Source organism: Pristiophorus japonicus, chromosome 7, assembly GCF_044704955.1.
Source record: "Pristiophorus japonicus isolate sPriJap1 chromosome 7, sPriJap1.hap1, whole genome shotgun sequence".
NCBI lineage: Eukaryota > Metazoa > Chordata > Chondrichthyes > Pristiophoridae > Pristiophorus > Pristiophorus japonicus.
This window is the reverse complement of record NC_091983.1, coordinates 108,147,431-108,219,519: the sequence shown is the minus strand read 5'-3', so window position 1 is coordinate 108,219,519 and position 72,089 is coordinate 108,147,431. Positions and strand designations below refer to the sequence as shown.

Here is a 72,089-nt window from a genome sequence, read left to right as displayed (position 1 = left end):
TAGATGCAGACCTGGAACTTTTGTGTTCGCAGTGCAACACGTGTACTCAGCTGGGCAACATACCCAGGGAAGCCTCCCTTAGCCCCTGGTCCTGGCCCGCCAAGCCATGGTTACGCATCCATGTGGACTACACAGGTCCTTTCATGGGAAAAATGTTTTTGATTGTAGTAGACGCCTACTCGAAATGGATTGAGTGTGCCATTTTAAATTCAAGCACATCCTCTGCCACGGTAGAAAGTCTACGGGCAATGTTTGCCGCCCATGGTCTACTGGATGTCTTGGTCAGCGACAATGGCCCGTGTTTCACAAGCACTGAATTCCAGGACTTCATGGCAGGCAATGGAATCAACCATTTCAGAACGGCACCGTTCAAGCCGGCCTCAAACTGCCAGGCGGAACGAGCAGTGCAGATAATCAAACAGGGGATGCTCAGAATCCAAGGGGGTTCCCTACAAAGACGCTTATCATGCCTCCTGTTGGCCAATAGATCCCGACCACACTTGCTCAGAGGGGTTCCACCCGCAGAGCTGCTAATGAAAAGGACGCTCAAAACCAGGTTATCCCTTATACACCCTACTATGAAAGAAATCGTTGAGAGCAGGCATCAGTCACAATGTGACTACCATGACAGGAATGCGAGGGCGCGATGTATTGATGTCAATTACCCTGTTTTTGCCCTTAATTACGCTGCAGGGACCAAATGGCTTGCAGGCACTGTGATTGCCAAAGAGGGGAATAGGGTTTTGGTAGTTAAACTTACCAATGGACAAATCTGCCACAAACACATGGATCAAACTAAAAGGAGGTTCAGCAACCCCATAGAAGAAGCAGAGGAAGAACACGACGTAGAGTTTACTCCACCACAGGTGATCGAACACCGAAACCAAGTGGAGGAGAGCCCAGTTACTGTGCGAAGTCCGGACAGGCCTGAGGCACCGCAAATAGCAGACACTCAGGCCAGCGCCCAACAACCGGAGCCCCAACTCAGGCGCTCTACAAGGGAGCATAAACCACCAGAGAGACTTAACCTGTGATCCCAATAAGACTTTGGAGGGGGAGGTGATGTCATGTATTCAACTATCATTGTAACCCATGTATAAGGTGACCTAAGTTGTACACCTTCAGAACATTAACCACAAGGGGCGAACTTGTGGGAGATACTCCTAACCTGGACTTTCAGGTATAAAAGGGGAAGCTCCACCCACCTTCATCACTTGAGGTCTTGGTAATAAAGGTAACTGGTCACAGAGCGACCTTCTCTCAAGTATGGGCCTCGTGTGCATTTATACTGTATAGCAAAGACATATCAGGGGCAGTCATCGAGCCCATCAATGTCTATTGAAGCACTAGGTGTGCAAGGGCTGTGGAACAATGGGGCACCTCCAGCGAATGTGCAAACGACCTCTGACTCACCACATGGCAGAGTCAGCAGAGGACGACTGATCCAGCGCGGATCACGCTGAACGAGCATGAGAGGCTATTCAACCGAAGGATGAAGAGGAAGTGTGTGGGGTACACACCTTCATCACCAAAAGCCCTCCGCTAATGTTAAAAGTTAAACTTAACGGCAGTCCAGTCTCCATGGAATTGAACACGGGGGCGAGTCAATCAATCATGATCCAGAAAGCTTTTGAGAAACTGTGGGGCAACAAGGCACATAGGCCAAAACTGAGCCCGATTCACACAACGCTGCGCACTTACACCAAAGAACACATACCTGTTATTGGCAGTGCGGCAGTGAGAGTATCGTACGATGGAATGGTGCATGATTTACCACTATGGATTGTACCAGGCAATGGCCCAATGCTGTTCAGCAGAAGCTGGCTAGGAAAGATCCGATGGAACTGAGACGACATCAAAGCACTGTCTTCGGTGGATGACGCCTCGTGCGCCCAGGTGCTATACAAATTCCCGGCGTTATTTGAGCCAGGCATCGGCAACTTCACAAGCGTCAAGGTGCAGATCCATCTTGTTCCTGGGGCACGGTCCGTTCATCACAAGACCCGAGCAGTCCCATATATGATGCGAGAGAAAGTCGAGATCGAGCTGGGCAGACTTGAATGAGAGAGAATCATATCGCCAGTCGAGTTCAATGAGTGGGCCAATCCAATCGTGCCAGTGCTAAAAAGCGATGGGACGGTCAGAATCTGCAGGGACTACAAGGTAACGATCAATCGAGTCTCGTTACAGGACCAGTACCCACTACCTTAAGCGGAGGACCTATTCGCATCGCTAGCAGGGGGAAAGTCATTCACCAAGCTAGATCTAACCTCTGTTTACATGACACAGGAGCTGGCTGAACCGTCAAAGAAATTGACGTGCATCAACACACACAAAGGACTGTTCGTATACCACAGATGCCCCTTTAGGATTCGCTCGGCTGCGGCCATCTTCCAGAGGAACATGGAGAGTCTGCTGAAATCGGTTACATACAATGTGGTGTTCCAAGACAAAATCTTGATCACTGGTCGCAACACCACCGAAAACTTGCACAACCTGGAAGAGGTTCTAAAGCGACTGGACAGAGTGGGACTCGGGCAGAAACGCTGCAAGTGTGTTTTCCTGGCGCCAGAGGTCGAATTTCTGGGGAGAAAGATTGCAGCAGATGGCATCAGACCCATGGACTCCAAGATAGAGGCCATCAAGAATGCACCCAAGACCACAGAATGTGATGGAGCTGTGTTTGTTCCTGGGAGTCCTCAACTATTTTGGTAACTTTTTACCGCGGTTGAGCACTTTGCTCGAACCCTTGCATTTATTGCTACGCAAAGGTGATGACTGGATTTGGAGTAAATCTCAAGAGACAGCCTTTAATAAGACCAGAAACCTGCTATGCTCTAACAAGTGACTTGTATTGTATGACCCATGTAAACGTTTACTATTAGCTTGTGATGCTTCGTTGTAAGGGGTCAGTTGTGTGTTATAGCAAGCAAATGTGTCAGGCAAACTGCAACCGGTTGCATATGAGTCCAGAAGTTTATCCAAGGCTGAAAGAGCCTACAGTATGATGGAAAAAGAGGTGTTAGCATGTGTATACAGGGTTAAGAAAATGCACCAATACCTATTTGATCTCGAAACCAACCACAAATCGCTTACTTCACTGCTCTCAGAAAGCAAAGGTATCAACACCAATGCTTTGTCCCACATCCAAAGATGGGCACTAACATTGTCTGCGTATGACTATGTAATCCGCCACAGGCCAGGCACTGAGAACTGCACTGATGCCCAGCTATAATTGTCCACCACCGGGGTGGAAATGGCGCAACGCGCAGAATTGCTTCTGGTAATGGATGCTTTTGAGAGCAAGGGGTCACCTGTCATAGCTCGCCAAATCAGGACCTGGACTAGCCAAGACTCTGTGCTGTCACTAGTAAAAAGCTGCATCCTTAATGGGAGCTGGTCAGCAGTTCCCGGGGAAATGCAAGATGAAATTAAGCCGTACCACCGACGTAAGGATGAATTGTCCATCCAATCGGTTTGTTTCCTATGGAGTAATCGTGTGGTGTTGCCAAAAAAAGGCAAGGAAACGTTTATACGCGACCTATACAGTACCCACCCAGGCATAATCATGATGAAGGCTATCGCCAGGTCACACGTTTGCTGGCCCGGCATTGACTCAGAATTGGAGTCATGCATACACCAATGCAACACTTGCTCACAGTTGAGCAACGCACCCAGGGAGGCCCCACTAAGCCTGTGGTCATGGCCCCCCAAACCGTGGTCCAGGGTCCACGTTGATTTTGCTGGCCCTTTTCTAGGAATGATGTTTCTACCAGCAGTGGATGCTTACTCTAAATGGATTGAATGTATAATAATGTCATCATGTGCATACACTGCCACCATTGAAAGCCTCCAGGCCATGTTCGGCAACCATGGTTTGCCCGACGTCCTTGTTAGTGACAATGGACCGTGTTTCACCAGCTCGGAATTCAACGAGTTCATGACCCGCAATGGCATTAAGCATGTCAGGTCTGCCCCATTTAAGCCTGCATCCAACGGTCAAGCGGAACGGGCAGTCCAAACCATCAAACAGAGCTTGAAATGTGTAACGGACAGCTCCTTGCAGACCCGGTTATCTTGGGTCCTGCTCAGCTACCGGACGCGCCCCCACTCACTCACCAGGGTTCCCCCTGCAGAATTGTTAATGAAGAGAGCACTCAAAACCAGGCTCTCCTTAGTCCACCCGGATCTCAATGATCACGTAGAAACCCAGCGGCACCGGCATAATGTGTACCATGATCACGCGGCGGTATCGCGTGACATTGAGGTTAATGACCGTGTGTTTGTTCTCAATTACGGTCACAGTCCCAAATGGATTGCTGGCACTGTTTTAGCCAAGGAGGGAAATAGAGTGTTTGTTGTTAAACTGTTGAATGGGCAAACATGCAGAAAGCACTTGGATCAGACCAAACTGCGATTCACTGACAACCAAGAACAGTTTGAAGAAGACTTTACCATCTATGATCCACCAACACACACCCAACCAGCAATCGACCTCACCATCAACCACAAGGATGAACCCACCATACCCGACAGTCCGATCAGACCAGCCGCGCTGCCGTGCAGCAATGATCCGACCAACTCACCCATGCCAGGACTTCAACTCAGGCAATCGACCAGGGAACGCAGAGCGCCAGATCGCCTCAACCTGTAAATAACTCGTACATAAGACTTTGGGGGGGAGTGATGTTATGTATGCAAACCTCACCAATGAGTAAGACTCGCCACCAGGAGGCACACCTGTGAGAGACCGAAGGGTCACCTGTTCACCCTGGGCAAGCAGGTATAAAAGGTAATCCACCACTCTGCTTCCTCACTTTGGAGTTACATTAAAGAGACCAAGATCTCAATGGTTTGAGCTTACAACACAGTCTTGTGGAGTTATTCTGAATCTAACATAAGTTTTCCAAATGATGCAGGGCCACCGCTGGTTCTCTCCCTCACCCTCTTATTTTGAGCTCTCTGTTCCTGCAAGGAGAGAAAGAAGAGAAGGTTGAGTGAGAGTGATAGAACGAGTAATGGGAATGTGATGAATGGCACAGCAGGAAGAGATTGACTGTGACTTGGTACTCACCTATATATTGAATTGGTAGGCAGTTTTCCTTATTTCATGCAATATTTGTCATGCACGTAGATGGTGCTGTGATACGGGTTTTCAAAGTTGACCTTCGCTAGTATTAGTCACATTATAATGGCTTACATGTGACACATTAGATGAGGAACAAACTTAAGGGAATCAGTGTCCATTCAGGAATATAGCCAGTACAGGTAAAATGTTTCTGTTTTAAAGACAGAACAAAACAGAGCCTCCTCCAAAGTGGAGAAGTCAGGGGCCTCCTACAAAAAAAACGGCTGTCTTAAGTCTCCAAAATAGGTTAAGCAAAAAGTCTGAAAACTGTGAACCTGTGGGAAACTCAAGGCCCTTAATCCCCTCCATCCCACTGAGTCACTTTCTTATCTCTGCTGGGAGTGTTTCTCAACCCTGAGCAAATTTCCTTGCTGTCTTCTCAGTGCTGGGCTGAATTTCTTGCTCTCCCTCTCTTGCAAATGTTTCATTTTCTGGTATTTATCCAATTCCCTTGTGAAAGTTACAAAGTTACTGTTGACGGTGTCAGCTGTGGCTCAGTGTGTAGCACATTTGGCTCTGAGTCAGAAGGTTGTGGATTTGAGTCCCACTCCAGGAACTTGAGCATATAAATCTAGGCTGACACTCCACTGCAGTGCTGAGGGAGTGCTGCACTGTTGGAGGTGCTGTTTTTCAGATGAGAAGTTAAACCGATGCCCTGTCTGCTCTCTCAGGTGAACATAAAAGATCTCATGGCACTATTTTGAAGACAAGCAGGGGGGTTATCCACGGTGTTCTGGCCAATATTTATCCCTCAACCAACATCCCTAAAGCAAATTATCTGGTCATTATCACATTGCTTTTTGTGGGAACTTGCTGTGTGCAAATTGGCTGCCGCGTTTCCCACATTACAACAGTGACTTCACTCCAAAATTATTTCATTGGATGTAAAGTGCTTTGAGAAGTCCACTGGTCATGAAAGGTGCTATATAAATGCAAATCTTTCTTTTCTTTTATCTGCTTCAACAACCACCCTTTCAGGCAGTGCATGCCAGATCATAACAACACTGAACCACTGCAGCTTCTCCAGTCTCTTCACGTAGCTCATCCCTGGTACCGTTCTAGTAAATCTCCTCTACCCCCTCTCCAAGGCCTTGACATTTTTCCTAAAGTGTGGTGCCCAGAATTGGCCACAGTTCTCCAGCTGTGGTTTAACACCTGAACCCTGCCAGATCCAATAGCTGGCTATCGGGCAAGAGCGGGAGTGGGAATTCTGGTGGCAGGGGGCCGCAGCTGATGTCTTTCACCTCAGGTTAACATTGGGACCCAGAAGGAAAACACAACGATCAGAGAGTTTAAGTCGCTGTCCTCATTTTAACTGCTCCCAACGCCCAATTTCCATCTGAGAATTAAAAAGCGTGCCAGTATTTCACTCTTTCAGCCAAGATGCTGTGTGCTTTTAAGTTTTGTACCAGTGTAGTAGGATAGCCAGGACTGATTGAAGCTACAGCCAGTAAACATAAGAGAGAAATTATTATTTTAGGTATCGAGGAGGGTAGTGGAGTGTTGAGTTCACTATTTTATACCACTTAATGTTTGATCACCTGTTTTATATAAATGAAACCCTTGTTGTTTCAGAGCCTGAATCTCAGTCTGATAAAAGTGCATATTCAGTCCAAAGTTGATCTGCTAAAATTCTTCTTTCTTTGGCTACAGGCCTTTGATGATCTCACTCTCACCACTTGGCTTGGTCTCACTTGTTGTACTGGCTTGTTCACTAGGTCAGGGACGGGGGATAATCCCAGCGAAAATGTGCCCATCTGTGACCGTATCCTTACCTATGTCCTTGGCCTTATTTGGGGCAGGCAAAGGATCCGTGCCTTATAAGCCCTCCCGAGAAAGAGTGTCTGAGTCCTAACTTAATTCATGAACCTTTTATTGCACTCATCCTGGAGTTATAATGGGAATGCACTGGAAGGGCTGTGGATTTTCAACCCAAGTTCTTTCAAGAACTAGCTTGTCTGCCCATCTCTCTTTCGCAAGCCACATTTTTGCTTCGCTCACAGTGTTTTTCCATTGGCCAAGCTGTACAGCAACCATGTCTTCAGAGGACTATGAAGGAGAATTTGAACACATTTTAAACTGTGCTTTCATTTTGCCAATATTCTCCTCTCCTTTCCTTTGCCTAAGTTTTCACCTGGTATCCACAGACACACACATTCCAACAGGAATCAATCGATTGAGATTGGAAACAGGAACCCTGACTGATTTGGTTTTTCCAAAGCCCAGGGATGCTGAGTCTTGTTGTCGCACCTTAATTGGTGTCCTGGCTGAGATCAGCTCCATCAGCATTATTTAAACTTGTGCCTTCAGACTTGTCCCAGTGTAATTGTGTGTTCTAGTCTAATAAAGACTCCAAAAACATGAATATAGAAGAATTAGATCTTCTGGAGATGTGAATGGATGATTTATATTGATTAACTTTGGATTGTCTGCAAACTGGAGATGTTCTTACAATAAGGTCTTTCCAGAGGCAGAAAACCAATAATTTATTTATTTATTTCGTGCACTGCAAATGATTATGGACATTGTGCTTTATTCATCAATCTTTTAAGGCCTGACTAAATATTATTCACAAACACAATATATTATCTAAGAAAATTGCTATGATTATTATTTATGAGAATACTAAAAAACACATCGTTTACATGAAGCTGAAGAGTTTCCAGTCTCACAATAGTCAAAAAATATGCACCTGTTCTTTCGGCCCATGTCATTTATTTTCTAAGGCTCATGTCAATATGTTTATCACATTTTTTTTAATCCCAATTTTCTCTTCTGTCTTAAATTGTGGTTTTTTTGGGCATTGGTAACACTCAGGAACTTTGGCAATTCTTGAAGTGTGAGCCGAAACATCAAGCTATGCAATCATACGCAGCAGTAAAACCAGTCCAATCCTGACCTAACCGATTGTCCACACACAACTAATTCAAGTGGGTCTCTTTTGACTTTTGGGCGACCAACCGGGGGAGCATGCTGGTCGGGCACCCATTCCGGTGGCGAAGTGGCCTCCCGCGATTTTGAAGTCTCAGCCTCATTTAAATCTGTCAGACAAGCTGCAGGCTACCAAACAGGCATCCCAATGCAACTCACATGATTGAGCCGTTAAAATAGGGCTCGGGCAGCCTCCAGCAAGGTAATTCATGGAGGAAAGGCAGGGACAACTGCAAAGGGTAGTGGTCCCAGATTATTTTTGTGGGCCCCAGAGAAGCATGCTTCTCTGGAGCCAACAAAAATAATACACGCTTATCTTTAGTGGGCCTCTTCAGTTCCATCACCCGTGCTCAATGCAGGCTCTGACCAGATCCAATCGAAAATGACAATCGGAATCCAATTCACAAGAACACAAGTAATAGGAGCAGGAGTAGGCCATACGGCCCCTTGAGCCTGCTCCACCATTTAATAAGATCATGGCTGATCTGATCATGGACTCAGTTCCACTTCCCCACCCATTCCCCTTTATTCCCTTCATAGGACCTGATTTCCATATTAATAGAGGCTTATCACCTGAAACAGGTGGGTACTTTGGACACCTGGTCGTAGTCCTTTCAAAATGGAGCCGGCTGCATCGCCAGTGTAAGTGGGACAGTAAGGCTCCCAATCCCATCTTGAAGCCGTTAAGGCCCCATTAACACCTGGTGAAGACAATCAAAACCAACCTCACAGTTTTCTATTTCTGTGCTTGCCATCTGTTAAGGTGAATAGGCAAAAAAAATTACAGGCTGCTGAGCAGAGAAGAGGAAAACTCCAATCATACTTTACAAAAAGATATGCTGGATAGAGATCAGGAGCCTGACCCGTGGCTGATTTTACTCCGCTGTAACCCAGGGGCACTGAGGACAGTTTTGTGGCACTCAACTGCTGCCCTGGATGAGATCAGCTAACTCAAACCTGGGACCTTACTCACCAAATGGCTTTTTACTTATTCGATCCCGGATGTGGGCGTCACACGCCAGCATTTATTGCCCATCCCTAATTGCCCTTGAGAAGTTGATGGTGAACTGCCTTCTTGAACTGCTGCAGTCCTTGTGGTGAAGGTACTCCCACAGTGCTGTTAGGGAGGGAGTTGCAGGATTTTGACCCAGCGACAATGAAGGAACTGTGATATATATTCCAAGTCAGGATGGTGTGTAACTTGGGGGGAACTTGCAGGTAACGGTGTTCCCATGCGCCGGCTGCCTTTGTCCTTCCAGGTGGTAGAGGTTGCGGGTTTGGGAGATGCTGCCGAAGAAGTCTTGGCGAGTTGCAGTGCATCTTGTAGATGGTACACACTGCTGTCATGGTGCGTCAGTGGCGGAGAGAGTGAATGTTGAAGGTGGTAGATTGGGTGACAATCAAGCGGCCTGATTTGTCCTGGATAGTGTCAAGCTTTTTGAGTGCTGTTGGAGCTGCACTCATCTAGTCAAGTGGAGAGTAGTCCATCACATTCCTGATTTGTGCCTTGTAGATGGTGGAAAGGCTTTTGGGTGTCAGGAGGTGAGACACTCATCGCAGAATACCCAGCCTCTGAACCACACTTGTAGCCACATTGTTTATGTGGCTGGTCCAGTTAAGTTTCTGGTCAATGGGGACCCCCGGGATGTTGATGGTGGGGGATTCAGTGACGGTAATGCCATTGAATATCAAGGTGTGATGGTTAGACTCTCGCTTGTTGGAGATGGTCATTGCCTGGCACTTGTGTGACATGAACGTTCCTTGTCACTTATCAGCCCAAGCCTGAATGTCGTCCAGGTCTTGCTGCTTGTGGGCATGGACTGCTCCATTGTCTGAGGAGTTGCGAATGGAACTGAACACTGCAATCATCCGTGAACATACCCACTTCTGACATTATGATGGAGGGAAGGTCATTGATGAAGCAGCTGAAGCAGCTAGGACACTGCTCAGAGGAACTCCTGCAGCAATGTCCTGGGGCTGAGATGATTGACCTTCAACAACCATGACCATCTTCCTTTGTGCTAGGTATGACTCCAGCCAGTAGAGAGTTTTCCCCCTGATTCCCATTGACTTCAATTTTACTAGGGCTGCTTGATGCTACACTCGGTCAAATGCTGCCTTGATGTCAAGGGCAGTCACTCTCACCTTACTGCTGGAATTCAATTCTTTTGTCCATGTTTGGACCAAGGCTATAATCAGGCTACTCCCTCCTGTATACCACTGTGCTTCTCCCTCTGGAGGGTCTATCTTTCCAGTGGGTGATGGAGGAGTCTGGGACATCGGCTGAAAGTTATGATTCTGTGAGTATGACTATGTTTAGCTGTTGCTTGATTAGTATGTGGGACAGCTCTCGCAATTTTGTCACGAGTCCCCAGATGTCAGTGAGGATGACTTTGCAAGGTAAACTCGGTGTGCCGTTATTGTATCCGAATCCAGTGTGGAGGTTGATCCCAGGTTTATTCTTATTATTGTTTCTCATAGCGGTTTGTTACAACTGAGTGGCTTGCTTGTCTCTGGAGCCACATATAGGCCAGACCAGGTAAGGACGGCAGATTTCCTTTCCAAAAGGACAATTAGTGAACCAGATAGGTTTTTACAACAATCTGGTCGATTCATGGGGCTCAATTTTGCCCAAAGCTTTTTTTTTGGCGTACTTGAAGAGTTACGCTCGTTTTTTGGGACTCAAATACGCCCCCAAAAAATGTTCTAAGTTTCCCCGTTTGATTTCTTCATTTTGGCGCAGCCTAGCCTGTCCTTTATTTTTAGGGGTGGAGCCTTGATCTGCGCCAAAAGCATCAGATTGCCACAGTAACCAAGGACACAATGCGGGCTGAGGCTGGAAAGTGACACTTACAGCCAGCTCTGCAACCTACACAAACACATTAAAATACATTGCAGCAACTTCACAAACACATGAAAATACATTGCAGCAACTTACCTCCATTAAATTATTAAAGTTCTCCCCCCCCGCCCCACCCTCTCCCTCCCTCCCGATGCCGGTCCGCTCCTCCGTTTCTATCCCAGGCTGTGTGGCTTGTCGGTCCGCTCCCCCACCTCTAGCCCAGGCCAGTGGCCTCCCAGTCCACTCCCCCACCCCTATCCCAGGCTGTGTGGCTTGTCGGTCCGCTCCCCCACCTCTAGCCCAGGTCAGTGGCCTCCCAGTCCACTCCCTCACCCCTATCCCAGGCCGAGTGGCTTGCCAGTCTGCTTCCCTGCACCTAGCACTGGCTGAGTGGCCTCCCAGTCCACTCCCCCAGCCCTATCCCAGGCCAAGTGGCTTACCGATCCGCTCCCCCGCACCTATCCCTGGCTGAGTGGCCTCCTCCCTCCCGATCCTCACACTTAACTATATCCGAAAGACTTCCGCCCCTCTCTCCCCTCTCTTACTTCTCCTGCTGCTGCTGTCCGGGCATCTGCTGCACTTACCTCCGCCGATTTCCTTAACTCTCCAGAAGGTTTTTCTACAGAAGCCACATAAACTGGCCGAAGAAGAACAAGAGTAACTCTCAGCTGGCCAAACTTGCCTAAATGGCCAGAATTGGCGCGGGTGGCAGATTACACCCCCTTTGACTGAAAAAAATACATACCTAATAAAATTGTAACTAACTGAGTTATGCTGGTGCAAATTTATCCGGGAAACTGTTTTTTTAACTTCGGCCAAAAAAAGTGGCCTGCGGCAAAAAAAATAGCGCAAATCACTGGGAAAAATTGAGCCCTTCGTGATTGAGCCCCGAAGTGACTACACTTCAAAAAGTACTTCATCGGCTGTAAAGTGCTTTGGGATGTCCAGTGGTCTGGAAAAGCATTATATAAATGTGAGTCTTTCTTTATTTGTGGGGATAGGTTGTCAACCAGTATCTACTATAAGCCCACTGACTCCCACTGCTACCTTGTTTATACTTTCCCCCTCCCAGCTTCCTGCAAGGACTCTGTTTCATTCTCCCAGTTTCTCCATCTCCATCACATCTGTTCTGACAATGCCATCTTCCACAGATGCCTTCCTTTTTCCCCAACTGAGGGTTCCCCTCCACAGTGATTGACAGCGTCTTCGACCATGTCCGTCCCATTTCCCACAGGCTGCCCTCATACCCTTCCCCTTCCTCTCAGAACTGTAGAGTAGGGTTCCCCTTGTCCTCAACTTCCAACCCACCAGCTTCTACATGCAACGGATCATTCACCAGCATTTCTGCCACCTTCAGCATGATGCCACCACCAACCACATCTTTCCCTCCCCTCGCTTTCCATAATTCCGAAGGGACTGTTCCCTGCCCGACATCCAGGTTCACTCTTCAATCATCCGCAACACCCCTCCCCTTCCCACTGTGCCTTCCCATGCAAGCATCTGCCTTTTCACCTCTTCCCTTCCCACCATCCAGGGCTCCAAACACTCTTTCCAGGTGAAACAGCGATTTACTTGTACTTCTTTCAATTTAGTATACTGTATATTCTGCTCACAGTGCGGTCTCCTCTGCAATGGGGAGACCAAATGTAGATTGACTAATTGTTTTGCTGAACAGCTCCATTCAGTTCGCAAACGTGACCTTGAGCTTCTGGTCGCTTGCCATTTTAATTCTCTGATTTAATTTCCAGCATCCACAGTATTTTGCTTTTATATTTATGTTCTCAAGTCTCTGGAGTGCAGTTTGAACCTAAAACCTTTTGAACCTTTAGAAGCAAGAGTGCTTCCACTTAGCCAAGGCTGAATCCATCTACATCCAATTAGCTTCTAACTATATTTACAATTTGATTTTCGTTATATCTAAAATACACTTGAACGAGTAAAAGAAGATACCCTGCCTATAAGGTGAAGCAGAATATTTGAGTCTCAGCTCCACTGACAATGTCCCAGGCCTCCAATCACAGGGCTGCTATCTGGAGTGTTCAGCTGGAGGTTTCAATCACAATTAGCTAATTGCCTGAAGCTATATTATCTCTTCCAATTTACAATGCAAATTCCATTAATAAAAATGGTACATCAGTAATTTGTTCTCAGTATTTTCAACAGTAGAAATGCAAAGACATGCACAATTTCCGGTGCTTTTCAGTAAGAACTATTTAGATTGCTAGTCCATGCATTAAATTGTAATATTAGGGCACTTATTGCAAATTAAATCGTAGAATTAAACCTATAATGATGGGTTTAAATTCAGAGAATTGATATCAGCTAGTTCCATCTCATCTATATATGCACTGGACATATATTATGATTACTGCAGGCTGAACTATCTCAATTTTAGTTATGCCTATTAAAAGTTAATTTGTAAATTTCTTGGTGCTACTAGCTCTGATTCTTGTTTATTCTGCGTATGTCTGGCATCTTTATAACATTTCTATTCTAGGTGATTTGAAAGATGTGAACTAAGTTAACGTATTTGTGAGTCCCATAATAAAATAGATACTTGGCATCTATCATATCAAAATCTGGATAGCTGTAGGATGGGAATAGCCAGGCTACATTGGGGGTGGGGGCAGCGGACTCAGTAATGGGAGAAGGAGAAGGGAGCAAAGGAAAGAGTGCGAGCACAAGTAGGAGAGGGTTGCCAGGCAGAGGCATGGTGGATCTCCAGTTGTACGATTCTTATCTGGGTTCAATGGTTTTCTTGAAGCCCAGCCATTTTTACTCCATACAACTTCTTTCGGCTCTGTTTTCATTCTCTACCCAGGTGTCTGCACTTATCTGTGTTCTGTGATCAGCTATCACTTATTCTACCTTATGAACAACATTCTTTTATTCTAAAACTCTCTTTCATTCTTTTCCAACTAATCACTTCTATTGCTGCAGTAAGTATAAAAGAAGAAAAGCTGCAAACAGCAATGAAACTACAGAGTTTTATAGTGGAAATACATGTTCAGCAGAGTCAGTAAAAGGTGAAGGAGTAGACTGTAAACCTGGATTTTTCTCTATGGGGATTAGCCTTAAAATAGCACCATGACTGCAGATCCATGGGTCAGAGTGACCCCGCTGGGCATCTACCCAATTCTCTGGGGTTCAACCCCTTGCACAATTCTGGACGTGACTCAGCACTATTTTCACTCTCTAATCGTGATCAGTGTCTGGGTAGTAGGGTTTCAGCAAGAAGTCCCAGTACATCCATCTTGGAAAAAGGGAAGTAGTAAAAGGCATTGAAGATGAAGAAGACTTTTGAGCTAGTCTTTCCACTTCTATCGCTACTGCCCATATATGGCCGATATTTCCGGCGGTAGTGAATGTCCCACTTTTAAGAACCGCCGGAATATCGCTCATTTTTAAAAATTCTCGTTTCGGCTTTTTTGGGGGGCTGTTGCGGTAGCGATAACAGGTGGGCGGTAGCAGTCTTTTTCGTCATGCAAAGCCGGTGTCCCAAACAGCAGCTGTTCTGCGCAGGCGCAACTTTTTTATTCTGCACTTCACTTTGCCCGCAATTTGGAGGGGGGGGGAGGTCAGGGGTCATATGCAAATGCACAGAAGAGGAAGCGACAGGGAGAGAGACACACACACAGGCAGAGAGCAAGTGGAGAGTGGCTGAGCTAAATATTTGAAGATTTAAACATTATACCCAATTTATAATACATTTATAATACACGATGGATATTGAAGAGGTAGCGATGAGTGCCGTGGGTGAGGTGGCTGAGGTGGGAGGGAGGAAGAGTGCTTTTCGGATGAGAACAACGCTGCCTTGGTCCACGAGGTTGAAACGAGGTGGAGCCAATTAACTCAGGCTTGGCATGGGAACCCCCTCCCGGTGTTTACCAATGAATATAGGTGAAGATTGCCGGGGTGGTGTTATCGGCCGCTCATGATTATCAGGAGCCGAGCCAGTGCCACAAGCGTTGGAACGACCTCGTTGCGTCTGTGAGAGTAAGTACTAACTTTAATAACTTTAATAACTGTAATCATGCACTGACTCATTACTTAAAATGTAAATCTGCTAGATTGTAATTAAGCTTGGTAAGCTGGATGATCTTGGTGTCATGCATTACTTCCTATTCACAATCTTATTACATTGCTTTTCTGAACTTAGATGTGTTCATCATGCATCAATTTCATCCTAATGGTATTAGCATATAACATTTAACATATAACATTAATGGGACATTGATGAAAAGCAGTGGCGTTGGCTAATTGTAGATGTCTAGCTGTGTGTTCCGTACTAGTACCTGGGCAATTAGTTTATACCATGCCCTTGTTATCTTTGCAGAAAAAATTATCTTTCAATCGCGCTGAGCGTCGGCATACGAGAGGAGGACCCGCAGAGTTGGTTGAACTGACAAATCTCAAGGAGCGGGCCGCAGCCCTTGTTGGGGTTCATAATCGCTCGGCCACCGTGGTGGTGCAGATCCGGTTGTGGCGCCAGGTAAGTCATGTATAACTCCTGGGTAATTTAATGTAATTTAATGCTATTTGAGTATAATATATGAATTATGTAATGTAATGTAATGTCATTAATGTTGGGATCATGAAATCTTATTATAATCCCATGCAGTTTCTGCACATTCTGTTCATGTTAATTAAATGTAACATCTCCCGGTGATATCTAATGCAGTAGTGTTGCTCCTCCTACTTCATCATCATAGGCGGTCCCTCGAACAAGAATGATTTGCTTCCACAAGAGTTCACAGATGTTTCAATGAAGGACCCGATGTTCCAGTCCTGAACTCCAATTGAGGGGGTGGAAGATGCCTGTGCGTGGATTTTTTTAACGTGTGATGATTGTTGCACCTTCAGCCACCACTACATATGCCTGCGCAGCGTAAGCATTCTTATGTCACCCTGGCCCTCCCCATCTCTTCTACTAACCTCACATATTATGTTTTCTAGTTGCCCAAGAGCATCGGAGACCTTTGGGGCCCCCTGGTGCGTCGCTCGTACTGCTGCAAGTGATGCTCACCACCGGAGGGGAGACCACAGAGGAGGAGGCTCGTGTGGATGAGCGTCAAGCCAGCTCCTCAACCCAACATCTGGAGGAGGGGGACTCGGGGACTCAAGGGTCCAATCTACCTGTGGCCACCTCTCCCTCAACTGAGGAAGTAGCGGGACCAAGCGGCTTGCAGCAGGGCACACCGAGTCGTCCAGCACCTACGCTGACTCCGCGGAGGTTGATTCGGCAAGGTAGGCATGCTCAGAGACAGACTGATGTCAACCTGGTCATGGTAGCACTGCCTAGGGCGAGCGTCGACATTGGTCGAAAGCTCCTCCAGGCGATAGGTGGGTTTACTGGCAACATTGCCACACTTTCAGCTCGTCATTCGGAGGACATGGTGCAGCTGATTGTGGTGATGCGGCAAACCGCCAATTCCATCGATGCCATGTGGCAGACGATATACTCAGTATGTGGCACTGCACCCCAAGGTGCTGTACCACCTATGCTGGCAGCAAATGAGAGTCAGGAGGAAGCAATTGCTTCTGACTCTAGAGACGGGTTTTCAGATACCGATTCTTCTCCGGGATATCCCACGAAGTGACTCTGCCACTGTCACCGCCCACCCCCACAGCAGCAGTGCTCGAGGTGCCCTGCTGCAAGACGGTTTGGAGTAAATGTGGGTAGGACCAGGGCAGGGGCAATGTTAGGGGCAAAGAGTGCGTAAAGGTGAGGGGGGCTAGAGGCAGAGGGAACGGTGGCCACAGGTAGAATCTTTGCTTGGTTGCGGAGGGGTGGGGGGGGGCTGGTGTTGTTGTTATCATTATTTTAATTGCTATTAAAAAATTGTTGACTCTTGGGGGTGGGCGGTTATGGATGTTTATATTCTGTTTAAATGTTTTCAATGTTTGTATCTGTTAATTGGTTGTTTAATTAAAATTATGTTGCTTTTTTCCATTTAACAATTATGTAATTATAAATTTCTCAAAAAGGTTTTATCAATAGTGTTAAATTATAAAAGAATTTTATTACACTTACAATTATTGTACAGTGTCTTTTACAAACAGAAGGTTAACCATCAATACAAGGGTTGCAAACAATGGCCAGACAAGGGCGACACATAACGTAATGTAACTGTCACTAACGTAACTTCAAGCAAAGTGTTCATTTATGAGCTGCCGACGCAACAGTCTTGCAGTTGCGTAACCACACAGGGTTTCTCCTGTGGTATGGGGGGTGGGGCAGGGTGCGGTGGCATGGGTTCATCGCCAGGGTGATTGTCCTCCTCGAGGTCTTCCTCCTCTTCCAACTCCTCTTCCGCCTTCCCTCTCTCCTGAGGTGGACCAGCAGTCCCATCTGACAATTCCAGGTTCCTCTTGATCGCTAAGTTGTGCTACATGCAGCACACCACAATGAACTCAGCAAAGTGCTCAGGGTAGTATTGTAGGCTGCCTCCAGAGTGATCCAGGCATCTGAAGCGCTGCTTCAGCTTCCAATTGTCTTTTGAATGATATTGTGTGTGGCTATATGACTTTGATTGTAGCGATGCTCAGCATCTGTCTGGGGCTTATGGAGGGGGATTACCCTTAATTGTATAGGACTCACACATTAGATGTGACCCTGAATTGACTCACTTATGGCCATCAACCAATACCGTTACATTTTCCTTCTTGACAGTGCAAAGATCCTTATCATAGTAATTAATAAAAGAGTCAATCATGTTTTCTGAAAGCTGCGGAGAGTTTTATCTCAAGTTCAGTAGGATGCTGATTCAAATAGATGTAGAATTTATCAGTCCCCACAGCTGTACTACTTCTGATTAACCTTGTAAGTACACATAGAGAAAGGTTGCTCCTTTTTACTGTGGGACCAGATGAAAAAAGGGCTGGGTAAGGTGGTAACCCATTATTTTATTTTAAATTTAATTTATATGTTCGGAACAGTGCTTCCCAGAGAGCCACAATGAAAACATCGCACGGCCCGAAGGTAGTTTCAATTGAAGAAGGCCCTTCAGCCTATCTTATTTCCTCCTTCCAGAACACCAGGATTCTATTAACTTACCATTTGTTTCTTAAATGAATCCAATGTCTTAGTCTCATTACCTTTTCCAGTTACCCGTCCCAGCTGTTGTTCAATCTCATTAAAAGGAATACTTCCTGACATTTGTCCTAAGTTTGGCTTTCCCTGCCTTCTGCCATGGCCCTATTTTGAATTGGGACTGAGCGAGTCGCACTGAACATGAGCCAGATGCCACGAGGACAAATACCACTACAGGTGCCTTCCCCTAGAGGGGGGCACCACTAGTACAAAACAAGTGATCCAGTCAAAACAAAAATACACATTTAAATGTGGATTTCATTCTCATTATTGATGAGGAAGACAATCCCCTGTGATGTTCTGTAAAAGGCTTGAAGCAAACCGATGGATACCTCATGATTTAATTCCAAGGTCATGCAGGTCGTGCACTAAAGCTCAAAGCAATGTCAAATGGTCAGGGAAATCCTCCCTGGCACTCCTATGCCTTCTGACTTCAAAAATGTGGTTTTGACCAGGCCCAGGAGCAGACTCACCAGGAAGCCCTATGATCTGCTGGGCCCTCTGTGCACCAGATGACTAATGATAAGCAGTGTAGATGTGAACTGTAACCAGAAATTGAGAGGCAGCCCATTCGGGTGGTGGAATAGAGGCTACAACATCTGGCATTGTACGTAAATTGGAAACAAAGTTTTGTCCTGGTCGCATGTTCATTTTGAGGTGAAGTGGACCAAAAATACATTTAATGCCAATGCATCTTGCAGCAATCCCCACTCTGGGTCCCCATTGATCATCAGTTCCAGTGCATAACTGAAAGCATTGTTTTGCAGAAGAAACAAAACTTGGAAATGTAGTAAACAGTGAGGAGGATACTGTCATGTATTCAACTATCATTGTAACCCATGTATAAGCTGACCTAAGTTGTACACCTTGAGAACATTGATCAAAAGGGGGTGAACTTGTGGGAGACACTCCTAACCTGGACTTTCAAGTATAAAAGGGGAAGCTCCACCCACCTTCATCACTTGAGGTCTTGGTAATAGAGGTAACTGATCACAGAGTGACCTTATCTCAAGTATGGGCCTCGTGTGCATTTATACTGTAGAGTAAGGACATATCATTGGCGATGAGAAACTGGGATTTAAACCACGCGAGCATGGCCACTTGCAGCATAGAAGAGAGGTACTGTGTTGATGATGATTGGGACGACTTTATTGAGAGACTACAGCAAAGTTTTGTCACTAAGGAATGGTTGGGACAGGATTCGGCTGACAAATTCAGGGCTCATCTCCTGATGATTTCTGGATCCAGAACGTATTCCCTGATGAAGGACCTTCTAGCGCCAGAGAAGCCGGCGGACAAGACGTTCGAAGAGCTCAGTAAGTTGATCGGGGAACACCTTAAACCGGCGAGCAGCATGCACATGGCGAGACACCGGTTTACACGCACTGGCGGCGAGAAGGGCAAAGCGTTCCAGACTTCGTGGCAGACCTCCAGCAACTGGCGAGCCTATATAAGTTCCCAGATGCATGCAGAGCGGAGATGCTGCGAGACCTTTTTATTGAGGGCATCGGGCATGCTGGGGTTTTCAGGAAACTGATTGAGACCAAAGACTTGACCTTGGAAGCGACGGCTCTGATAGCCCAGACATTTATCACAGGGGAGGAAGAGACCAGAATGATGTATGACAAAAATCTTGGCTCAAATGCGGCAAACGACCAGAGAGTCAGCATTGTTAACATGGCACACAGTTCTCTAGGCAGACAAGGGCAATCGGACATGACCCAGCATGTAATCGAACCCAAAGGGGGAAGTCAAAAGAGACAATGGCTAGCTGAATGGCGATTCATGCCATCGCAATGGACAATGCGGCCAGTAATGGGGCCACCAACACCTGTTAATGGTGCGCTTAAGGACAGTTACAGAGACAGTCAGAGATGATCGATTGGTAAGGGACCTTTTGTTTCCAACAACGGCTCATGCTGGAGGTGTGGAGGCAAACACCCAGCCAGAGCTTGCAGATATCAGCAATATACCTGCAGAAACTGCAACGCCAACGGTCACTTGGTGCGTATGTACAGAAAGCCTGCAGCCAGGTTGATGTACGAGGAGGACGGGCCCGATGTAAGCCCAAAGAGGCCAAATGAATACTGGGGGAAATCGCTGGAAGCTGAAGTTCAGCAAGTTTATGTGGAGCACATATACAGTTCACATACCAGGACACCACCGATAATGATGGAAGTGCTCCTCAATGGCATCCCAATATTAATGGAGCTAGACACGGGGACCAGCCAGTCCCTGATGAGTATCAAACTGTTCGAAAGGTTGTGGGTGTCCAAGGCCAGGAGGCCAAAATTATTGCTGATTGACGCACAGCTATGGACATATACAAAGGAGATCATTCCGGTGCTAGGCAATGCCATGGTAATCGTGACCCACAACGATTCGGAGAACAGGTTTCCACTCTGGATTGTCCCGGGGGATGGTCGCGCACTACTGGGGAGGAGTTGGCTTGCTGTCATGAACTGGAAATGGGGCAATGTCAATGCAATTTCTTCTGTGGAGCGAGTATCATGCTCACGGGTCCTGGACAAATTTGACTCATTATTTCAACGCAGAATCGGCACTTTCATAGGGGCCAAGGTAGTGATTCACATAAACCCGGACGCCAGGCCAGTACACCATAAGGCCAGAGGTGTGCCGCACATGATGCGGGAAAAGATAGAATGCGAATTGGACCGCCTGCTGAGGGAAGGCATCAGCTCGCCAGTCGAATTCAGTGACTGGGCGAGCCTGATCATGTCGGTGCTCAAGGTGGATGGGTCAATCAGGATATGTGGCGATTACAAGGCCACCATCAATCGGGTGTCACTCCAAGACCAGTACACGCTACCAAGAGCGGAGGACCTCTTTGCAACGCTATCCGGGGGCAAACGTTTTTCAAAATTGGACCTGACCTCAGCTTACATGACGCAGGAGCTGGCGAGGGAGTCGAAGAAGCTGACCACCATCACGACACACAAGGGGTTGTTTGAGTATAACAGATGTCCCTTCGGGATTCGTTCGGCCGCCGCGATCTTTCAGCGAAATATGGAAAGCCACCTCAAGTCGATTCCAAGGACGGTGGTTTTTCAAGACGACATCCTCATCACGAGTCGCAATACTGAAGAACACCTGGAGAAGGTGCTACGCAGACTGGACCAGGTAGGGCTGTAACTGAAAAAGGCGAAGTGCATCTTCTTAGCTTCAGAGGTGGAATTCCTGGGGAGGAGGTTAGCAGCTGACGGAATCAGAATTACTGCATCCAAAACGGAAGCGATCCAGAGAGCACCCAGACCCCACAACACGATGGAGCTGCATTCGTTCCTGGGGCTCCTGAACTATTTTGGCAACTTTCTTCCCAAGCATGCTGTTAGAGCCACTGCATGTGCTCCTATGCAAAGGTCGCGATTGGGTCTGCGGGGACAGCCAGGAAAGGGCATTTGATAGAGCACGCAATTTGTTATGCTCCAACAAACTGTTAACGTTATATGACCCGTGTAAGAAACTTGTTTTAACGTGCGATTCGTCGTCCTATGGGGTCGGGTGTGTGTTGTAGCATGTGAATGCCAATGGTCAGTTACAGCTGGTAGTTTATGCCTCCAGAAGTCTGTCCCAGGCAGAAAGGGGCTACGGGATGGTAGAAAAGGAAGTGCTAGCATGCGTATATGCAGTAAAAAAAATGCACCAGTACCTGTTTGGCAGGAAATTTGAGCTGGAAACAGATCACAAACCCCTAACGCCCTTTTGGCCGACAACAAGGCCATAAATGCGAATGCATCGGCCCACATACAGAGGTGGGCACTCACGTTAGCCGCCTATGACTGCACCATTCGGCACAGACCCGGCACTGAAAACTGCGCCGATGCACTCAGCAGCCTCCCACTAGCCACCACTGAGGGGGCAACTGAGCATGCTGCTGAGATGGTCATGGCTGTTGAAGCTTTCGAAAATGAAGGCTCACCTGTGACAGCCCGTCAGATCAAAGTCTGGACAAATAAAGACCCGCTACTGTCTTTAGTTAAGAAATGTGTCCTGAATGGGGACTGGGCAGCCACGTAAGGGGCATGCCTTAAGGAATTTAAACCGTTTCATAGGCGCAAGGATGAACTCTCGATTCAGGCCGATTGCCTACTGTGGAGAAACCGAATAGTCATGCCACAGATGGGCAGAGAGGTGTTTATCAGAGAACTTCACAATGAGCACCCGGGCAATGTCACGATTAAGGCAATTGCCAGGTCACACGTTTGGTGGCCAGGGATAGTTGCAGACCTGGAACTTCGTGTTCGCAGGTGCAACACATGTGCCCAGCTGGGCAATGGACCCAGGGAAGCCTCCCTGGTCCTGGCCCACCAAGCCATGGTCACGCATCCATGTGGACTACGCAGGTCCTTTCATGGGAAAAATGTTTTTGGTTGTAGTAGATGCCTACTCAAAATGGATTGAGTGTGCCATTTTAAATTCAAGCACATCCTCTGCCACGGTAGAAAGTCTACGGGCAATGTTCGCCGCCCTTGGTCTACCGGATGTCTTGGTCAGCGACAATGGCCCGTGCTTCACAAGCACTGAATTCCAGGACTTCATGGCAGGCAATGGAATCAACCATGTCAGAATGGCACCATTCAAGCCGGCCTCAAACTGCCAGGCGGAACGAGCAGTGCAGATAATCAAACAGGGGATGCTCAGAATCCAAGGGGGTTCCCTACAAAGCTGCTTATTACGCCTCCTGCTGGTCAATAGATCCCAACCAAACTCGCTCAGAGAGGTTCCACCCGCAGAGCTGCTAATGAAAAGGACGCTCAAAACCAGATTATCCCTTATACACCCCACTATGAAAGAAATTGTTGAGAGCAGGCGTCAGTCACAATGTGACTACCATGACATAAATGCGAGGCGCGATGTATTGATGTCAATGACCCTGTTTTTGTTCTTAATTACGCTACAGGGCCAAATGGCTTGCAGGCACTGTGTGATTGCCAAAGAGGGGAATAGGGTTTTGGTAGTTAAACTTACCAATGGACACATCTGCCACAAACACGTGGAACAAACTAAAAGGAGATTCAGCAACCCCATAGAAGAAGCAGAGGAAGAGCACAATATAGAGTTTACTCCACCACAGGTGATCGAACACCGAAACCAAGTGGAGGAGAGCCCAGTCACTGTGGGCTGTCCGGACCGGCCTGAGGCACCGCAAACAGCAGACACTCAGGCCAGCGCCCAACAACCGGAGCCCCAACTCAGGCGCTCTACAAGGGAGTGTAAACCACCAGAGAGACTTAACCTGTGATCCCAATAAGACTTTGGGGGGGAGGTGATGTCATGTATTCAACTATCATTGTAACCCATGTATAAGTTGTATACCTTGAGAACATTGACCACAAGGGGGTGAACTTGTGGGAGACACTCCTAACCTGGACTTTCAGGTATAAAAGGGGAAGCTCCATCCAACTTCATCATTTAAGGTCTTGTTAATAAAGGTAACTGGTCACAGAGTGACCTTCTCTCAAGTATGGGCCTTGTGTGCATTTATACTGTATAGTAAGGACATATCAGATACTAACAGACTCCAAGAGGACATAGACAGACTTGTGAAATGAGCATTCACATGCCATCTGAAAATTAATGCAGAGAAGAGTAAAATGATGCATTTTGGAGAGGTGCAGAAACAGGGAGAGCTGGGATTTACCTACACAAATCTTTGAAGGTGGTACGACGTTGATAAACTTGTTAAAAAAGCATACAGAATCCTGGGGTTATAAATAGAGGCAATGGGCTATAAATTGGTCAGCCTCCGAAAACAGACAGGGGGATCCTGATGTGCGATTAACCCTCACCCATTGAGTGGAAAGCAGGCAGCATTCGTCATGCTTCCTACTCATTGACATGATTTCTGCATGCACTCAGCGCTTCTCGCGCTGTTCATTGGCTGCACGCATTAGCAGGGGGCCCAATATTGTTACTGCGTAGTACTACTTAAAACTAGCCTGCACTACTTAAAGGGAGGTTCATTTTGACTGAAGCAGGTGCTGGAAGTCATTCTGCAACTGAATCTGACCTGGGAAAGAGAGATCGATGGCCGACCATGGGAGAGAGTGGGCTCCCAGGGTTTTGGATGCTGCACCGGAGGTTTTGGTGGAGGAGGTGGAAAGGAGGAGGGATGCCCTGTATCCTCAGGGGGGTCAAGAGATCCTCCAGACACCTGATGAGAAGCCACAGAGGTCAATGCCAGGAGCAAAGCCCCAAGGACCTGGATGCAGTGCCGGAAGAATGTTAATGATCTCACACGAGTGGTCAAGGTGAGTGAATGCATCTTCAAATACCATATCCTACCAACTGCACCACTAGCCTCAGCCAGCCACTGCTCAATTCATCACACTCCCATCACACACCGAGCAACAATCGCTATCAATCAGGACTCATACCTAACATTCATATGCTTCACCTCACACTTACACACTTAGCACTGTTGCATGGCTCAAACCCACATCTCACAGCTTGTACACACAGGCAGCTATTCAACCATGATACCCAGATCACCCAAATACATTGCACAACACTCACTGACACTCTTCTCTCTTTCCCTTGCAGGAGAAAGTGACTCACAACCGCAGACAGCAGGAGCTAACCGGAAGGGGAGAGGCGTGCTTGTATATTCTAATCCCCATGGAGGAGAAAGGTTTGTCCGTTATTGGAAGGACCATCGGTGAGGACATGGTCACCGGTGGGGCTGAAGCCATTGAAGTGTATCTGCAAACTTAATTTTCCTTCTGTAATCCCACTTCTCCCTCATCCCACAGTTTATTCTGACTGAGAAGCTGCAGATGGTGTAAGCAGCACTTCTTACTTTCTCCTCTCCCCTCATCACATCCCGACCCTTGTCCCTGTTTCCTTTCAGATACCCAAGAACTGCAACCTGCCCTGCGCTGGAGGAAGAGCACAAAGTCAGTAAAGATGAAGAAACACCATCACTCAATTGCACACTTCCAGCCATCAGCTCAGATACTGACACTACGTGTAATTTAGAGGATAGGATAGAGGCGGGATCTGCATGTGGTGAGACACCAAGCACAAGTGCACTGTAGCCAGGGCTGGGGGAAAGGATAGTGCAGGTGCCAGCTCGCCGGAGGACGAGGTCACACACGAGTTCTGCTTAGATGATGACCTTGATGGGCCAGATTACAGAAGAAAGGAGATGGATGTACACATCCAAAGACTTGTTGTACTGGAATGTTTTCCAGAAAGACTGCATTCAATGTCAAGGAGCATGGAGGAGTCCGGCATCTACTTGGCACAGAGTTTTGCACAGAACTTGGAGCCCATCTTTCCAACATAAACCGGGTGGCCACCTTCATCAATACACCAGTGGAACCAACCATGGTGCAGTATCTGATGGCCAATGTCTCAGCTTCCATTGCAACACAAGCAATGTCTGAGTGCTGCACTGGAAGCTCAGATTGCTGTCATGCAATCATAGTTTGCTACCATGGAAGCTCAGAATGCTGCCATCATAGCTCTGGATACCAGTGTGGAAAGGGGTTTCCAGGGCATCGCAGCACTTCTGAAATCTGTTCTCCAAAGATCTGCTCCCTAAAATCCCTCTGCAGATATGGCCTTCTACTGAGAGCCCTTCTCACCTAGCTCACACTTCAAGCAGCTTGTCCTGCTCTGCATGGCTTCGGCTCATTCTCCCAGTCATGCTTAATTTCAAGGGGAAGCTCTACTCGGTCACCCAAGCCTGGAAGCAACTGGTTTGTGCACAAGCATTTAAGTCACCAAAAAGTACTTCAACACCAGCCAGACCCCTCCCTGTAGATTACTGAAACTTTTAACAAGCATGGAAAAGCACCCAAAAGGTGTAAAATTACAGTAACAGCCAGAATAAATAATCCAGCAACTAACCTGTAAGTAGTTGATGATCCCTTTACGTAGCTCTGATGGGGGGTCCTTTATGCCATTGAATGCATATTCAACTGTGGGAGGTTAAGAGAGGCCATTGGCTGGAGCATAGAGCTTCAGAATTGAAGTGCTGGCAGCAATCAGCTTTGCACGCTGATTGGTGTCACGATCTGCCTGCTCTGCATACTTCCAGTGGATGTTAGGTGCACGCGCGAACCCCTTTACAAATATGGCATAAAGCGCACTTCACATTAAAAATCTGCACGCATGCCACGGACACTATTTAAAACCTTAAAGGGCCTCATAACGCTGAAAAAAGGGCGCTACCAAGACAAATTTCGCCTCGAAAGAGCACAAAAGCATCGAAGTTATGCTAAACCTGGTTTGGCCTCAGTTGGTGTATTGCGTCCAATTCTGGGCACCACACCTTAGGAAGGATGTTAAGGCCTTGGAGAGGGTGCAGAGAAGATTTACTAGAATGAAAGCAGGGATAAAGGACTTCAGCTATGTGGAGAGACTAGAGAAGCTGGGATTGTTCTCCTTAAAGCAGAGAAGATTCAAGGGAGATTTAATAAAGGTGTTAAAAATCATGGTGTTTTAATAGAGTAAGTAAGAAGAAACTGTTTCCACTGGCAGGAGGGCGATAATTCAAATTAAATAGATTTCAGATTAGTGGCAAAAGAACCAGAGGAGGGATGAGGAGAATTTTTTTTACGGAGTGAGTTGTTTTGAGCTGGAATTCACTACCTGGAAGGGTGGTGGAAGGATATTCAATCGTAACTTTCAAAAGGAAATTGGATATCTACTTTAAAGAGAAAGATTTGCAGGGCTGTGGGGTAAGAGCAAGTGAGTGGGACTAATTGGATAGCTCTTTTAAAGAGCCAGCACAGATATGATGGAGCAAATGGCCTCCTTCTGTGCTGTTTGATTCTACGATAGAGACTTCAGTGGCCCAGCCTTGAAAGGAAGATGGACCATCAATTACTGAATGTATTGGACGAGCTGTAGGAAACTACCACAACATGTCAATAATTGTGGAGGAGCCCACTCCCGACTTCTGTGGGATTCTGGAGCATAGCATCAACATTCTGTAGTCAACCATGGAGCACTTGGTCATGTTAATAGATGCTGCAGTAGGGTTTGCCCCGCAGGAGTCTGTGGCACCAGTAGTAGCATCATTCAGAGCTGTTCATACTGCAGCCACAAAGATTCTAGCTCCACCATTTCCTCTGCCATGGACAGGTTAAGAGATCAAATGGATAGTGTGATATCTTCACAGAGCACACACACACATCTCCTAACATGGAGGCTGCTTGGTCCGGAAGCTACCGGAAGCTGCCTGTCTGTTTATTATAACTCTGCAGCTGCAGTACACAATACATCCACATCCACAGTATGGAGCTACAAGCATTACAAGCTTACAGCACTTACAGACATTACAATTCTCCCTCCTTAATGAAAAAAACCATCATAACAAACATCATCAATAACTTCATTTTTATACATATTTACAAATTTAACTTTACGACTTGTTTTCTGTTTCAAAGAGGATACCTTCGCTCGCTGGAACCTTCCAAACATGGTGTTGATTTCACACTCATTTGAGGCTCATCCTGAGGAACATTTTCCTCGATGGAATTTCCTTGATTTTCATTTGCACTCACTCTAACTTCAGGCTCTTTGTTTCCCTGACTTGGACTCAGACTTTTATTCTGATTCTTTCCTGGATTTGTTTCCAGTACATTGGATTTAGGATTTGCTATTGGTATATCAAAACTATCTGATGAGTCAGAAATAATTGAATCATTCCCATCTTCAACTCCTTCCATGTCTGTAGGTAAAATCTGATCAATATGGACAAACCTAACCTGTCCATTATCAAACATCTTTACCAAATATGTGCAAGGACCACATATCTTCACCACTCTTCCGGGTAAACACTTTAACCATTTATGGTGATGGTTCTTCACTCTCACCTTCTGGTTTAATTTCACTCTTCTCTCTTTGAGTGTCCCTTTATCGTGATTCTCTTTTTTGTCCAATTTATGTCTCTTCTACAGACTGTGCCAAATTTGGCTTTAGCAATGAGAATCTGGTTTGTGGCTGTCATTTGAGAAACAACTCCGTTGGCATTCTACCAGTAGTTGTATGAGGAGTATTTCGATATATAATCAAAAAATTAGCCAATTTGTGATCCAATGACAACTGTCGTTTTCTTGGATTTGGATCTAATATTTGTTTTATGAGGGCACGTTTGACAATTTGTACAGTACGCTCCGCTGCACCATTCGAAGCAGGGTGGTATGGTGGAACCTTGGTATGTTTCACACCATTTTTGGTTGTGAATTGTGCAAGTTCTTCTGAACGAAATTGTGGTCCATTATCCGAAACAATTTCTTCAGGGAGGCCAAATGCAGAAAATAATTTTCGTAAAATGTCCAATGTTTTACTTGTTATTTTCCACATTGGAAACACCTCAACCCACTTTGAATGACTATCAATTACAATGAACAATTGTTGTCCATTTAACTCAGCAAAATCAATATGTAGCCTTTGCCACACCCTGGGAGGCCATTTCCATGGCTGTAATGGTACTGATGGTGGTTGCTTGCTTACCGATTGACATGTCGTACACTGACTCACAATGTACTCTATATCTTTATCAAGACCTGGCCACCATAAATAACTGCGTGCAAAACTCTTGGTCAAGCACATTCCCAGGTGCTGGTCATGGAGGTCTCCTAATAATTTGGACCTGAATTTCTTTGGTATAACCACTCTTGCACCCCACATGATACAATCTTTATCTACAGATAATTCATTCCTACGAATGAAGAATGGGTGTGTATCTTTGTTTGTTACCTGGTTTGACCATCCAGTTGCAATATACTCATACACCTTTGACATCACGGGGTCACGTTTGGTTGCTCTAACAATCTCTTCAGCTGTGACTGGTAGTTCATCAATGTATGAAAAATAAAACACTTCTTCCCTATCGGGTGTACCCTGTAATGCGGAAGGCAATCTAGACATTGCATCAGTATTACTGTGATCAGCTGATTGTCTGTATTCAATATCATATGTATATGCTGACAAAATCAAAGCCCATCTCTGAATTCGGGCTGCAGCTAATGTTGGAACTGGGGACTTTGGATGGAGGATTGCTGTTAGGGGCATATGGTCTGTAACGATAGAAACATAGAAACATAGAAAATAGGTGCAGGAGTAGGCCATTCTGCCCTTCGAGCCTGCACCGCTATTCAATGAGTTCATGGCTGAACATGCAACTTCAGCATCCCATTCCTGCTTTCTCGCCATACCCCTTGATCCCCCTAGTAGTAAGGACTACATCTAACTCCTTTTTGAATATAATTTAGTGAATTGGCCTCAACAACTTTCTGTGGTAGAGAATTCCACAGGTTCACCACTCTCTGGGTGAAGAAGTTTCTCCTCATCTCGGTCCTAAATGGCTTACCCCTTGTCCTTAGACTGTGACCCCTGGTTCTGGACTTCCCCAACATTGGGAACATTCTTCCTTCATCTAACCTGTCTAAACCGGTCAGAATTTTAAACGTTTCTATGAGATCCCCTCTCATTCTTCTGAACTCCAGAGGATACAAGCCCAGTTGATCCAGTCTTTCTTGATATGTCAGTTCCGCCATCCCGGGAATCAGTCTGGTGAACCTTCGCTGCACTCCCTCAATAGCAAGAATGTCCTTCCTCAAGTTAGGAGACCAAAACTGTACACAATACTCCAGGTGTGGCCTCACCAAGGCCCTGTACAACTGTAGTAACACCTCCCTGCCCCTTTACTCAAATCCCCTCGCTATGAAGGCCAACATGCCATTTGCTTTCTTAACCGCCTGCTGTACCTGCATGCCAACCTTCAATGACTGATGTACCATGACACCCAGGTCTCGTTGCACCTCCCCTTTTCCTAATCTATCACCATTCAGATAATAATCTGTCTCTCTGTTTTTACCACCAAAGTGGATAACCTCACATTTATCCACATTATACTTCATCTGCCATGCATTTGCCCACTCACCTAACCTATCCAAGTCACTCTGCAGCGTCATAGCATCCTCCTCGCAGCTCACACTGCCACCCAACTTAGTGTCATCTGCAAATTTGGAGATACTACATTTAATGCCCTCGTCTAAATCATTAATGTACAATGTAAACAGCTGGGGCCCCAGTACAGAACCTTGCGGTACTCCACTAGTCACTGCCTGTCATTCTGAAAAGTACCCATTTACTCCTACTCTTTGCTTCCTGTCTGCCAACCTGTCTGCCAACCAATGGTAAACTTACGACCATACAAGTATTTGTGAAACTTCTTGACCCCAAAAATTAATGCCAAAAATTTCCTTTCAATTTGCGCATAATTTCTCTCACTGGCACCGAGAGTGCGTGAAGCAAAAGCAATTCGTCTCTCCTCCCCACTACTTAATACATGAGAGATTACTGCCCCAACTCCATACGGAGAGGCATCACATGCTAGTTTAATCTCCTTAGATATGTCACAGTGAACTAACATGGTGCTCTCTACCAATTTGTTTTTACACTCCTTGAATGCTGTTTTGCATTCTTTTGACCACTTCCACTGGACCTGTTTTTTCAAAAGTTCATTCAGTGGATGTAATACTGTAGGCAAATTTGGTCGGAACTTCCCATAATAGTTCAAAAGACCCAAGAATGAATGAAATTCAGTGACATTCCTGGGAGTGGGTGCATTTCTAATTGCATCCAATTTTTCCTTGGTCGGATGTAAACCATCTTTGTCCACTCTGTACCCTAAGTACTCCACTGAGTTTTTAAATAACTCACACTTACGAGCAGACACTCGTACTCTGTGCTTCTCTAGCCATTTGAGGTTCAATATTCATTCAATATTTTATTATGAACTTGCCTATTTGATGCTGAAATTAGTATGTCATCCAAATAACATACTACCCCTTCAATACCTTGCAAAATCTGGTTCATCACCCCTTGGAATATGGCAGGGGCAGAAGACACTCCAAATGCTAGCCTATTAAATTGATATAGGCCTAGGTGAGTGTTTATAGTCAAACATGACTTGGACTCCTCATCTAGTTCAAGCTGTAAGTAGGCATTCGTAAGATCCAGTTTTGAGAAGATCTGACCATCTGTCAGTGTTGTGAACAAATCTTATATATTCGGCAATGTATTTGGGACATTACCCTCTAGAACCTGGTTTACGGTTACCTTATAATCACCACACAATCTTATTTTACCATCAGACTTAGGTACAACAACAATGGGTGTAGCCCAATTACATCGATCTACCTTACAAATAATGTTCTCAGTCTCTAGTCTTTTGAGTTCTTGCTCAACTTTCTCTTTGAGTGCATATGGTACGAAACGTGGCTTGTAGTAAACCGATCTAGCGTTCTTCTGCCCTGACACTCGCCTTGAAGCTTTGGATCGGACTGCCCATTTCGCAGAACACCTTCGGATACTGTTTGATAACCTCATCTGTTGATGAAAATCTCGCTTCCACAGAGAAGATCTTATTCTAATCCAGGTTCAGTGAGCTCAACCAATTTCTTCCTACTCAGGCAGACTTGTCTCCTTTCACTATTATTAGAGGCAAGTTATGAAATTGATCTTTATATTTCACCGGTACGGTGATACGGCCTACTACAGGAATTTTCTCTCCCGAGTAGCCTCGCAGCTCTATCTTGGATTTCTCCAATGGGAAATCACGCAATTTGTCGTGGTACAGTGACTCCAGTATTACACTCACGGAGGCACCCATGTCAATTTCCATTGGTATCTTGAATCCCGCAACATCTATGTGGATTTTGATGCTTTCCGAATCGATGTCCGTTAACCTCGTGCTCCTAATGACTTGTAATTCTAACATCTCCTCGTCCTGTTGTTGTTCTTCCATGCCATGCAGTCTCTTTGGATTACTACTCATAGCTTTGAATGCTGGACACATAGCTTTAAAAGCTGGTTTACTCTTCAGTCGGCATGCCTTCGCAAGATGCCCAGTCTTTCTGCAGAAGAAACACTCTGCCTTCACGTATGGACAACTTTTAGCAATGTGTTGTCCCAGGCACCTATAGCACGACTTCGACGCTCTGTTAGAATTTCCAGTTTCTGAGACTTTCGGCCCTGGCTGTCTTTTACTTTGAATCTGCAGGTGATTTACCTCGGTTGACTGATGACCGTAATCATTATTTAATTCTCGGGAATATTGTTCGGCCATGCTCATCGACCTCGCTGTCTGACAAGCAATCTCAAAAGTCAAGTCAACCGTCATCAATAACTTCCTTCTGATCGCATCATTTTTCATCCCACAAACAAAACGATCCCGTAATGCTCGGTTTTGAAAGTTCCCAAAATTACAGTGCATCGATAGCTTTTTTAATGCTATGATGTAATCAGCGATATTTTCATCCGCCTTTTGATTCCGAATCCCGAAACGATAGCTTTCAGCAATTTCTAATGGTTTGGGGTTATAGTGCTGCTCCAGCTTCATTAAAATCTCTTTAAGCATTGTGTCCTTTGGCTCGTCAGGCACAAGCAGATTTACAAGGGTTTTGTATAATGCCTGACCTGCCTCCGATAAGAAGATCTCTTTCTTCCGTTCCAATACAACCTGGTTCTGGACTGCATTGTCTGGAACTTCAATTATGTTATTTGCAGTGAAATACATTTCTAGCTGATCCACATATGCTTTAAAACATTCCTGGTTGTGTCTATATTCACCCAAATATCGGATTACACCTGCCATTTTTAAACTCTAGATGTTCACGCCGTGTGCTGTAGTTTACCTTGTATTTTGTAGCTTTTTTTTCCAAAGACAGAAACTTCCAAAGTTTTCTGTCGGCTGGCTGAATCCTTCAACAACAAAAATTAAGCTTTAAACATCCAAAAAATCTCCATCCTCAGTCGCCAACTGTGATGTCTTCACAGAGCACACACACACAGCTCCTAACATGGAGGCTGCTTGGTCCGGAAGCTACCGCAAGCTGCCTGTCTGTTTATTATAACTCTGCAGCTGCAGTACACAATACGTCCACATGCACAGTATGGAGCTACAAGCATTACAAGCTTGCAGCACTTACAGACATCACAGATAGTGTCTTCAGTCAGATCATGGGTCTCCTACAATCTGCTCTCCCACAATTCAGTGGCAGTGTTGAGCCACAGCTCGATAGCAGGGGCAGTTGTGCCTTGGGAATGGAACATATTGCCCTTTCTCAGGACAACTGCACAATCACCACCCCTTCAACCAATGCCTGTGCTGGTACCAGAAAGCCCCGCTCTAGCAGCCACTGAGTTGCTGAATTCTGCAGCTGGACCACCTCAAACCTGAGGTTTCAGAGCTCACTATCCACAAGCATCTCAAGAGCTCGCGACTGATCCACAGCTGGCTCCCCCTCCCATACTGAAGCCACTGGGGGAGCACCTCGTAGGAACACTAGAGTAGGTAAGTGATCAGTTAAGGCAGGCATTATAGCCTCATACCTGAGTCATAATGAACATATCTGTGTAAGTCAGATAATCCTTTTTCAAATTTTTGGGGTAGACTTTGTATGATAGTGTAAAATGGATGATAGCGAGTCAGTAGGCTGTTTAGCATCTCTCCTGATTTTTATTTCCATTGAAGTTAATGGAAGTCATGAGGCTCCCAACTATTTTTGGAAAGAGATGAATCTGCCTCCACAATTCTACAGGTTAACATTGCAGATTTCATTTTCATTTTGCATCCCCCTTTATTCCTAAGCATGTGCAACTCAATCAATTTAATCTCAAATCTTTTTTCCAGCACATACTACTGGTCCTTTTGTAGACGTCTCCAATGCTTCAAGGTTACAGGAAGGACCACTAATTCAAACATCAATTCTAGTGAGTAAATTGCACAGCTGGCTATTTAAAATTCTTTTAAAACTATATTGCTATGGGCAGTGAGCACCATTCAGGCGTATAATTATATTTGAAGAGATTCCCTAAAATACTGAGCAATTACTTATAATTCTACAGTTAGAACAATGGCATGCAATGATATACAGCATCATTAGAATACAAAGATGAATTTAAAGATCAGAAAAAAACAACATTGTATATAATATCCAATTACCAGTTGTGTATCTTATGTGACATGTGCAAATAATGGACTCAGTTTTGTATGGGCCCGAAATTCATCGGCATACCGTCCACTACTGCCCAAAAATGCAAGTTTGGTCAAAAAACACATACATACCGCCGACAAATCACTCGGCAGAAGATTCATCATTGACATACCGCCGAGCGGTATGCACATCGTTCGCCATGCAAAATCGCCCACATACCACCAAAAAGTGCAAGTTTCATGACATACCGCCAACGTACCACCGGAGCTGTATACCGTCCTGGAGAAGGTGGTTTTAAGTGGGCGGGAATGGGCGGTAGTGCTCTGTGCCGCCATTTTGAAATCGGAAACAGTCAGCAAAAGCAGCACCTCAGTATTTCTGAGGTGAACATTGACTTTACAATGCGATTTACAGTGGGAAAGATATTTTTATTGGTATCGAGTACATTATTAAGACAGAAGGCATTTAAGTTAATATTTTTTTCATTGAAAAATCATTTGACTTTATCTCAGGATATTTGAGGAGCTTCTGGAGATTTAAAAAGAATGGGCCCTGTACTATCTCAGCCTGTATTGCTGACTACCTGTCTAATGCAGGATCCAGATGGGAGAAGGTGTATTGAGCAGAATTATCAGCATAATGGAGGAGGTCACAGACTGATGAGGAGGAGGGGGCCTTACCCCCAAAGGATTTTTAGGGAGAAACGCTCATTCTTGGACCTGACCAATCGACAGTGCATTCGAAGACTGTGCTACTGAAAAGTGGTGATCAATGAGATTTGCCAACTCATTAAGGCTGACCTGCAGCCCAGTACCACCAACATTACTGCACTCTCTGTTGAGATGAAGGTGACTGCAGCACTTTCCTTTTATGCATGCAGCTCTTTTCAGGCATCAGCTGGGGACATAGGCTGCATTTCTCAGCACGCTACTCATCGCTGCATTCGACAGGTAACCAAAGCACTGTATGCACACCGGATGGAATTTATAAACTTCCCAATGACCAGGGAGGCACAGGGTGAGAGGGCTTTGGGATTTGCACGCATTGCCGGCTTCCCCAAGGTGCAGGATGCTGTTGACTGTACCCATGTTGCCCTGTGAGCACCATTACAGGAGGTGGAGGTGTACCAAAACCGTAAGGGATTCCACTCCCTCAATGTGCAGCTCGTCTGCGACCATACACAGTGCATAATGGCAGTGAATGCCTACTTTCCAGGAAGCATCCATGATGCGCACATCTTGCGGGAGAGCACTGTGTCTGACCTGTTCAAGTCTGAGCCACGAGGTAAATGCTGGATACTGGTGGACAAAGGGTACAGCCTCGCCACCTGGCTCTTGATACCCCCTGCAGAATCCTCAGACAGAAGCTGAGCAACTATATAAAAAGAGCCATATAGCAACACATAATATTATCGAAAAGATAATTGGAGTGCTGAAGCAGCGCTTTCGATGCTTGGACCACGCAGGAGGCAGGCTGCAATACCACCCTGAGCAGGTTGTTCAGTTCACCAGTGGTGTGCTGCGCGTTGCATAATTTAGCAATTGTGCAGCGACAGGAGTTACCACAGGGGACTGCGGGACCAACTGAGAAGAGAGTACAGGAGACGGAGGAGGAAGAAGAGGAAAATGAGGGGGAGGAGGATGAGAAGGAGCTTCCAGATGACCCCATGGCACCACCACCCCGCCACCAACACCACAGCGGAGGGCACATGGAGCGTATGCTACCACAAAATAGTTACGTCAGCAGCTCATAAATGAACGCTTTGCTTGAATATGGAGAGCTGCGTTTTGGGACCCTGATGGCTTTTACCCCAAACGTTTAACACTGTACAAGAGTGCTTCAATTCAATTGAAACATTTATGTAAAAATGTGAAAAATATACAACAATTGTAAAACTTTGTAAACATATACCTATAACTTTGAACACTGTAACAACGTTAACAACTTTAACAATTTAAATAAACTTAAAAAAATCAAACTTCAACTATTTTAAATGAACAATGGACTACAACAAAGCACCCTTTACTGCCCTCGACTTTGACCTCGACAGCATGCTCCACCACCTTTGGGACTCACCACCCCCCCCCCCGCCTTTCTTACTCCCGCCCTTCCCTTTCCCACTGCCCCTGAGTCCGAACCTCCCCGTGGTGGTACCAAGCCGGCGTGCAGCGCTGCACCCCGAGTACTGTTGCTGTCGTTGGGGGTCAGACATTGCAGGCACAATGAATGGGGCCTCAGGAGAAGCTCGTGATGTGGAAGGCACAGCTTCAGGGCTGGATGTTGCTCCCCACCCTCAGCTGCTGTCGACCCGACTACTATGGCAGGGGGGAATTCCGCACCATATCCTGATCCTGTTGATTGCTGCATGGTATCGACGGAGTAGGCGGTTCACTCCATCGCGCCAATCAGATGTGACATATCCTTCGATTGTCATTCTGATAGCGCTGCGAGGTTTCCGGCTATCATAGCCATGGCCTTGAGCAGCTCTCGACCTATATCGACGCTGGCCTGTGACAGACGCACCATGTCCTGGTCCACGCCTATCTGTCTTACAGCAACCGACCTTTTCTGCATCAACCTCTGTCGCTGCGGCAAAGGCGTTGCAACGCTGGGGGTGCGTTGCTGCGCACCGCTTGGTCCCACAGAATCAGAGGAGGCATGGGGGAATCCCCTGAATATACACTCGGTGGTGGAGGATATTCCAGCTGGCCCACATGGAACTGGTGTATCCTCCTCCGTCTCCACCCCCGCCCCTACCTCCACTGGCTCCAGGATCAGCTGCTCTTCCTCTTCCTCTTCCTTATCTCTGGCAGTGGTGAAATCGGGAGAGGGCAGAATGATGTCAAAGCTGGAGGCGGTGGGTCTGTCATCTCGTCTCTCTGTGGAGGTCTGGTCGAAATCCTCTGAATCTGGAAGTACAAAACAACATTTAAAAATGCTTGGGGATGGGTCAGGGTTACATGAGTACATAGAAACATAGAAACATTGAAAAAAGAGGAAGGAGTAGGCCATTCGGCCCTTAGAGCCTGCACCACCATTCAATAAGATCATGGCTGATCATTCACCTCAGTACCCCTTTCCTGCTTTCTCACCATACCCCTTGATCCCTTTAGCAGTAAGGGCCATATCTAACTCCCTCTTGACTATATCCAATGAACTGGCTTCAACAACTCTTTGCGGTGGGGAATTCCACAGGTTAACAACTCTCTGAGTGAAGAAGTTTCTCCTCATCTCAGCCCTAAATGGCTTACCCCTTATCCTCAGACTGTGTCCTCTGGTTCTGGACTTCCCCAACATCGGGAACATTCTTCCTGCATCTAATCTGTCCAGTCCTGGCAGAATTTTATATGTTTCAATGAGATCCCCTCTCATCCTTCTAAATGTTATACATGTATACTTCTACTTACTCTGTACAGCCACCAGAGGGGTCATCCCCTGGAGTCCCAAGGGATCCCATAATTCCTTGGAAGTACAGGTATTTAAGGAGGCTTCACGGGTTGGAGAGGCACTCTGGAGACCTGCAATAAAAGACTAAGGTCACACTTTACTTTGAGCTCACAGTGTTCAGTCTGACTCTTTCTCCATACACAACAACTGGTGACAAGATACAGATAGCGAATCCAAAGATGCAAAGAACAGTGGACATCCTGGAGAAATTCTCGGAGGGAGATGATTGAGAAACATTTGTGGAGTGATTCGACCAATACTACATGGCCACCGAGCTAGATGGGGAAGAGAGCGCTGCCAAACGAAGGGCGATCCTCCTCACCGTCTGTGGGGCACCAACGTATGGCCTCATTAAGAATATGCTCACTCCAGCGAAACCCACGGAGAAATCATGCGACGATATGTGCACACTGGTCCGAGAGCATTTGAACCCGAAAGAAAGCGTTCTGATGGCGAGGTACCGGTTCTACATCTACAAAAGGTCTGAAGGCCAGGAAGTGGTGAGTTATGTCGCCGAGTTAAGACACCTTGCAGGACATTGCAAATTTGTAGGACATTTGGAACACATGCTCAGAGATTTTTTTGTACTTGGCATTGGTAACGAAACCATACTTCATAGAAACATAGAAACATAGAAAATAGGTGCAGGAGTAGGCCATTTGGCCCTTCGAGCCTACACCACTATTCAATAAGATCATGGCTGATCATTCCCTCAGTACCCATTTCCTGCTTTCTCTCCATACCCCATGATCCCATTAGCCGTAAGGGCCATATCTAACTCCCTTTTGAATATATCCAATGAACGGACATCAACAACTCTCTGCGGCAGGGAATTCCACAGGTTAACAACTCTCTGAGTGAAGAAGTTTCTCCTCATCTCAGTCCTAAATGGCCTACCCCTTATCCTAAGACTATGTCTCCTGGTTTTGGACATTCTTCCCGCATCTAACCTGTCCAGTCCCGTCAGAATCTTATACGTTTCGATGAGATCCCCTCTCATCCTTCTAAACTCCAGTGAATAAAGGCCCAGTTGATCCAGTCTCTCCTCGTATGACAGTCCAGCCATCCCTGGAATTAGTCTGGTGAAATTTCACTGCACTCCCTCAATAGCAAAAACGTCCTTCCTCAGATTAGGAGACCAAAACTGAACACAATATTCCAGGTGAGGCCTCACCAAGGCCCTGTACAACTGCAGTAAGACCTCTGTGCTCCTATACTCAAATCCCCAAGCTATGATGGCCAACAAACCATTTGCCTTCTTCACCGCCTGCTATACCTGCATGTCAACCTTCAATGACTGATGAACCATGACACCCAGGTCTCGTTGCACCTCCCCTTTTCCTAATCTGCCACCATTCAGATAATAGTCTGCCTTCATGTTTTTGCCCCCAAAATTGATAAACTCACATTTATCCACATTATACTGCATCTGCCATGCATTTGCCCACTCACCTCACTTGTCCAATTCACCCTGCAGCCTCTTAGCATCCCCCTCACAGCTCACACCGCCACCCAGTGCAAACTTGGAGATATTACACTCAATTCCTTCATCCAAATCGTTAATGTATATTGTAAAGAGCTGGGGCCCCAGCACTTAGCCCTGCGGCACTCCACTAGTCACTGCCTGCCATTCTGTAAAGCACCCGTTTATCCCAACTCTCTGCTTCCTGTCTGCCAACCAATTCTCTATCCACGTCAGTACATTACCCCCAATACCATGCGCTTTGATTTTGCACACCAATCTCTTGTGCGGGACCTTGGCAAAGGCCTTTTGAAAGTCCAAATACACCACATGCACTGGTTCTCTCTTGTCCACTCTGCTAGTTACATCCTCAAAAAATTCCAGAAGATTCATCAAGCATGATTTCCCTTTCATAAATCCATGCTGACTTGGACCGATCCTGTCACTGCTTTCCAAATGCGCTGCTATTTCATCCTTAATGATTGATTCCAACATTTTCCCCATTACTAATGTCAGGCTAACCGGTCTATAATTACCCGTTTTCTCTCTCCCTCCTTTTTTGAAAAGTAGTGTTGCATTAGCTACCCTCCAGTCCATAGGAACTGATCCCGAGTCGATAGACTGTTGGAAAATGATCACCAATGCATCCACTATTTCTCGGGCCACTTCCTTAAGAACTCTGGGATGCAGACTATCAGGCCCCGGGTATTTATCAGCCTTCAATCCCATCAATTTCCCTAACACAATTTCCCATCTAATAAGGATATCCTTCAGTTCCTCCTTCTCACTATACCCACTGTCCCCCAGTACATTTGGAAGGTTATTTGTGTCTTCCTTCGTGAAGACAGAACCAAAGTATTTGTTCAATTGGTCTGCCATTTCTTTGTTCCCCATTATAAATTCACCTGAATTCGACTGCAAGGGACCTACATTTGTCTTCACTAATCTTTTTCTCTTCACATATTTATAGAAACTTTTGCAGTCAGTTTTTATGTTCCCGGCAAGCTTCTTCTCATACTCTATTTTCCCCCTCTTAATTAAACCCTTAGTCCTCCTCTGTTGAATTCTAAGTTTCTCCCAGTCCTCAGGTTTGTTACTTTTTCCAACGAATTTATATGCCTCTTCCTTGGTTTTAACACTATCCTTAATTTCCCTTGTTAGCCACGGTTGAGCCACCTTTCCCGTTTTATTTTTACTCCAGACAGGGATGTACAATTGCTGAAGTTCATCCATGTGATATTTAAATGTTTGCCATTGCTTATCTACTGTCAACCCTTTAAGTATCCTTTGCCAGTCTATTCTAGCCAATTCACACCTCATACCGTCGAAGTTACCTTTCCTTAAGTTCAGGACCCCAGTTTCCGAATTAACTGTGTCACTCTCCATCTTAATAAAGAATTCTACCATATTATGGTCACTCTTCCCCAAGGAGCCTCGAACAACAAGATAGCTAATTAGTCCCTTCTCATTACACATCACCCAGTCTAGGATGGCCAGCTCTCTAGTTGGTTCCTCGACATATTGGTCGAGAAAACCATCTCTAATCCTCTCCAGAAAATCCTCCTCCACCGCATTGCTACCAGTTTGGTTAGCCCAATCAATATGTAGATTATAGTTGCCCATGATAACTGCTGTACCTTTATTGCACACATCCCTTACTTCTTGTTTGATGCTGTCCCCAACCTCACTACTTCTGTTTGGTGGTCTGTACACAACTTCCACTAGCATTTTCTGCCCTTTGGTATTCCGCAGCTCCATCCATACCGATCCCACATCATCCAGGCTAAAGTCTCTCCTTACTATTGCATTAAATTCCTCTTTAACCAGCAACGCCACCCCGCCTCCTTTTCTTCTCTGCATATCCTTCCTAAATGTTGAATACCACTGGATGTTGAGTTCCCAGCCTTGGTCACCCTGGAACCATGTCTCCGTGATGCCAATTACATCATATCCGTTAAATGCTGTCTGCGCAGTTAATTCTTTCACCTTATTCCAAATACTCCTCGCATTAAGGCACAGACCCTTCAGGTTTGTCTTTTTGACACTCTTTGCCCCTTTAGAATTTGGCTGTAATGTGGCCCTTTTTGTTTTTTGTCTTGGGTTTCTCTGCCCTCCACTTTTACTATTCTCCTTTCTATCTTCTGCCTTCAATTTATTTCCCTCTGTCTCCCTGCACAGGTTCCCATTACCCTGCCATGTTAGTTTAACTCCTCCCCAACAGCACTAGCAAACACTCCCCCTCGGATATTGATTCTGGTCCAGCCCAGGCAGACCGTCTGGTTTGTACTGGTCCCACCTCTCCCAGAACCGGTTCCAATGTCCCAGGAATTTGAAGCCCTCCCTTTTGCACCACTCCTTAAGCCACATATTCATCTGAGCTATCCTGCGATTCCTACTCTGACTAGCACGTGGCACTGGTAGCAATCCTGAGATTACTACTTTTGGGGTCTACTTTTTAATTTAGCTCCTAGTTCCCTAAATTCGTCTCGTAGGACCTCATCCCATTTTTTACCTATATCGTTGGTACCTATGTGCACCACGACAACTGGCTGTTCACCCTCCCTTTTCAGAATGTCCCGCACCTGCTCCAAGATATCCTTGACCTTTGCACCAGGGAGGCAACATAACATGCTGGAGTCTCGGTTGCGGCCGCAGAAACGCCTATCTATTCCCCTTACAATCGAATCCCCTATCACGATAGATCTCCCACTCTTTTTCCTGCCCACCTGTGCAGCAGAGCCACCCACGGTGTCATGAACTTGGCTGCTGCTGCCCTCCCCTGATTAGTCATCCCCCTCAACAGTACCCAAAGCAGACTTTTGACTGTGGAGACCCCAAACTTGAGTAAGGTCATAGCAATAGCCCAGTCATTCATTGCCACCAGCTGCAATACGAAGCAAATCTCTCAGCACACAAGTGCTGCTACAAGTACTGTGAACAAAGTGATTTTGTTTTCGAATCGTAATGTACAGGGCAGGTCACACATACCTGCAGCTACACGTCCGCAGATGTCTCAGAGTCCACCATCAAGGGTGATGAATGCAAGGCCATTAATATCTTGTTGGCGCTGCGGGGGTGATCATCGTTTCCATTCATGTCGAATCAAAGAACACGTTTGCAAGGGCTGTGGAACAATCGGACGCCTCCAATGAGTGCGCAGGCGAGCTGCAAAGCCTGTTAAACCTGCAAACCACCATGTTGCAGAGGAGGACAGATCCACGGAGGATCACGACGAACCAGAGCCTCAGATCGAGGAGGCAGAGGTACATGGGGTGCACACATTCATCACGAATTGTCCCCCGATAATGCTGAATGTTGAACTAAATGGATTCCCGTTGTCAATGGAGCTGGACACGGGTGCGAGCCAGTCTATCATGGGCAAAAAGACTTTCGAAAGGTTGTTGTGCAACAAGGCCTCAAAGCCAATCTTAACTCCAGTTCGCACGAAACTAAGAACTTACACGAAAGAACTGATTCCTGTAATCGGCAGTGCTACTCTAAAGGTCTCCTATAATGGAGCGGTGCACAAGCTACCACTCTAGTTGGTACCGGGCGATGGTCCCATGCTGCTCAGCAGGAGCTGGCTGGGAAAGATACGGTGGAGCTGGGACGACGTCCGAGCGCTATCGCTCGCTGACGACACTTCATGTGCCCAGGTCTTAAGCAAATTTCCTTTGCTATTTGAACCAGGCATCGGGAAATTCCAAGGAGAAAAAGTGCAGATCCACCTAATTCCGGGGGCGCGACCCATCCATCACAAGGGGAGAGCAGTACCGTACATGATGAGAGAAAGGGTAGAGATCGAGCTAGACCGGCTGCAAAGAGAGGGCATCATTTCCCCGATCGAGTTCAACGAGTGGGCCAGTCTTATCATCCCAGTCCTCAAGGGAGACGGCACCGTCAGAATCTGTGGCGATTACAAAGTAACTATCAATCGTTTCTCCCTGCAGAACCAATACCCACTACCAAAGGCCGATGACCTCTTTGCAACGCTGCTGGGAGGAAAGACGTTCATGAAGCTGGATCTGACTTCAGCCTACATGACGCAGGAACTGGAGGACTCATCGAAGGTCCTCACCTGCATCAACACGCACAAAGGTCTTTTTGTTTAGAACAGATGCCCGTTTGGAATCTGATCGGCGGTGGCTATATTCCAGAGAAACATGGAAAGTTTACTGAAGTCGGTCCCGCACACCGTGGTCTTCCAGGACGACATCTTGGTCACAGACCGGAACATAGTCGAGCACCTGCAGAACCTGGAGGAGGTTCTTAGTCGACTCAACCACGTGGGGCTCAGGTTAAAACGCTCGAAGTGCGTTTTCTTGGCACCTGAAGTGGAGTTCCTGGGAATGAGGATTGTGGCGGAAGGCATCAGGACCACCAACGTGAAGACAGAGACAATCGAGAACGCACCAAGGCCAAAAAACGTGAGGGAGCTGCGGTCATTTCTGGGATTCCTGAACTACTTTGGTAACTTCTTACCGGGTCTCAGCACACTGTTAGAACCACTGCATGTCTTACTACGAAAAGGAGATGAATGGGTTTGGGGCAAAAGCCAAGAAAATGCCTTTGTAAAAGCAAGAAAATTGTTATGCTCAAACAAATTGCTTGTGTTGTATGATCCATGTAAGCATTTGGTACCAGCATGTGATGCGTTGTCATATGGCGTCGGGTGTGTATTGCAACAAGCTAATGATGTTAGGAAACTGCAACCGGTTGCTTATGCATCCAGGAGTCTGTCTAAGGCTGAGAGAGCATACAGCATGATTGAGAAAGAAGAGTTAGCATGTGTCTATGGGGTAAGAAAATGCATCAATACCTGTTTGGGCTAAAATTCAAATTGGAAACTGACCATAAGCCACTTATATCCCTGTTCTCCGAGAGTAAAGGGATAAATACCAACGCATCGGCCCGCATCCAGAGATGGGCGCTCACGTTGTCCGCATACAACTACGTCATCCGCCACAGGCCAGGCATAGAAAACTGTGCCGATGCTCTCAGTAGGCTACCATTGCCCACCACGGGGGTGGAAATGGCGTCGCCCACAGATCTAGCCATGGTTATGAAAGCATTTGAGAGTGAGCAATCACCTGTCACTGCCCGGCAGATCTAAATCTGGACAAGCCAGGACCCCTTATTATCTCTAGTCAAAAGCTGTGTGCTTCCTGGGAGCTGGTCCAGTGTTCCAGTGGAAATTCAGGAAGAAATAAAGCCGTTCCAATGACGCAAAGGTGACATGTCTATACAGGAAGACTGCCTTCTGTGGGGCAGTTGAGTAGTGGTCCCCAAGAAGGGTAGAGACACTTTCATCAATGACCTCCACAGTACCCACCCAGGCATTGTAATGATGAAAGCGATAGCCAGATCCCATGTGTGGTGGCCCGGTATCGATGCGGGCTTAGAGTCCTGCATTCACAAATGTAATAAATGCTCGCAGTTAAACAATGTACCCAGGGAGGCACCGCTAAGTTTATGGTCTTGGCCCTCCAAACCGTGGTCTAGGGTACACATCGACTATGCAGGCCCGTTCTTGGGTAAAATGTTCCTTGTGGTTGTAGACGGGTACTCCAAGTGGATTTAATGTGAGATAATGTCAGCTAGCACATCCGCTGCCACTACTGAAAGCCTGCGGGCCATGTTTGCCACTCACGGCCTACCCGATTTCCTGTTGAGTGACAACAGGCCATATTTTATCAGTGCTGAATTCAAAGAATTCATGACCCGTAATGGGATCAAACATGTCACATCTGCCCCGTTTAAACCAGCGTCCAATTGTCAGGCAGAGAGAGCAAACCATCAAGCAAGGCTTGAAGAGGGTAACTGAAGGCTCATTGCAGACTCGCCTATCCCGAGTCTTGCTTACCTACTGCACGAGACCCGACTCATTCACTGGGATCCCACCTGTTGAACTGCTCATGAAAAGAGCACTTAAGACAAGGCTCCCGTTAGTTCACCCTGATCTACATGAACAGGTAAAGAGCATGCGGCTTCAAAAAAGTGCATACCATGATAGCGCAAATATGTCACGCGAGATTGAAATCAATGATCCTGTATTTGTATTAAATTATGGACAAGGTCCCAAGTGGCTTCCCGGCACTATCGTGGCCAAAGAGGGGAGCAGGGTGTTTTGGGTCAAATTTTCAAATGGACTCATTCACCAGAAACACTTGGACCAAATCAAACTTAGATTCACGGACTATCCTGAGCAACCCACCTTGGACCCTACCTTTTATGATCCCCCAACATGCACACCATTGGCAACTGGCACCACGGTTGACCACGAAGCAGAATCCATCATCCACAGCAGCCCAGCAGGGCCCAACACACCAGGCAGCCCAGCAAGGCCAGCTGCACAGCAGCCCTGCGAGGGCCCAACAAATGATTCAACAACACCAGCTTTCACACCGAGACGATCAACCAGGGCAAGAAGGGCCCCAGATCGACTCACATTGTAAATAGTTACACTATTGACTTTGGCGGGGAGTGTTGTTATATATGTATACTTGTACTTACTCTGTACAGCCACCAGAGGGCTCATCCCCTGGACTCCCAAGGGATCCCATAATCCCTTGGGAGTACAGGTATTTAAGGAGGCTTCACAGGTTGGAGACGCACTCTGGAGACCTGCAATAAAAGACTACGGTCTGACTTTACTTTGAGCTCACAGTGTTCAGTCTGACTCTTTCTCCATACACAACACTAAACTCCAGTGAATACAGACCCAGTCGATCCAGTCTCTCCTCAAATGTCAGTCCTGCCATCCCTGGAATCAGTCTGGTAAACCTTTGCTGCACTCCCTCAATAGCAAGAACATTCTTTCTCAGACTAGGAGACCAAAATTGAACATAATGTTCCAGGTGAGGCCTCACCCAGGCCCTGTACAACTGCAGTAAGACCTCCCTGCTCTTATACTCAAATCCCCTAGCTATGAAGGCCAACATACCATTTGCCTTCTTCATCGCCTGCTGTACCTGCATGCCAACTTTCAATGATTGATGTACCATTGCACCTCCCCTTTTCTTAATCTGCCGCCATTCAGATAATATATTTGCCTTCGTGTTTTTGCCATCAAAGTGGATAACCTCACATTTATCCACATTATACTGCATCTGCCATGCATTTGCCCACTCACCTATCCTGTCCAAGTCACCATGCAGCCTCTTAGCATCCTCCTCACAGCTCACATTGCCACCCAGCTTAGTGTCATCTGCAAACTTGGAGATATTACACTCAATTCCTTCATCCAAATCATTAATGTATATTGTAAGTAGCTGGGGACCCAGCACTGAGCCCTTTGGTGCCCCACTGGTCATTGCCTGCCATTCTGAAATGGACCCATTTATCCCAACTCTCTGCTTCCATCTACCAACCAGTTCTCTATCCACGACAGTACATTACCCCCAATAACATGTGCTTTAATTTTGCACACCAATCTCTTGTGCGGGACCTTGTCAAAAGCCTTTTGAAAGTCCAAATACACCATATCCACTGGTTCTCCCTTGTCCACTCTACTAGTTACATCCTCAAAAAACTCCAGGAGATTTGTCAAGCATGATTTCCCTTTCATAAATCCATGCTGACTTGGACCGATCCTGTCACTGCTTTCCAAATGCGTTGCTATTTCATCTTTGATAATTGATTCCAACATTTTCCCCACTGCTGATGTCAGGCTAACCAGTCTATAATTACCCGTTGTCTTTCTCCCTCCTTTTTTAAAAAGTGGTGTTACATTAGCTACCCTCCAGTCCATATGAACTGATCCAGAGTCGATAGACTGTTGGAAAATAATCACCAATGCATCCACTATTTCTAGGGCCAATTCCTTAAGTACTCTGGGATGCAGACTATCAGGCCCCGGAGATTTATCGGCCTTCAATCCCATCAATTTCCCTAAAACACAATTTCCCGCCCAATAAGGATTTCCTTCAGTTCCTCCTTCTCACTAGACCCTCGGTCCCCTCATATTTCCGAAGGTTATTTGTGCCTTCCTTCGTGAAAACAGAATCAAAGTATTTGTTCAACTGTTCTACCATTTCTTTGTTCCCCGTTATAAATTCACCTGAATCTGACTGCAAGCGACCTACGTTTGTCTTCACTAATCTTTTTCTCTTCACATATCTATAGAAGCTTTTGCAGTCCATTTTTAATGTCCCTGACAAGCTTACTCTCATACTCTATTTCCCCCTACAAATTAAACCCTTTGTCCTCCTCTGCTGAATTCTAAATTTATCCTAGTCCTCAGGTTTGCTGCTTTTTCTGGCCAATTAAATGCCTCTTCCTTGGATTTAACACTATCCTTAATTTCCGTTGTTAGCCACGGTTGAGCCACCTTCCCCATTTTATTTTTACTCCAGACAGGGATGCACATGAGTACAGTGAAGTAACACAGTCTCACTTAAATGTCCACCACTGCTGCATTAATGCATTACATATTGCAGACAGACAATACATATATACATATGCATTGTGTTGCATGCCCCCAACATTGCAGTACATCACATGAGCCCAACATTACAGTGCAATAAACTTACATTACATTTCATGAAGCCAAGATTACAGTTACAGTTACATTACATTACTTTACATTACAGGACCGCAACACAGACCGGGGATTGTATTGAACTGACCATCCTGTGTGGGTGTGTCGGCTCCAACGCCGGTGGTGGCACAGTTACTATCCCTGACCAGGGACAGAGCACGGATCTCTATCTCCGTCAATGGTTCTTCGGTTGTGGGTCCTGCCCCCGTATGCCTCTGATCCGCTGCTATTGCAGATATCTTCTTCTGCAGAAAGTGAAGTAAATGAAAGTAAAAATCTTTAATTCATTTAACATTGCAGACACACAGATTCACACACACACACACATATCAAAACACTGCGTTGTTCTTCTTGTCATTGCCTGAAAGCACAAATTAATCGCCATAACTTTGGGATAAATAACATCATCCGTGTGACACTGAACCTACATTTACATGGCACATGGAGGGGTGCATAAATAAAATCATTACTTACTCTTGTTACCCTCACCAGGTCGTTCCACCTCTTACAGCACCTTTCCCCAGTGCATACCATGATACTTGTAGAGGAGACAGCCTCCCCGATCTCGTCCCATATTCTGTTGTACTCCTTTGGGGGGTGGGGGGGGGCTTTCCATGACCACCCTTCGTTAAGTCAGAGTAACACTTCGTAATATTCTCCAGAAGGGCAGGTAGACGTGGACGCCCTGAACCTCCCATCCTTCTCAATATTCCTGCACTTCAACTTCTTTTTCAGCATTTCCATTATATTTTTATTTATTTTATTTATTATATGATTTTTGATTTATAATTATTATTGTTGATATTGTATAATTATTATGTATTATTAATATTTTTTGACTCTGGAATCTCTGATTAATCCAACTGACCCTCGAATACCTTGCTGCTCCTTTTCACTCTCTCTCCCTCGACTTCAACTCTCTGCGCATGCGCAGGTGACCCCTGACCCTTGAAATCGCGGGGAAAAAGCATCTGTGAAAAAAAAGCAAAGAAAAAAAATTTGCGCAGGTCCAGTGCAGTGCCACATTATCCATCGACAAGAAAGTCGACCTTGATCAATTATAATACTGCAAACTGCCAGCTGCACACCACTCGCATACCGCTCGCATACCACCAAAATTAATTCCACCAAACTAGCGTTCTTCGGTCTCGGCAGTATTTCGGCGGTTTTAAACGATGCACTGCCGGAATACCACCAAGAAATGGTTGGACCTTACGTCCTGATGAATTTCGGACCCCTTGTGTTATCATGTATGCTATTAATAGCATCCATGCTCTCTGCAACACCCACCCCCACCCCACCCCTCCCCCCCTCTATTGGAGAGCAGACTTTGGTAATGGAGTTCTTCACGCTAGAGTGAATGCACTCACAAAGTGTGTGCTCACATGTTGTAATTTGGTGGCTTAGCATTATCACATTTTTGTCCATGCTTCTAAAATTCCTGCAGGGAGTAATGGTGTTCAATATATATAGTACTACATAGTATTGCACAGAATTACATAGAAAGTACAGCACAGAAACAGGCCATTTGGCCCAACTGATCTATGCCGGTGTTTATGCTCCACACGAGCATCCTCCCACCTTACGTTATCTCATCCTATCAGCATAACCTTCTGTTCCTTTCTCCCTCCATCCAGCTTCCCCTTAAATGCATCTATTCGCTTCAATTACTCCCATGTGGAAGCAAGTTCCACATTCTCACCACTCTCTGGGTAATCTTGCTGAATTCTCCTGAATTTTTTATTGGATTTATTAGTGACTATCTTATATTTATAACCCCTAGTTTTCATACATAAAAGTTCATTTTCTGACTTTGAGCACCCACTGGAGAACCATGCCTGTTGAAAGTGTATATTGGGCATTCTGGAGTATGCTGCCTATGATTTTGCAGTCATTTAATTAAAGTTTGGAAAATTACATGCAGCATATGCCAAAATTTGCAATATGTGTTCTTAGCAAACAAGAAAAATTACCTCATAGATCTTGTCTTAGTATTTTTACACTTGTTAAGGTTGATAGGGTTTGCTAAGCATCAATTCAAGGTGAAGCAATAACATTGCTCTTGTTAGCCTTCCAGCCAGCATTGCACCAACGTTGCATGCTATAAATATGTTGTTAAGGTGGCAGGCAGAGTAACTAGTTTCAGCATGGAGTGGAACAGAAGACCAACTCAGCTCTTTCAGTCTATACAATGGCATGGATGCATCAGCAGATCTCTCTACACTGAACAAATTGGACAAGGCCAAAGAGGAGCAACAGGAAAGGAGGACTAGGGAAGTTTAAGGCTATAGGAGGAGGACTACCAGGACTCATCTCTGCTCAAGACAATAGACCAGATTCTTGAAATCGGATCTTTCTGATTTATGTCTGTAAATTGGATGTTAAATGGAAAAGTGAGTGGAGATCTATTATGCCAGACTTGTGCTCACTTTGTGCAGTGCACATATTTTTGAGGATGTGGAAAACATGGGCAGCAAGCATCCACCTAAAACAGGCACAAGCTTCAGTTAAACATTAATCTACAGGCAAGGACATTCTGCATATCATTTCCTGATGTTCTGATATGCAGAACATAAACGCTTAAGTATACCTATGTGAATGATCATCCAACACTAGGACGTGATAAGTATGTGATTTCCTGGACAGCTTTTGATCATCTGGGTGGGTTGGAGAGTAATTTTCCAGAGTATTCTTTCAGTTATTGGTACTGTTTAAAAAAAAAGATTTTGCCTCTCCTAGAAGATTACTTGGCTGCGGGGAGGAAAGGGGTGGGGGGAGGGGGGGAGGGGTGGAGGGGGAGGGATGGAGTTGCGGAGGGGGAGAGAGAGGTGAGAGGGAACAGCAGATTTCCAGGCAACAGCAGAAGACTTGCAAGGTTCAGCCTGTTGGCAATTCACTGCTGCATAACCAAGGTCACAAGTATCCTGTTTTGATTTGCTGCTGACTATGCTAAATTTTGCCAACAAGATGTAGGAGAGGCACACAGAATTTTCTGAAAGCTGTGATCAGACTTTCCTCCTCGTTGGAAGGTTAAGTGTAAGGTGTTAAGTGTGACAGGAAAGGACAGAGAGTATAATGATAGCAGTGTAGCAGAGAATAAGGTCAAAGCAGGGAACAATGGTAAAACAATTTAAATTAAAAGCTCTTTATCTGAATGTACAGAGCTTCCGTTACAAGGTAGAGAAATTGTGGCACAAATAGAGATAAATGAGTTTGATCTTATAGTCATTACAGAGACGTGGTTGCAACGTGACCAATGTTGAGAACAAAATATTCCAGGGTACTTGACGTTTTGAAAAGGTGGGCAAAATAATAAAGGGGGGGGGCCCTTAATAATAAATGATGACATAAAGATAGTAGAGAGAAAGGATCTTGGCTCAGAAGATCAGGAAGTAGAATCAGTATGGATGGAGATAAGGAAAACAAGGGGCAGAAAACACCGATGGGAGCAGTATTATAGGCAGTTCCTCGAAACGAGGATGACTTGCTTCCATGCCAAAAAGGGATGAGTTCACAGGTATTTCAATGAAGGACCTAATATTCCAGGTCCTGAACTAGATAGTGTAAGGTGGAAGATGCCTGTGCATGGATTTTTTTAACATGTGGCGACCGTTGCACACCAGCCACCACATGGGCTTGACAGAGCTAGGTCTTGGTCCAGTGGCAAGGATTAACCAAGACGACTGGAGACCAGCTCTGCTGCACTCGTGGAGTATGCACACATATCGCAGTGTGGGCTGACCCGTGCTGCCCTGGGCCCACGCCTCTTCTGCCCTCGAACTCGTGCCTCTCCTGGGCCCCGATCACGTCTCTCTACAATCTCTCGCCGCTCCTTCGCCCCGACCTCGCCATAAAAGGAGTGGCCAGTGGTGGCCATGGGCAGCGTGGCGGCATACCACTGCAAGGTACAGTGCGCGCTGGTGTAGGAGGGTGACGGCAGCGAAGAGGGACGTCATCAAGGTCCAGGTCAGTGATTGGAGCATGAGCAGATACAGCAGGGGCGGCGAGGCTCCTATTATATGCTTCCACTGTATGATGACCAATCCTCTGAGCAGACCTTTGTTGGTTAGGAACAAAGCCTCATGTAGCCTTCATAAGTCACACGAACAAACCTCCCTCTCCCAACCCATCCACAACAAGGATTCAGAAACACTCCAGAAAACAATTGCTTTTATATAATACCTTTCACGACCACTGGACGTCCCAAAGCACTTTACAGCCAATGAAATACTTTTTAAAAGTGTAGTCACTGTTATAATGTGGGAAACGTGGCAGCCAATTTGCACACAGCAAGCTCCCACAAACAACAATGTGATAATGACCAGATAATCTGTTTTTATGTTATGTTGATTGAGGGATAAATATTCAAACTATTTGTCCTGCACTTTTCTTTGACAGACAGGTGTCTGTTCAGCAGCTCCCCCCCCCCCCGCCCACACCCCCAGCCCTCCTGCCCGTACTGCACTTTTTTGAACGACAGGCAGAGTAGTACATAGACCTCCTAACAGTAGCTATACCATTGTACTGAATATTAATCAAGAAATAGTACGAACCTGTAACAAAGGTATTGCAATAAGTGTGGAGGACTTTAATTTTCATATAGACTGGACAAATCAAATTGCCAAAAGTAATCTGGAGGACGAGTTCATGGATTGCATTCGGGACAGTTTTGTCATTACACAACCAGGGAACAGGCTATTTTCGATCTTGTATTGTGTAATGAGACAGGGTTAGTTAGCACTCTCATAGTAAAGGATCCTCTGGGGCAGTGTGATCATAATACGATAGAATTTCATAGTATGTTTGAGAGTGATTTGCCTAAGTCTGAAACTAGAGTCTTAAAATTTAAAGAAAGTAAATTACATAGGTATGAAGGGTGAGTTGGCTAAGGTGGATTGGAAAAATAGATTAAAAAGTATGGCAGTAGATAAGCAGTGGCTAGCATTTAAAGAAATATTTCATAATTCCCAACATAAACTACACAGGAAAAGTGATCCATCCGTGGGTAACTAAAGAAGTTAAGGATATCACTGGATTGAAAGAAGAAGCTTATAATGTTGTGAGGAATTGTAGTAAGCCTGAGGATTGGGAGAGTTTCAGAAACTAGCAAAGGATGACCAAAAAATGATAAAAGGGAAAAAAATAGACTATGAGAGAAAACTAGCAAGAATAGATTGTAAGAGCTTCAACAAGTATGTAAAAAGGAATAGAGCAGCAAAAGTAAACATTGGTTCCTTAGAGGCTGAGACAGTAAAAATTATTATGGGGAATAAGGAAATGGTAGAAACATTAAACAAATATTTTGTATCTATCTGCACAATAGAACATGCAAAAACTATACCTAAAATAGTGCGCAACCAAGGGTCCAATGAGGGTGAGGAAACTCAATGTCAATCATATAAGTGGAGAAAAAGTACTAGAGAAACTAATGGGACTAAAAGCCGTCAAATCCCCTGGACCTGATGGCCGACATCCTAGGATTCTAAAAGAGATGGCTACAGAGATAGTGGATGCATTGGTTTTGATCTTTCAAAATTCTAGAATGGTCCCAGCAGATTGGAAGGTAGCAAATGTAACATCGCTATTCAAGCACAGAGGGAGAGAGAAAACAGGGAAACTATAGGCCAGTTATGGGTCATTGGGAAAATGGTGGAATCCATTATTAATGAAGTGGTATCAGGGCACTTAGAAAATCATAACATGATTAGGCAGAGTCAACATGGCTTTATGAAAGGGAAATTGTGTTTGACAAATTTATTAGAGTTTTTTGTGGATGTAACTAGCAGAGTAGATAAAGGGGAACCAGCTGATGTAGTATATTTGGATTTCCAGAATACATTCGATAAGGTGCCACATAAAAGATTATTACACAAGATAAGGACTCATGGGATTGGAGGTAATGTATTAGCATGGTTAGAGGATTGGTTAACGGACAGAAAACAGAGAATATGGATAAGCGGGATTTTTCAGGTTGGCAGGCTGTAACTAGTGGGGTGCCGCAAGGATCAGTGCTGAAACCTCAGCTATTCACAATCTGTATTAATGACCTTGATGAAGGAACCGAGTGTAATGTATCCAAGCTTGCTGACAATACAAAGCTAGGTGGGACAGTAAGCTGTGAGGAGACACAAAGCATCTGCAAAGGGATATTGATAGACTAAGTGAGTGGGCAGTAAGGTGGCAGATGGACTATAATGTAGGGAAATGTGAGGTTATTCATTTTGATTGGAAGAATAGGAAAACAAGATTTTTTTTAAATGGTGAGAAACTTTTAAATGTTGATGTTATGAGAGATTTGAGTGTCCTTGTGCAAGAAACACAGAAAACTAGTATGCAGGTACAACAAGCAATAAGGAAGGCAAATGGCATGTTGTCCTTTATTGCAATGGGATTGGAGTATAAGAGTAAGGAAGTCTTGCTACAATTGTATAGGGCCTTGGTGAGACCACACCTGGAGTACTGTGCACAGTTTTGGTCTCCTTATCTAAGGAAGGATATGCTTGCCTTGGAGATGGTACAACAGAGGTTCACTAGATTGATTCCTGGGATGAGAGGGCTTTCCTATGATGAGAGATTGTGTAGAATGAACCTATACTCTCTGGAGTTTAGAAGAATGAGAGGTGATCTCATTGAAACATAAAAGATTCTGAAGGGTAGATGCTGAGAGGTTGTTTCCCCTGGCTGGAGTGTCTAGAACTAGGGGGCACAGTCTCAAATTAAGACTGAAACAAGGAGGAATTTCTTCACTCAGAGGCTTGAGAATCTTTGGAATTCTCTGCCCAGAGGGCAGTGGATGCTGAGTGTCTGAATATATTCAAGGCTGAGAGAGAAAGATTTTTGGAATATAGGGGAATCAAGGGATATGGAGATCGGGCGGAAAAGTGGCGTTGAGAGTGAAGACCAGCCATGCTCTTATTGAATGGCGGAGCAGGCTCGAGGGGCCGCATGGCCTACTCCTGCTCCTGTTTCTTATGTTTGTATGTTCTTATGTAAGTTTGCCTTAACAGGACTTCCACCCATCCCAATAGCTAACACCTTGGGCAGTTGGGGACAGGGGGAGGGCTGAACATTACAAGAGTGGCTGTTTCCAGGGCACCTGAGGAGGAGCCCCTCATTTTTGTTCTACAAATTAAAGAATTGTGAGGTGGAGGATTGTATCCCATTCACCCATAATCAATTACAGTCCCTTGGAGACTGTAAAACTAATATCACACCTTTTGCACCATAGCAATGCTGTGTATCAGGATGGCACAGCATTCCTAGCACCCACCAATACTAAAGTGCAAATTATGGTAAATATATAGTATGATGAATTCCCCTCATTTGTGTCTAATTGCAAAATCAGGCGGGGAATAATTGAGCAAGTAATGTTAGGGATGCATATTTGGGTGGATCCCTAACATCACGATCAATTGTTTTCCACCTGATTTTCCTATCCCATTCCACACAAATTATGCTGGTTACTGGCAGAACTAGAGAGGAAATCAAATCTCGTGGTATTGCAGAAGTAGAACCAGCACCCATTGGACCATTCAAGAACTTGTGTAACATCCCACAGCATTCACCAACAAAAAAGGATATCATTTTGTGTAAGTTCAAATGATCACTGGCAAGAATTCTGTGTTTTAGTATCATCATCATAGGCAGTCCCTCGGAATCGAGGAAAACTTGCTTCCACTCCGAAAGTGAGTTCTTTGGTGGCTGAACCGTCTGATATGAGAGCCACAGACTCTGTCACAGGTGGGACAGATAGTCGTTGAGGGAATGGGTGGGTGGGACTGGCTTGCCACATGCTCTTTCCGCTGTCTGCACTTGAATTCTGCATGCTCTCGGCGTTGAGACTCAAAGTGCTCAGCACACTCTCGGATGCACTTTCTCCATTTAGGGCGGTCTTGGAGCCAGGGACTCCCAGGTGTCAGTGGGGATGTCGCACTTTATCAGGGAGGCTTTGAGGGTGTCCTTGTAGCGTTTCTGCTGCCCACCTTTGGCTCGTTTGCCGTGAGGGAGCTCCGAGTAGAGCACTTGCTTTGGGAAACTTGTGTCTGGCATACGGACTATGTGGTCTGCCCAGCGGAGCTGATCGAGTGTGGTCAGTGCTTCAATGCTGGGGATGTCAGCCTGAATGAGGACGCTGATGTTGGTGCGCCTGTCCTCCCAGGGGATTTTTAGAATCTTGCGGAGACATCGTTGGTGATATTTCTTCAGCAACTTGAGGTATCTATTGTACATGGTCCATGTCTCTGAGCCATACAGAAAGGCAGGTATTACTACAGCCCTGTAAACCATGAGCTTGGTGGCAGTTTTGAGGGCACTCTTCAAACACTCTTTTCCTCAGGTGGCCGAAGGCTGCACTGGCGCACTGAGGCAGTGTTGGATCTCGTCGTCGATGCCTGCTCTTGTTGATAGGAGGCTCCGAGATATGGGAAGTGGTTCACATGAGACTCCAACACTGCATGAGGTAGAACAAGCCATAAGACAGCTTAAAAACAACAAGGCTATGGGTGCAGATGGAACTCTTGCTGAGGCACTGAAGTATGGTGGAGAGGCACTGCTAGCATGAATACCCGACCTCATCTCTCTCATCTGGAGGGAGGAGAGCATACCGGGAGATCTCAGAGATGCAGTAATCGTGACCATCTTTAAAAAAGGGGACAAGTCTGATTGCGGCAACTGCAGAGGAATCTCCCTGCTATCAGCCACTGGGAAAGTCGTCGCTAGAGTCCTCCTTAACCGTCTTTTTCCTGTGGCCGAGGAGGTCCTCCCGAAGTCACAGTGCGGGTTTTGTCCCCTACGGGACACATCAAACATGATTTTTGCAGCACAACAGCTACAGGACAAATGCAGGGAACAGCGCCAGCCCTTATACAAAGCCTTCTTCGACCTTACAAAGGTCTTTGATACTGTCAATCGCGAGGGTCTATGGAGCGTCCTCCTCCGTTTCGGATGCCCCCAAAAGTTTTAGTATACAATATCAGGGAATGCTCTGCTCATCTTAACAGAATCATGGGTCCCTCACTTGTTTGAGTATAACTACAGATTGAACAGTTGGCTTCTTAGAGAAGTCAGCTCATTATAATGCTAAGCAACTCCTGTACCCTTCAAAACTACAAGGGGATCTCACCTAGACCTTTAGCATGCACAAACAATGGGCCCGAAAATCTGTGGACCATTGATTACGGCAGTTACACCAGTATCACGCCCACCAATGACCTCTGCCACTGACCCCGGCAAAGTATTTAGGGTGATGAGGAGGTCACCAAATTGACTTCCCTGTTAGAGTAAATCTCAGGCATCCATTAATCCCTGGCGACTACAAATATGGGGATTTAGTGGCAAGTCTGGGGAGGGGCTCTGCCATTTAACACTCAGAAATAATTTTTAAATCCCTCCCTAGCCTCCTTTTGTAAGGAGATTGAACATGACGGTCCATAATTTGCTGTCAGCAGCGAAGTAATGGTTTGCCATTGGCCCCGAAGTAAGCTTCCCACAAAGATCTTGTGATCTCTGTGGCGAGAGGTTCAGCTTTTCTGATGTTCAACTGAAATCAGTGTTTGATAATAGGGAATCCCTAACGCGAGCTGCTGTGACGTCAACAAGCTGTCCATTCTTCTTCTTCTTAGGCAGTCCCCCGGAGTCGAGGATGACTTGTTTCCACACTAAAATGAATTCTAAGGTGACTGATGAGACCAATGCGGGATCTACAGTCTCTGTCGCAGGTGAGGCAGATGCTGGTTGGAGGGATGGGTGGGTAGGGTGCTTGATTTGTCATACGCTCCTTCCAATGTTTATACTTGGCTTCCACGTGTTCACGGCAAAGAAATTCGAAGTGTTCAGTGCCTTCTCGGATGCTGCTACTCCACTTTGAGCAGTCCTGGGCCAGGGATTCTCAAGAGTCGGTGGCGATGTTACATTTTTTCAAGGAGGCTTTGTGGGTGTTCTTGAAGCATTTTCTCTGCCATCCTGGAACTTGCCTGTCGTGATGTAGCTCGGAGTAGTGTTCTTCTTTCGGGAGTCTAGCATGCGAACAATGTGGCACGGCCACGGAGCTGATCGAATGTGGTCAATGCCTCGATACTGGGGATGTTGGCCTGAGAGAGAACGCTGATGTTGGTGCGCCTATCTTGCCAATGAATTTGCAGAGGTAGCCTTGGTGGTACTTCTCCAGTGCTTTGAGGTGCCTACTGTACATAGTCCATGAAGCATATAGGAGGGCAGGTATCATTACTGCTCTGTAGACCATGAGCTTGGTACCGGGTTTGAGATCCTGGTCTTCGAACACTCTTTTCTTCAGGTGGCCAAAGGCTGCGCTGGCACACTGAAGGCGGTGTTGGATCTCGGCATCGATGTCTGTCCTTGCTGATAGTAGGCCGCTCGCCTTCTATGGCCCCGACCTGCTGCTGGTGTTCTCGCGCAGGTCGGGGCCGCCATGCTGATTGTTGCATTGCTGCAATTGTTACAAATTACAGGACATGAGGTAACAACCTACCAAGGTTACTTTGACACGAACTCCCAGCTCAGTAACTTTTACCACTGAGATGAACAACAGTACCAATATCGTCACCTTCAAGTTTCCCTCCAAGTCACACGCCTGACCATCCTGACTTGAACATATATAATAAATATTTCATTGCCGCTGGGTCAAAATCCTGGAATTTCTCAGCTAACAGCATCACGGAAGCAACATTGTCGTTGAAGCAGTTCAATGACAAGGCCCACCACCATTTCCTGACTGAGATTTCCCTGAGTGCAACTTCCATCCAAACAACTTGAACTACCCTTTTATGGGGTTTCCTGCCTTCAGTGGCCATCAATAGATATCTCTTAGCTTTTACTTCAGCCAGCAATACCTCCAAAGATGCATCAAATAAACTGGGAACCCTTCCTGCAACTGAATCTTCAAACATTTTGCACTTGTCCTTCCCACTATTGAAAAAGTGACGTTCCCCTTTAACTGAAGGCTTGCATCCTAGGGTCTTAAAATAAGTAGTGGCAGGGATTGTGGATGCATTGGTTGTAATTTACCAAAATTCCCTGGATTCTGGGGAGGTCCCAGCAGATTGAAAAACTGAAAATGTAACGTCCCTATTTAAAAAAGGTGGCAGACAAAAAGCAGGAAACTATAGGCCAGTAAGCCTAACATCTGCGGTTGGGAAAATGTTGGAGTCCATTATTAAAGAAGCAGTAGCAGGACATTTGGGAAAGCAAAATTCGATCAGGCAGAGTCAGCATGGATTTATGAAGGGGAAGTCATGTTTGACAAATTTGCTGGAATTCTTTGAGGATGAAATGAACAGGGTGGATAAAGGGGAACCAGTGGATGTGGTGTATTTGGACTTCCAGAAGGCACTTGACAAGGTGCCACATAAAAGTTTACTGCACAAGATAAAAGTTCACAGGGTTGGGGTAATATATTAGCATGGATAGAGGATTGGCTAACGAACTGAAAACAGAGAGTCGGGATAAATGGTTCATTCTCTGGTTGGCAATCAGTAACTAGTGGGGTGCCACAGGGATCAGTGCTGGGACCCAAACTATTTACAATCTATATTAACGACTTCGAAGAAGGGACCGAGTGTAACGTTGCCAAGTTTGCTGATGATACAAAGATGGGAGGAAAAGCAATGTGTGAGGAGGACACAACAAATCTGCAAAAGGACATAGACAGGCTAAGTGAGTGGGCAAAAATTTGGCAGATGGAGTATAATGTTGGAAAGTGTGAGGTCATGCACTTTGGCAGAAAAATCAAAGAACAAGTTATTATTTAAATGGAGAAAGATTGCAAAGTGCTGCAGTACAGCAGGACATGGGGGTACTTGTGCAAGAAACACAAAAAGATAATATGCAGGTACAGCAAGCGATCAGGAAGGTCAATGGAATCTTGGCCTTTATTGCAAAGGAGATGGAGTATAAAAACAGGGTATTGGTGAGGCCACACCTGGAATACTGCATGCAGTTTTTGTTTCCATATTTATAAAAGGATATACTTGCTTTGGAGGCAGTTCAGAGAAGGTCCACTAGGTTGATTCCGGAGATGAGGGGGTTGACTTATGAGGAAAGGTTGAGTAGGTTAGGTCTCTACTCATTGGAATTCAGAAGTATGAGAGGTGATTTTATTGAAACATATAAGATTCATCATCATCATAGGCAGTCACTCGGAATCGAGGAGGACTTGCTTCCACTCCCGAAGTGAGTTCTTTGGTGGCTGAACAATCCAATACAAGAGCCACAGACTCTGTCACAGATGGGAAAGATAGTCATTGAGGGAAGGGGTGGGTAGGGCTGGTTTGCTGCACGCTCTTTCCGCCGTCTGCACTTGATTTCTGCATTATGAGGGGGCTTGACAAGGTGAATGCATAGAGCATGTTTCCACTGATAGGGGAGACTAGAACTAGAGGGCATAGAAACATAGAAACATAGAAAATAGGTGCAGGAGTAGGCCATTCGGCCCTTCGAGCCTGCACCACCATTCAATATGATCATAGCTGATCATGCACTTCAGTACCCCATTCCTGCTTTCTCTCCATACCCCTTGATCCCTTTAGCCGTAAGGGCTACATCTAACTCCATTTTGAATATATCTAACAAACTGGCCTGAACAACTTTCTGTGGTAGAGAATTCCACAGGTTCACAATTCTCTGAGTGAAGAAGTTTCTCCTCATCTCGGTCCTAAATGGCTTACCCCTTATCCTTAGACTGTGACCCCTGGTTCTGGACTTCCCCAACATCAGGAACATTCTTCCTGCATCTAACCTGTCCAATCCCGTCAGAATTTTATTTTTCTATGAGTCTTCTAAATTCCAGTGAATACAGGCCCAGTCGATCCAGTCATTCTTCATATGTCAGTCCTGTCATCCGGGCATCAGTCTGGTGAACCTTCGCTGCACTCCCTTAGGAGATCAAAACTGTACACAATATTCAAGGTGTGGCCTCACCAAGGCCCTGTACAACTGCAGTAAGACCTCCCTGCTCCTATACTCAAATCCTCTCGTTATGAAGGCCAACATGCCATTTTCCTTCTTCCCCGCCTGCTGTACCTGTATGCCAACTTTCAATGACTGATGTACCATGACACCCAGGTCTCATTGCACCTCCCTTTTTACTAATCTGTCACCATTCAGATAATAATCTGCCTTCCTGTTCTTACCACCAAAGTAGATAACCTCACATTTATCTACATTATACTGCATCGGCCATGCATTTGCCCACGCACCTAACCTGGCCAAGTCAGCCTGCAGCCTCTTAGCATTCTCCTCACAGCTCACACCGCCACCCAGCTTCGTGTCATCTGCAAACTTTCTGATATTACATTCAATTCCTTCATCTAAATCATTAATGGATATTGTAAATAGCTGGGGTCCCAGCACTGAATCTTGCAGTACCCCACTAGTCACTGCCTGCCATTCTGAAAAAGACCTGTTTATTCCTACTCTTTGCTTCCTGTCTGCCAACCAGTTCGCTATCCATGTCGATACATTACCCCCAATACCATGTGCTTTAATTTTGCACACCAATCTCTTGTGTGGGACCTTGTCAAAAGCCTTTTGAAAATCTAAATACACCACATCCACTGGCTCCCTCTTGTCCACTCTACTAGTTACATCCTCAAAAAATTCTAGAAGATTTGTTAAGCATGATTTCCCTTTCATAAATCCATATTGACTTGGACCGATCCTGTCACTGCTTTCCAAATGCGCTGCTATTACATCCTTAATAATTGATTCCAACATTTTCCCCACCACCAATGTCAAGCTGACCGGTCTATAATTCTCTATTTTCTCTCTCCCTCCCATTAACTGCCCATGATCTTAGAATTAGGGGCTGCCCATTTAAAACTGAGATGAGGAGAAATTTCTTCTCTCAGAGGGTTGTAAATTTGTGGAATTCGCTGCCTCAAAGAGCTGTGGAAGCTGGGACATTGAATAAATTTAAGACAGAAATAGACAGTTCTTTAAACGATAAGGGGACAAGGGGTTATAGGGAGCGGGCAGGGAAGTGGACCTGAGTCCATGATCGGATCAGCCATGATCGTATTAAATGGTGGAGCAGGCTCATGGGGTCATATGGCCTCCTCCTGCTCCTATTTCTTATGTTCTTATGTTAACTAGCAACATCATTCAATGTCCATCCGTTTCAGCAATTGACAACCTAATCAGGAGCGGTTTTAATACTCTTAACCTACTCTGCATTGATAATCAGGAACCTGGGAGGAAAGTTCAGTCGCGTAATGGTGGAATGGATGTGCAGAGGTCCAGACATCGCTAACCGTTCAATGCAAGGAGATTCCAAATCTCCAACCCAAAACATTAATTGCTTCATACCTGCGAAAACACAATTGCACAGGTAGGGTATCAAAATTAAATTTTATAAACCAGAGAGATACTACACTTTCAAACTTGCATATCACCGACTTGGTGTACTATCCAAACAACATTGCATGTATGTAACACCTTTAACATAAGGAAATATCCCAAGGGGTAAAGATATGCACTGGCTCTGTGTAAGGCCCCAGTAATAGCATGGAGCCATGCAAAAATTGTAAAGTGATCTCTTTGGTCTCTCACTTTCTGTTCTTAGTGCCTTCTGCTGTTTGCTGATTTTTTCTGGAAGGAGAGGAAAAATCGACATAATGGGCCCAAGTTTCCATATGATTTGCGCCTGATTTTTAGGAGCAACTGGTGGAGAACGGACTATCTTAGAAATTGCAATTCTCCACATTTTTTTTTCTGCAGTTCTAGTCAGGTAGAACAGTTCTGCTTTGGAACAGAATTTTTTCTTCAAAAGGGGGCGTGTCCGGCCACTGACGCCTGATTTCAAAGTTTCCACAGTGAAAACGTACTCCAAACTAACTTAGAATGGAGCAAGTGAAGATTTTTGTAGAACTGAAAAAACCTGTTCTATACATTAAAAAATCAGGCGCAGGTTACAAATTAGGTGTCCAGAACGAGTGGGGGGGGAGGGGGGGGAAAGGGAACTCATTACATTCTACAATAAATCCTTATTTATACTTCTACAAATATTATACTAATAAATCCAACTTGAATAAACATTTATAAGCAAAGAAAAGATTAAATAAACCATCATCCTACCTGTGTGAAAGTGCTTCAGGCAGGGAGAATGCTGCAGTCAGCCTGAGGCGCCTGTTCTTCCCACGGGGTGGTGGGGGAGGAGGCGTCCGTTCTTTCCCGCGGAGGGGGGAGGAGGCGCCCGTTCTTTCCCGCGGGGGGGGGAGGAGGCGCCCGTTCTTCCCGCGGGGGGGGGGGAGGAGGTGCCCGTTCTTTCCCACGGAGGGGGGGAGGAGGCGCCCGTTCTTTCCCGCGGGGGGAGGGGGGAGGAGGCGCCCGTTCTTCCCGCGGGGGGGGAGGAGGCGCCCGTTCTTCCTGCGGGGGGGGAGGAGGCGCCCGTTCTTCCCGCGGCGGGGTAGGAGGCGCCCGTTCTTCCCGCGGGGTGGGAGGAGGCGCCCGTTCTTCCCGCGGGGGGGGAGGAGGTGCCCGTTCTTTCCCGCGGGGGGGCGGGGAGGAGGTGCCCGTTCTTTCCCGTGGGGGGGGGGGGCGGAGGCCCCCGTTCTTTCCCGCGGGGGGGGGGGAGGAGGTGCCCGTTCTTCCCGTGGGGGGGGGAAGAGGTGCCCATTCTTTCCCGCGGGGGGGGAGGAGGCGCCCGTTCTTCCTGCGGGGGGGGGAGGAGGCACCTGTTCTTCCCCGCGGGGGGAGGAGGAGGCGCCCGTTCTTCCCGTGGGGGGGGGAGGAGGTGCCCGTTCTTTCCCACGGGGGGGGGGGAGAGAAGGCGCCCGTTCTTTCCCGCGGGGGGGGGAGGAGGCGCCCGTTCTTTCCCGCGGGGGGTGGGGTGGAGGCGCCCGTTCTTCCCGCGGGGGGGGGTGAAGGCGCCCGTTCTTCCCGCGGGGGGAGGGAGGAGGCGCCCGTTCTTCCCGCGGAGGGGGGAGGAGGCGCCCGTTCTTTCCCGCGGGGGGGTAGGAGGCGCCCGTTCTTCCCGCGGGGGGGGGAGGAGGCGCCCGTTCTTCCCGCGGGGGGGGGAGGAGGCGCCCGTTCTTTCCCGCGGGGGGGGCAGGAGGCGCCCGTTCTTCCTGCGGGGGGGGGGAGGAGGTGACCGTTCTTCCCGCGGGGGGGGGAGGAGGCGCCCGTTCTTTCCCGCGGGGGGGGGAGGAGGCGCCCGTTCTTTCCCGCGGGGTGTGGGGTGGAGGCGCCCGTTATTCCCGCGGGGGGGGGGTGAAGGCGCCCGTTCTTCCCGCGGGGGGGGGAGGAGGCGCCCGTTCTTTCCACGGGGGGAGGGAGGAGGCGCCCGTTCTTCCCGCGGGGGGGGGGAGGAGACGCCCGTTCTTTCCCGCGGGGCGGGGAGGAGGCGCCCGTTCTTTCCCGCGGAGGGGGGAGGAGGCGCCCGTTCTTCCCGCGGGGGGGGGGAGGAGACGCCCGTTCTTTCCCGCGGGGCGGGGAGGAGGCGCCCGTTCTTTCCCGCGGGGGGGGCAGGAGGCGCCCGTTCTTCCCGCGGGAGAGGGGGGAAGGAGACAGTGAGAAGGCTGCAAGTGCTGATGTGCTGATGGCAATGTGCTTTTGTTAAAAAAATGTTCAAAAATTAAACATCTACAAAGAACTACAAAAATGGCCGAGTGCCAATGTTTCCTTCACACTGCGCGTGCGCGAACGCTCCAACGCGCACGCGCAGCATTGCCGGCAGGAAAAAAACTAATTTAAATAGTACCCGCCCCCTCCCACTTACAAAATCGGCGCGAGTGTAGACTCCGCCCCCCCTGGGCGCCGCGCCAGGCAGACAAGGAGCTACAGAACGCTCCAGAATTGCGAGTTTTTTTTCCGGCGCCGTTTTAGGCGTGAAAAACGGGCACCCAGCTCGGACGGGCGCCCGTTTTTTATCGTGTGGAAACTTGGGCCCAATGAATGGATAGTTTATTGCAAATGTAATTGTGTGAGAGCTGATTGAATGCTTGTACTTGCCTGTTGTATGGTATCGTGACTCAACACTGTTATTTGACCTCTAGAAACTGGTTTCAAATCCAACTCAGACTAATGAGATGGGAACGCTTTCTCTTCCAGCAGCAGGGGTCTGCAGACCACAAGTTTGGACAGTTGCAACCGAGTTCCAAGTAGACATTGAACACCAGAAAAGGCCTACTTATTATTTAATACGAGTTATCTGCGATAAAGAGAAAAACCACAAACAGAAAGTGCTGGAAATACACAGAAATGCATCTGAAAAAGGCAAACATGTTAACATTTAGGTGGAACCCTTCATCAGTTATGAAATTGCAGCTTTTGTTATTTCACTGAAAATCTCACTTAGAGGGACCATTTACTAAATAATATCACCAGAACAAATTAGACTGCTGCAGTAAAATTCAGTGTGATGTCTAAATTATGCTACACCTGACCCAACAGGCCCACCTGTGTTCGCTGTTCAGAAGGCAAACCACATTGAAATGGAGCTCTTTATTCTAATTTAAATAGATTACTGTCATGGAAAAGCTTTGCAGGAGAACTAGTCCTGAAGCATACTGGTATGGGGGGTGGATATTCCAATGAGACAGCTCTGAAAGGGCTACAGCTCATTATAAAAGGAAATTTTGCAGTGGTGGAAGAAAAATGGATCAGTTGGACCAGATTTTCCTGCACTAGAATGATTGATGGCAAACACCATAAAGTTTACCATCTAGTGTGCCAACCTCACCATTGACAACTTACTCCTTATTGTCCTGCATGTTAAAATACACCACAGAGAGCACATTGCGAATCAGAAGTGGTGCGGACATTTTATTCAGAGCAATTTGACGAATACATTTGATCTAAACTATTTCACCTTTGGGTAGAGAGCAGTGTTAAGCTGCGAGGAATGGAAACATCTTAATATTCACAATTAATTATAGCAGATTGGGGTTCCTATTAATTTCAGGTCTTTTCTAATGTTGAGATAAATTGAAGCAAATTTTCTAAGATTAAAGGTCCATAAATCTTGCACTTAATACAGATACAGAACATTTTAACTATATATGAGGGAAGAGCTGGAGGCCAGCATCATCTAAGAGTCCTTCAATTTCTTGACTTTAGATATCAATATTCTCTGTAACAGCTTTTGCTGCACCCTCCAGCTGAGTTTATTTATGCAAGTGTTTCTGCCATGGTTTCAAAGCAATTATAATCTTCAGATGGTGGGTGGAAAAAGCGCAGGAGCTCCAGCAACTAGCCGACAATCAAGACGTGGATGGATTTTTAGTACTTTCAAGACCACCTATGGCCCAATCACTCAAGGTCCTACCCCACTGAGAGCCAAGAACAGAGAGGTGCTCATCAAGGGCAGTGAGGCAGCCAATGCCCGCTGGAAGGAGCACTTTGAGAATCTCCTCAACCAAGACTCTGGGCGAGAATTTGCACTCGTTCACTGCCTCATTTCTTGGCATTATTGGCAGTTTTGGACGAGAACTGGGTTGGCGAAAAATTCCCCAGCTGAGGCACGCCAGGGGTTTCGAAGTACCGCTTGGGAGTGGACCACCGGCGTGCAATGTCCACAGATCGTCCTGGCACGATTTTTGGCTGAGCAGGTAAGTATAAAAAAATTAAAAGTACTGCCCACGAGGATCAGTGGAGCCTGGCAGTAGGTAAGTAGGTCTGCAAGAAAAGGGTTGTTTTTTTACTATTTATTTTCAAAATCTGTTGGGATGATTTAATTTAAAAGTGTATTGGGAACATATTTTGGATTTTTTTAGTTAGGTTTTTTAAAAAATTATTTTTATTCTTTCTTTGTTGTTAGGCCCAACCTGCAGCGGGTAAAGTTTTAGAGATTTTAAAATTTTTCATCCATTTATTTAGGCACCACCCAATCTAGCCGAAATTGCACTTTTCCGCCCAGATTGGGGGTGCAAGACTCATAATTTTTGCTGGGCAAAATTTCTTATTTTGTTTCTGGAAGTTTTCGCCGATGATAATCTTCTCAGCCTTAGCGTTTTTTTGGGTGGCAATCGGGCGCTGGCGGGCTTTGGGGAAATTCTAGCCCTTAGTCTTTGACGTGAGTGTCCTTGACTCCACCCCACAGCATGCTACCCATCACTACCTCGACACAATCTCAGCCCAGCACGCGGTTGAAAAGGCCATCTGACAACTGAAAAACAACAAGGCCTCAGGAGCAGATGGAATCCCCGCCGTCTCCTCCCAGTGGCTGAAGAGCACCTCCCAGAGTCGCAACGCACATTCCGCCCACTAAGGGGCACAACAGCATGATCTTCACAGTGTGACAAATCTAAGAAAAGTGTAGGGAGCAGCATCAACCTCTGTATATGGCTTTCTTTGACCTCACCAACCGTGAGGGATTATGAAGTATCCTTCTCAAATTCGGCTGTCCTCAAAGATTTGTCACCATCCGCCGCATGCTTCACGATGACATACAAGCTGTGATTCTTACCAATGGATCCACCACAGACACATTACAAGTGCAGACCGGGGTCATGCAGGGCTGTGTCATCGCATCAACGCTCTTCTCAATCTTCCTCACTGCAATGCTTCATCTCACCTTTAACATCTCCCCACTGGAGTGGAGTTAACCTACAGGACAAGCATGAAACTGTTCAACTTCTGATGTCTCCAGTCCAGATCCAAGGTTGTCCCTACCTCTGTCATTGAATTACAATATATAGATGGTGCTTGAATGTGTGCACACTCGGAGGCCGAACTGCAAACCATCGTTGACACCTTCACTGATGCTAACGAGAGTCTGGGCCTTACTTTAAACATCAGTAAGACAAAGGTTCTCTAACAACCTGTCCCCATCACACAGTAATGCTCCGCGATTATCAAGATCCATGACGAGACCTTGGACAATATGGACCACTTCCCATGCCTTGGGAACCTACTATCAGCAAGGACAGACATCGATGCCGAAGTCCAACACTGCTTTCAGTGTGTCTACCTAAGGAAAAGAGTGTTCAAAGACCAGGATCTCAAACCCGGCACCAGCTATGGTCTACAGAGCAGTAGTGATACCCGACTTCCTATATGCTTCAGAATCATGAACTATGTACAGTAGGCACCTCAAAGCACTGGAGAAGTACCACCGACGTTGCCTCCGCAAAATCCTGCACCAATGTCAACGTTCTCTCTCAGGCCAACATCCCCAGAATCGAGGCATTGACCACGCTCAATCAGCTCCGACGGATGGGTCACATTGTCCGCATGCCTGATACTAGAATCCCGAAACAAGCATTCTAATCCGAGATCTCACAGCAGGCGAGTCCCAGTCCCAGGAGGGCAGAGGAAATGCTTCATGGACACCCTTAAAGCTTCCTTGAAAAAATGTAACATCCCCACTGACACCTGGGAATCCCTGGCCCAAGACCGCTTAAAGTGGAGGAGAAGCATCCGAGAAGACGCCGAACACCTCAATTTTTCTTCGCCGGGAGCACGTAGAAGCCAAGCACAAACAGCGGAAGGAGTGCACAACAACCCAAGCACCCCACCCATCCGTCCCTCCAACCACCATCTGCCCCACCTGTGATAGAGACTGTAGATCCCGCATTGGTCCCACCAATCACTTTAGAACTCATTTTAACGTGGAAGAAAGTCATCCTCGACTCTGAGGATTTGCCTAGGAAGAAGATAATCATCATAGCAACACAATGCTTAAAAAGAAAAATCGTTAAAATATTTAAAATAAAAGATTTATTAATAATATGTTTTTATTGACATACCAATGCCTTGGTTCAAGAACCTGTCTTTCAATAAGTCTCAATCAGCAAAACATTAGCGTGTCATTTAAGTGCAATCAGAGATTGCATTGTACGTGTGTAAGCTGGCTTAAATGCAGGAAAATCAGCATTGCTTTTAACGGCGATTGGGCTATGATAATTGCCTTCTAACTGTTTTTGGTGAGAATAATATTGGACCGGTAGAAAAGTTCAGGAAAATATGGAGTGGCATAATTAATCGCGTAAGTCATTTACTGAATAATTTCCTCATTCTTTTGTAGCATTTCAGGCTCCCTACGCTGTAAATGCATCATTATAATGATGCAAGTCGCCAGGATAATATTGCCATTGTTCACACTGACCCAAAGGAGACATGTGGGCAATGTTGCTCTCTTTAATGCTGCAGATTTTGAGGTTATGCTGCAGGAGATGCACAAAATGGGAGTGCTTGAAATGAGAACATTTTCTATTTTCCAGCACAAACATTTATCATCTTAATTAGCAAAAAATTAATCACAATTTATAACTTAAAAAGGCAAGAGGAACTGAATTTCACTAGAATTGAGATGAAAATGAAAAAAGAAAGATTGTATTCATATAGTGCCTTTAATGACCACGGGACGTCCCAAAGCGCTTTACAGCCAATGAAGTACTTTTGGAGTGTAGTTACTGTTGTAATGTAGGAATTGCAGCAGGCAATTTGCGCACAGCAAGCTCCCACAACCAGCAACGTGGCAATGACCAGATAATCTTTTTTATTGATGTTGATTGAGGGCGAAATATTGACCAGGGTACTGGGCATAACTCCCCTGTTCTTCTTCGAAATAGCACCATGGGATCTTTTACATCCACCTGAGAGAGCAGACGGGGCCTTAGTTTCACGTCTCATCCGAAAGACGGTACCTCCGACAGTGCGGCACTCCCTCAGCACAGCACTGGATTATCAGCCTAGGTATGGGGAATGTGCAGGAAAGTGGGGTTGAGGTAGAAGATCAGCCATGAATCTTATTGAATGGCAGAGCAGGCTCGGGGGGCTGAATGGCCTACTCCAGCTCCTAATTCTTATGTTCTTATGTTCTTATGTAGCCAGCACAGATTTGTTAATGACAAATCAGTTACATGGAGAGACTAGAGAAGCTGTGGTTGTTCTCCTTCGAGCAGAGAAGGTTAAGAGAAGATTTGATAGAGGTGTTTCTAATCATGAAGAGGGAGTACATCATGACAGAAATCAAATCAATGCCAGTAGAGATACCACAAAAGGAGGGGAGCAGTGCAACTGAAATTCTCCTCACGCCATTCCTCTGTGTCCCATCCATTTCTCAGTGCTTACACTACACCTTTGAATGTGTTTTTAATTTGATGGCCAATAACCAACACCCCCCCACAGACCCATCTAGACCTCATGTCCCCACATTGGCATCAGGCACCAACCCTGCTCCAACTCCAGGCTCAGTTCGGCACTGCTCGAGGTTAACTGTACTGACACTGAATAATGCCCATTCTATGCAGTCATCTCCAACCATTGCAGCCAGGGATCCACCTTGGAATTAAACAGGAAAGTCTCAAGCGGGGACACTCCGGTTGTTGCCCCAGTGGTGTAGAGTGGAACAAGCTGGTTGAGGCCACTTACCAGCTAATCTCTGCCATCAGGTGAAACCCCAGTACAAATATATGCTGAGACTTCCCAGAATTAAGAGGAAGAGTCCTCCTCTGACACCAGCTGTCTCGGCGGTGCCTATTGGAGACAGGATTGCACCCAATTCCAATGCGACATCTGGGTTCCAAGGCTCACTCCAAGGGAGGATATGCGTGGCTCAGTGGCACCTCCACTGAGAGGTGTCTGATGGGTCTAACTTAATCGGCCTTTGTATTTATGAGCTCGTAGCTAATCGCTTCCGAAGGCGGGATGCTTCCGGGAAACTTCCTCGGACTGAACCAACAGGGAAGGTTGACAGTGCTGCCCTCATCTCTGTTCCCAGGGCCTCGCTATCAAGTTTCCCTGTCAGTTCAGGCTGAGGAAGCTTCCCAGATGCATCTCGCCTTAGGAAGCCAAGCTGGGAGCCTGAGTCAGAATATGACCTCCAATCGTTTAGGCTTTTTCATGTATTTCACACACAGGTCACCTGGAGTCTGAAACTGTCGATTCCGAAAATCCCTTCACTTGGGGGGGCGGGGTTGAGTCTTTACTTGGGCTTTTACAAAGGCCTCAGGCTGCTTCTGTATTCGTCCTACCAATTTCTAGGACAGTTTGGGTGGACTTAATATGTGCCCTCCAGTTAAGGTGAAGGTAGACAGCATCCATAGTGCCTCTGCCACCCTGCTTTCACACCTTGCAGTTTACTGGTATCTGGTGAACTTCAGTCGTGGAGGCATCAAAAGGAAGGTTACTGTCTTGTGAAACTAGTCCTGGTCCACCCACATTTGGGTTCTGGAAGCCAAACTTCCTGCAGGATTTGGCGCATATCCTGAATTCCCTACCACCACTGGGGACGGCTTTACTTACCAGCAGCCTAATGCCTCACAGGTGAGTTGAGGGAGCAATCTCTGTCAGAGTGAAGACCACCTTCAGAGAGCATCTACTACAGCAATAAACTGTGTGGGTGCCCTCAATATAAGAGCAGGGTCTATCATCCAGTGGATCTTGCATCACCAATGAGCTTGGCCATGCAACTTGGGGCTCTTTCAGGAACTGCAGGTGCCCTTTAGCTTCTTTGGTGAGCAAGTGGAGGAGCTGCTACTGCAGAACCTTCAGCCATTCCTAGAATTGATGGAATGAATCCCAGAACTGCTCAGCCTCCAACAGCAGGTTTTTAAAATGCTAATACGCAGACCCCGCCCATGAATGGAGCGGAGCGGGCATTGCCCACATCAGGTGGTGGTCTGAGCATGGCACTGGCTGTATGAAAGCATCAGAATACGGGTGACGTACGCCCAGGAAATGTAAAGGCGGTTGTTTCTGGACATTCCTCCTCTGAATGATGTAGCCCACCCCATCTGTAGGCCCCTTCCACTCACCACCACCAATCCATTCCTATATTTAAGAAGAAAGATGAAACATGTCCAGGGAATTATAGACCAGTCAGCTTAACATCGTTGGTAGGAAAAATAATGGAATCTCTAATAAAGGAGAAAGTAGAAGAGCATCTAGAAGCCAACAGTATAATAATGAAGAGTCAGCATCGATTTCAAAAGGGAAAGTCTTGCTTGACCAATCTCATTGAATTTTTTGAAGAGGTAACAGAGAGAGTAATCAAGGGTAATGCAGTAGATGTCATTTATCTAGATTTTTAAAAAGCCTTCGATAAAGTACCACAAAATAGATGAATGAATATTGTCAGAGAATGTGGAATCAGGGGACAAGTAGCAGATTGGATAGCTAGTTAGCTTCAAGACGGAAAGCAAAGAGTAGGGGTAAAATGTAGCTATTCACAGTGGCAGAAGATGGGTAGTGGTGTTCAACAAGGATCAGTGCTGGGAACGCTGTTGTTCACAATTTACATTAACGAATTAGACATTGGAATCAAAAACACAATTTCTAAATTTGACGATGACATCAAATTGGAGAGGATAGTCAATACTGAGGAGGACTGCAACAAATTACAGGAAGACATTAATGGGCAGAATGGGCATATGATTGGCAAATTAATTTCAACACAGATAAATCTTAGGCGTTACATTTTGGTAGGATGAATCGGGAGGTCACTTATTATTTTGAGGGTGCGAGTCTGGGTGGGGTAGAGGAACAAAGGGATCTCGGAGTGCAAATACACGAATCACTAAAAGTAGCAACACAGGTTAACATGTCATAAAAAGGCAAACCAAGCACTCTGGTTTATTTCTAGAAGGATAGAATTGAAAAGTAGTGAACTTATGCTAAACTTGATTTGAACTGTGGTTAGATCCCACACAGGCTGCATACAATTCTGGCCGACATATTATAGGAAGGATATAGAGGCACTGGAGAGGATGCA

The 72,089-nt window shown here is 46.1% G+C and overlaps 1 protein-coding gene across 2 annotated transcripts; it reads right to left on the bottom strand.

Moving 5' to 3' along the window:
* Window positions 1-36,231: 36,231 nt before the first annotated feature.
* Window positions 36,232-61,723, bottom strand: LOC139266826 (uncharacterized). Of its 2 annotated transcripts, XM_070884433.1 has the most exons (4): window positions 61,603-61,723; window positions 48,301-48,393; window positions 47,511-47,667; window positions 36,232-36,883 (listed from the first exon to the last, which is right to left on the bottom strand). In XM_070884433.1, the coding sequence occupies exons 2-4, from the start codon at window positions 48,391-48,393 to the stop codon at window positions 36,405-36,407; spliced, it is 729 nt and encodes a 242-aa protein (XP_070740534.1). In that variant the 5' UTR covers window positions 61,603-61,723; the 3' UTR covers window positions 36,232-36,404. The 2 variants fall into 2 exon arrangements, 1 of the variants encoding a protein (XP_070740534.1); XR_011593783.1 differs by lacking the exon at window positions 36,232-36,883 and having other exon boundaries at window positions 47,636-47,667; window positions 48,291-48,393.
* Between the last annotated feature and the right edge of the window lie 10,366 nt (window positions 61,724-72,089).

Excerpts from the sequence above, each read along its gene's own strand:
- LOC139266826 (XM_070884433.1), bottom strand. The coding sequence starts at position 48,393 with ATGCTTTTTCCCCGCGATTTCAAGGGTCAGGGGTCACCTGCGCATGCG. Across the intron at positions 47,668-48,300 it reads GAGTGAAAAGGAGCAGCAAG|AAGAAGATATCTGCAATAGC; the intron begins GTATTCGAGGGT and ends CACTTTCTGCAG. Across the intron at positions 36,884-47,510 it reads CGACACACCCACACAGGATG|ATTCAGAGGATTTCGACCAG; the intron begins GTCAGTTCAATA and ends TTGTACTTCCAG.